The 72,089-nt window shown below is 40.6% G+C and overlaps 1 protein-coding gene and 2 long non-coding RNA genes across 3 annotated transcripts; all 3 read left to right on the top strand.

The window, feature by feature from the left end:
• The first annotated feature begins 2,829 nt into the window (after nt 1-2,829).
• On the top strand, nt 2,830-3,313 carry LOC145345376 (uncharacterized). Its single transcript, XR_013887053.1, has 2 exons — nt 2,830-2,930; nt 3,035-3,313. It is a non-coding gene; the product is annotated as an uncharacterized LOC145345376 (long non-coding RNA).
• A 15,975-nt stretch (nt 3,314-19,288) lies between these two features.
• On the top strand, nt 19,289-46,102 carry LOC145345375 (uncharacterized). The gene is made up of 3 exons (XR_013887052.1): nt 19,289-19,364; nt 21,981-22,286; nt 46,060-46,102. It is a non-coding gene; the product is annotated as an uncharacterized LOC145345375 (long non-coding RNA).
• A 3,896-nt stretch (nt 46,103-49,998) lies between these two features.
• Nucleotides 49,999-65,479, top strand: LOC145345303 (uncharacterized). Its single transcript, XM_080193119.1, has 6 exons — nt 49,999-50,140; nt 55,885-55,912; nt 56,078-56,130; nt 57,231-57,268; nt 60,364-60,489; nt 62,233-65,479. Exons 1-6 carry the CDS (start codon nt 49,999-50,001, stop codon nt 62,308-62,310), a joined length of 465 nt encoding a protein of 154 aa, XP_080049245.1. The 3' UTR covers nt 62,311-65,479.
• Nucleotides 65,480-72,089: the final 6,610 nt, after the last annotated feature.

Below are 72,089 nucleotides of genomic sequence, written 5' to 3'. Positions count from 1 at the left end.
CAGCAACGGCGTAACAATTCGTATAAACTATGAACTGCCAATACTTATCATTGCCATGTGTGTCTGCGTTACTTAGTCTTGCAGACATTCGTTTATATATGTTTATAACTGAATACTGGAATTTAACTTCAACCCAGGTAGCATTCGCTAATTTTTTGCAGCCTCATGTGGAGGCATATGTTCTGGTTATCGAACCATAGAAATTTACATCAAGGAATGAGGTCATTGGGCCCATCTTTCCATTGCAGCTTAAGGGCAGCCCCTTCTATCCCCACCTCCCTTCACGCCATCCATAGTCACGTAGCATCTAACAACTCAGGTGTAGATTCAGGCGCATTTAAAGAGGTCAAGCTCTCTGTCTCAAACACCAACTCGGCGAGCAAATTCCAGACACTCACGACACTCTGCATAGAAGTATTATTCCCCATGTCCCGGCTACCCCCATTGCCACTTTCCTTGAGTCATTGTCCTTGGGTCGTGAATTCTCAAGGCAATCATTTTTCCTGTCCACTCTATATCTTTTACTCCTAATTTTGTATACATTTATCAAGTCACCTCTCAGCCTTTTTTTTTCCAAGGGAAATGAAGGCATTTTCTCCACGCTGTCGCCTTGGCTACATTCTCCGAGCCCTGTCAACATTCTTTAAACCTCTTCTGCACTCTTTCCAGAGCAATGCCGTCATTTCTGCAAGGTGTCGACCAAAACTGCACATAGTACTTCAATTGTCGTCTTTCCAGTGGACGAAACGTTTCCAATATCACATTCTGTATCTCTTCCAGTGTTGTCTGTTTCCGTTAACTTCTGAGAAATGTCTGTATTTGAAGTCCACCAGAGAAAGCTACCTATTTTAGACACACGTTTTCGAAGATCATGGAGCCTTTATGAATTCCTTCATTTTCATCAAAGCTGGGTGTCTGTTCAAGATTTCCCCAAAATCAACCCAGTCTGGAGTATCTTCCGCTTTACTGTGTTCCTTAGGATCTGTCTTTATGACTAGGTGTTTGTTTTTCTTTTCCCCTGGAATATTTCTTTCCAGAGAAAAGGCGAGAACCTGATATGAAGAATGACATAGAATCAGGTACAATTTCAATGGTGAAACAGATTACATTACCAGTAAAGTCAATCAAAGTCAGTTGAAGTTAAAAAAAAACAAAGTTTTTTAAAATTTCTTTTCAATGGTAGAAGGTTGATTGAGTCTCTTTTGGAAAAAAAAGACATAATTGAAATCAACATCTGTTGACTATTATGGATGTATCAACTAAACCTAAATAATGCATCACTCTCAGACGAAGTTCAGTTCGGAGATTGGCAGAAGAATTGACCATTATTTTATTGTATAGTCTATAGGTGTTATAAAGCTGGAATCACGTGAGCAAATTTGTTATTGTGCTAACGGATTCTGAAGAAGGGCGCTTAGCTATGTGATATTGCTCAAGTTGGAAAAATAGAAATAAATAGTTGTTAAGAATTATACTCTGACAGTTTTAAGTCTTGTAGTTGATAAAACGTATACTAGTTATGTTGTTACATTCTAACTGCGTTCTTGAATGAACGTTCTTTGATGAAGGCTTCCCACTAAGCCACTTAATCATTTCAATGCCAAACCAAATGTAAAACTTCGATACTGAGGTGACTTCAGAAAAAAAAACCCTTGGAGTTTCTGGGCGACGCCTTAAATAAATAGTGTTAACAGTTCAGCACAGTACAAATTTTGACATACATGATGTGCCAGACTGTCACGTTTTTTTCACCTGTGCATTTTATATACAAGGTGAGTAACCTCAGACTCATGCAATTGTCATTCACGTCTTCTAGCAGGAAGCCCTGAATCATTTTGAAACGACTTTTATTGTGATGCAACTGAATATATATATATATATAGAGAGAGAGAGAATATGACACTGGTTCACGTCAAATGTAATGTCATTAGCTTTTTCAGTTTGTAGAACTTATGTCTAAAATTCTGGAATTTTGACCTCTACAACAAGGTTCAAAAAATCAGTTTGGAATTCAGAATCTTTTTCTTTAAGATAAGAAATTTTGATGTGTCATACAATTTTGAAGAAAATTAATAGATAGCTCTGGCGCAGCAAATATTAATAAAATAGCATACAAAAAGCGTTAGGTGCCAGACTTCCACGATGCTATCCACAGTTGATGGTTTTCTCATAAATAGCAAATATTAAGTTCACTAAAAAAAAAGCTTAAGGGTGTGTTTGTTAATTGCAAGCAGTGGTGGATTTTTTTTTATCAGTTGTTCTAAATGCAACAATTGAAAAGTGGTTGCCATTTTTCTTTGAACAAAAAGTCATTTGGCTTGAAGGGATACAGGTGTATATATCAACCGGTCATTTGCAACAAACAACAATGGTGCAAGGATTGTAAAATATCTGGTATAAAAGAACATAATATTCCAAGCTGTTGACTGAAGGTCAACAGATTTGAGAGGTCAAAGGAATGCTCAACGGTTACAGAATCATACAATGTATCTACCATTCTATAACATTGTCTGTTTCATAAGGATTTACGTGATAAATCCATCAACGGGTCGGAGGTTTCACGTGAATATTCCATTACCTTTGAAAATATGGTGCTATCAATTTGAAGGATAGCAGAAAACGGTAAAACACGTGTATTACTCTCACGAGATATTGCAATGTTTGTGGTTCAATTGGAAATCAAAACTGGCGTTTGCAATGCGATGGAATGAAGAAAAATCATGTTGTTCCTTGTTACCACGTAATTGTTTGCCTTTGAAAATACGGTATTAGGGAGCAACCCAATATATGATAATATGCTATTTCTTCTCGTTTTCTGCAGGGCATTATCACCCAGCGTCTCTAGTGCGCCTTGTGTTAAGCGCATTGGTGTTCACCATCATGATGATAATCATCATTAAACATGTTTGTGAATGTCAAGCTTGCAGAAGGTATGTCACAAAAATAGACTCTTAATCGCTTCTCTTTTGATAGCAGGATATTGCAGACTTGCGTGGAACTTAAACGGAAACTATTTCTTCACGTTCTAATTCAGGAACCGGCAGATAACCGTTGAAGAGGAGTGAAGGTCTGGCCAATCAAAAAAGTCAACTCTTTAACTGCTGCACTAATGAATAAAGAAAACATGCTGAAGAAGGAATCTTGCATCAGCTCTCTTAGTTTCTGCTTCATGCTGTGGGTGAACAGATATCTTCGGGATATATTTCAATGCAGACAGGAAATAGATCAAGAAGATAAGATTGTCTTACTATACGTTAATTGAATGTAGTTTTGGCTGTAAGCTGGAAAATAAAAGTGATACTGAATAGCCTGAGGTTAATTGAATCACTCGGCATCTTTTTCTGTGCCCGTCTGATGTGCCGGTAACAGAGCGGCCAGTGGTTTGCCTTAACCAAGTTAGACGTTGGAGTTATAAATGCTGTTGGAGCTCAACGGGTCAGTCACAACTAAAGTGTTGAACAGAATTGTTAGCCATTGACACTTCTTAGATTTATTAGAATGTGAAGTAGCACAGTGTCCGATTTCGACGACCTAGGTTTGTTTGTCACATTTGCTTCTTCCAATGACTCACATATCCTGTAAAATAGAGGCAAGAAACGTATTCTGGCTAAGGAGACGGTACGTCCTGTGTCGAGGAACTTCAAATAGGTGCGAGGCATGAATGATTGAATCTCGCAGGGTATTGTGACACAGGAGTAAGAGCGTGGTAATGACTCGTGTTCAGAAACGAACATAGTTTTATGATAACTCATCAAATGATTAATATATGAACAAAGTTTAAGGATTTTTTTGTGTGCGTGACAACACATGTCAAGGAAAGTTTTACACCTTTCCTGCATTTGCGTGGAATAATTTAAACCCTTTCTTTCCACTGTGTATTCATCTAGAAATATACAGTTTGGATTAATTGTTTCCAAATAATCAACTCATATGGAATCATTTATTAAAGCGCACTCAAATGAGCTTGCCAGATAAATATAAGGGAATGTAATCGTACACGAGACGTGTTCCAGTCCCTCGCTAACGCTCCTGGGTGAACAACGTTTCTTTCTCATCGGAACAGGGGGAGCCGATCAGTTAGATGATCGAAAATGTTAGGACGTCAAATGGAGAACTATTTTTCCTGACGTTAAGCTCTGAACTGACAGACATTCAATTTTGTGGTGTTTTTAAAATACTGATTTGCAAACGACATAGGTATAAACGAATCAAAAACGTTGTTGCAAATGTGTTTACTGCACAGACTGTCGGGACAGATTTTCCGTTTTCCCATGCAAGTTAGAAGACACTATCAATACGTCGCTTGATCTGAATCTGAAACTGACCTGCTTCTAAATAAGAGGCACAATGAATGCATGACAGCTCTCCATACAACAAAACACGGAGTGTTAGATCACAGGATGAACAGGTATTCGGGGAGGCTGATAGAAAGTTGGCCTTATTTCAAGGGGTTGGAATATACAAGTAGAGAAGTCTTGCTGCAGGGTGTTCAGGTCTTGTTGAGACCACACCTCGGGTAGTATATGCAGTCCTCGTCCCGGTTTGAAAGGGAATATGTTCTTTCACTGGAGGTAGTTCAGAGAAGATTCCTCTGATCGTCCTCAGGATTGCCTGGTGAGGAAAGGTTGAACAGGCTTGGAATCAACTTCTGGTAATTCAGAAGGAGCAGAGTTGATCGAATTGAAATAAATAGGGTCCTTAACAGAATTAACAGGTTAAATGCTGAGAGGTTATTTTCCTTCACGAGAGAGCGCGGAACCAGAGGGCCCAATTCCAGAACAAAGCGATACCAATTTAAGATTGGAATAAAGATTAATATCTTCTCTTTGAGAGTCACATGTCATTGGAACTATATGCCTCTGAGAGATGTGGGAACAGAAGCCATGCGAACCCCTAGGATACTGTCCGAGGTCAAACACCTTTCCTCCGTCATATGTCAGATGTGGGGATATTTCCCAACGGTTGTGAATTGTTCAGCACTTTCATGACTCCTCAGATACCGAAACAGTCCATGTTCAGATACATGTAATCTGGTCGGTATCCAGGCTTGGGCTGAAAATTGCCACGTAATATTCACACCACACAAGACAGGCAATGACCGTTGCCAATATGAAACACGAGCAACGGCGCACTGCCATACAACTATGTTAACATCACAGAATCTCCAACAGTTTTAACATCCCCGGTGTTGCCATCTACCAGAAACTCAACTGGATACACCATATAAACACAGTTCCGAAAAAGGCAGTTCAGAGGCTAAGGCCTCATCTCCAGATTCTCAAACGCATGGCCAGGATCTATAAAGATCAGCCAAGAGTGTTTTGGAATGCTCCTCACTTGCCTGAACGGATGCGGCTGCTACAAAACTCAAGGTGTTGCAACGTTCTGGGCAAATTACCCCGTTTGATTGACCCCACATACCCAAACATCCATTCCCTCCAGACCTGCACTCACTCTCAGGACTGTGTACTATCTACAACATGCACTGCAGGAATTCACCGAAGAGCTTGAGGAAGCATCTTCCATCCACGACCACCTCCATCTAGGAGAACTCAGCGAAGTGTCGCCACTTTCCACGCCCATCGTTTGGTCACTTTAGCTACAACCACTGTGGCACAGTGGTTAGCACTGCTTGCTTAGTGCCAGGGACCTGGGCTCAACGTTGGCTTTAATAATTGTCTGTGCATAGTCTACATCATTCCCTGTGTCAGTCTGGGTTATCTCGCGTGCTCCGGTTTGCACCCACAATCCGAAGAACGTGCTGGTTAGGGGCATTGAACATACTAAATGTTCGCTCAGTGTACGTGAACAGTCGCCGGAATATGACGGCCATGGAATTATCACAGAAAATTGATTGCAGTGTTAATGTTAGCCTATTTGTGATACAAACAATTAATTGAAAATTAAACTAAGGATTTATATCAAAGTTTTTATGAAAATATTCGACGTGCTGGTCTCCAGTTATTTTCCTGCCCCGTAAAAGAAACACTGCCCACGCAGTGGCTTCGATTCCTGTTTTGAGTCTTTGTCTGTTTGGCGTTTGTACGTTCTTCTCATGTCTTCATGGGTTTCGTCCAGTTGCTCTGAATTCCACCCACAAATAAGATTAGGCAGATCGGCACTGTTGAATGCACGGGTTAATGGGGACAGTGTGCAATGCCGAGCCTAGATTTTCTGCTCTCCCGGAGAGTCAGAACAGACTAGATCTGCAGAGTAACTCTTTGATACTTGGTATGTCAATGCCAATGACCGTGTTATTTTTTGTGCAGAGTGATTCAGTGCACGTCTTATTTTGTTGCACAGATAACGTCATGCATAGCCGGAACTGTTATCAGATTGAACTTTGCAGAAAAGGGAAGTGGTGAGAGAACAGTTAGCCGGTATGCATATATCTTACTTTGCTCCCAACGTCTCTTCCTGAATCAATCTCTATATGTTTAACCCGTCCATTACCAATACACGTATCCTTGTATAGATGGTCATCGAGATATTCACTTTTTTTTTGAAATTGGATAATATTATGTTCCTTGACAGACGCGAAACAATGGGCTTTTGCAGTTACAAGTATTGAAATTTTATCATCATGCAAGCAACCGAACGTTTTAAATCAAACTACAACTGTGGCACTAACGTGGACGGCACGATGGCACAGTGGACAGCACTGTGCACCCGAGCGCCAGGGACACCACGAGACTGTCTGTGCAGAGTTTCCACATCTTGCACGTGCCTGCGTGGATTTCATTTCGGCTTTCCTGTTTCCTCCCAGAGCCCAGTGGCCTGCAGTTTATGTTGATTGGTCACTCTAACGTGTCATTTAATTTCAGGGGGATTAAAAAACTAAACACGTGGATTGACAGGAATAGGTCTGGGTGGGAATGTTGACTGTGCAGCTTCGATAGGCCGAATCGCCTCGTTGGTCAATGTAAGAAGTCTTTAATTCTAATTTAAGAACGCCCCCTTAATCAATGCGTCTGCGCCGCTCTGCAATTTATTTATATACATCTCATTATTTTAACATAAAATACAGTAGGCCTCAGTCTGAGCAATTAGTAGCCTCACTAAATTAGAATGAAATTGAGGGTTGAAGTCACCGGATATTTGCCTGAAGACATGTTTGTTTCTTTTTTCGTCGAAAATTAACACGATTTTAGGTTTCACTGGAAACAAAGCAGACTGATGTTACTATTTGACAATGGTTCAGTAAGACGCGACTTTTCGGTTCTCTGCATGCTTAAAACAGAGAATTTCAAAATAATATTCTGAAAACTTTCGGCATCTTTGGTGAATTTCTGCAGTGTATGTTGTAGAGAGTACACAATCCTGAAACTGAGTGTAGGTGGTGGAGGGAGTGGATGTTTGGGTATGTGGTGCCAATCAGGGGGGGCAATTGGCCCAGAATGTTGCAACAGCTTGAGTGTTGTTGCAGCCGCATCCACCCAGACAAGTGGGGAACATTCTACCAGACTCCTGGCTTATACATGGTGGATCTTGGCTAGGCGTTTGAGAAAAGGAGATGAGTAATTTCCCTCAGTGTGGTTAGCCTCTAACCTGACATTTTAACGGCCGTTTGTACATGGTGTATCCAGTTGAGTTTCTCGTCGTTGACAACTCTAAGGATATTGCCATTCAGAGATTCAGAGATGAAAACATCATTGAATGGCAGGATGCCTTTGTTAGTTTTTCATTTTGGCGATGGTCATTGACGGTCTTGTGTGGCCTGAATATTACGTGGCACTTGTCAGCCGAAGTCCAGAACCTGTTGCACTTGATCATGGAATGTTTCAGTATCTGAGGAGTCATGAAGAGTGCCGAACATTGCACAATCTTTGGAAAGTATCCCGTCATCTGACCTTATGATGGAAGAAAGGTGATTGAGCCTGAGACAGTATTTTGGGGGACACGAAATCCATTCCAGCTCATCAGCTATGACAGGAAATGGGATTGCAGTCTTTAAGCAGATTGCTGGGAGCAGGTTCCATTGAAAATTACAATCTGTATTTGGATAAACCTTTGGAAAGTGAAGAACTTTTCTAATTATTCAGAAGGATGCATTCAGAGGGATGTATTGATGACCTGTTAGGGCAAGCGGTTGCCAGGAAATTGTCGTCCTCTGCTTCATAATACGCCGGATCTGAAAGGAACGGAGATTCCCCAACACATGGTTGTAGTCTGCGATTGTTTTTTTTGTGAGTTGAAAATCAATTTCACGAAATTACTATTATTAGCAGTTCGACTTAGTAACTGGGATCTTCCATCCAGGCAGTGCATCCGTATTTTACTCAGACCAGTGAAGGTGAAGGACATTACTAACAAGAAGATTTATTGCTATATGTTCTTAGAATTTTCAATGCGTCTTGCTTCTGCCGCATTGCTACTGTCGACTGTGACAAGTGTTAAGTGCTGAATTGTACTTCCTGTTCTTGACCTGATATCCCTCAACTGCAGCCCCCACCCCCCTCCCACCCCCGACTGATCAATAGAAAAAAAAAGCAGTGGGGCAACTCACTTCAAGTAAGGGCCGGTTGCGGCATTATTATTTCACATAATTTTCCCATCCACATGAAGCACTACAAAGAGCAATTTAAAAATTACAACTCTTCTTGCAGCGGGATGACTATGTGTCAGTGAAATAGCGTAAAAATAGGAAAGAACAAGTACGTCTTTCCGACACGATCTCTGTTGCATCAATTTCTCGGTTGACAGTCATTTGCAGAAGTTGCTTACTTCAGAACAGTTGCCATTTCTCAGCTCCATGAAAACTCTGCGTTTGACTCTCAATCTCACTGGTAAGCATTCTCATGATTAAACATTACCTGTGCGATTCATTATTTCAACAACGTGTCGTATTATGTTTGGTAAAAAAAAGTAACCGCTTTGGCAGTGCGTGCTTGGCCGCTTAGTAAAGAAGTGGTGGTGTGGTTCGCCAGCTGATGTTTTATCGTGTCCGCATTAGGAAAGGTCCTTTACCATTCTCTGATATAATCTCTTGAATTCTGTAATTTCTTTCACAAGTTATGAATTTTGCTTCTTAACTGGTATTTTGTTAGATTTAATGACAGGCAGACGAATCGGCCCTATGTGATAGTCCACAGCCATTTTCGTGATTCATAGAATTCCCGCAGTTCAGAAGGGGCCCATTGGCCCATCTAACCTGAACAGTTTCTCCAAGAGCATGACACCCTGGCCCACTCCCCCGCCCCATTCCTGCAACCACGCGCATCCAATTAGCATGACCATTCTTCTTCATTGCACATTGTGGAACAGCGGGATTAAATTTACGCACAGAGTCAGCCAAGGCTGTAATTGAACTCATGCACAGTGAGGCCGTGCTAACGTGCCTGACAAACATTGACGCTAACAACGGAAGGAAAATGCCAGGGAGAAAAAATGATAGGGCAGATGTATTCGCCAGTGTTCAGTCACGCTTAGAAGTTCCATCTGACAACTATTTCCTAATTCTATTTGCTTTAGGCCATGTTATTTCAGAGCAGGCTTCATGACAAGTTTACAAAACGCTGATGACCAATCAGATTCGAGCCGATTAAGTTCAAACATTTTCAAATGATTTAAGTTTTAGAATGCTGGAACCCACTTTTGATATAAACTTTTTTTTGTGCCATACCCAAACATGTATTGAAAATTCGCCTTATAACAAATATATTGCAAAATCGACGTTTTTGTTTTGGAATATAAGGCGAAATGTCGTCGGAAAATGGACAGGGTATTCGGTCCTCGATCCTGCGCCTCCATGATTAAGGTTATGGCTGATCAGGGCTGAACATTTTCTGCTCTACTTTACTGGATTGTTCGCATAACCGATTACTGATTAAATATATGCCTATATCGCTTCGTCATACTTTTCGACGCAGCATTTGCATGCTTTCCCACTCTACCTCTACTCATTAGAAATCCATCTACGCCCCAGGTCAATATAGTCATTCTTATCAGGACTGCCACTTCCCGGCTTCAGTCACTGTGTGAGTTTGCACATTCTCCTCGTGTCTGCGTGGGTTTCCTCCGGGTGCTCTGGATTGCTACCATTGTCCAAAGATGTGGGAGTTAGGTTGATTGGCCATGCTGAAATTGCCCCTTAGTGTCCTGAGATGCGGAGGTTAGCGAGATTAGCGATTAAACATGGTGTAGGGCCTGAGTGGAACATTGCTCGGTGCAGTGTCGTGGGCCGAATGTTTTTTTTTTCTCTACTGTATGGTTTTTTTTGATTCTATTGTATGATTCTAATGCCAGTATGGATTTGCGTATCATTGGACTCGCACTTAAAAAAAAACTCCGGTTGTAGCCCTACCAGTTCCTTGCATATTAATAATGTACCTTTATGCTTATTTCCCCATTCAGTACGTTCTGAAGTTCAAAACGCAATTGTCTTCCCTATTGTTTGCTGAATTTGCGTGCTAGTTTTACCTGATGCATGCAGGGGAATCACAAAATCCCTATGAAACACAATCATCAGCATTGTATTTCCATTTAAATGATATGCATCTCCTTTCGTGTTTCCATCAAAGTGGATATCTTCATATCTTTCTCCATTACATTTCATCGGTAATATTTTGCACTCTCACTTCTGATGTCCATAGCACTTTGTAGACTGCTGGTCAGTGGTTGCCCTCTTAATAATTATTGTGTCATCCGAAAACTTGACAATGAGCATTCACTTCCCTCCTGCAGGTCACTAATAAAATAAAAGTAATTAATTGTGCCCCCAGCAGTGATCGCGTGGTACTCCTCAAGTTGCAAGATGTCATGCTGCAAATGCCCCATAAATCCTAACTCTGTATCTTATTTTAGTTATCCAGTCATCTACTTATGCAAATATGCCATGACAACATCGTGGGCTGAAAAAAGAAACCTTATTAGCAAGCCCATTTATGTTGAAGATTTGTACATACGTAATGGAAATCCACGGATCTTACCTCTTCTGGTCCCCTTTTATCTATGCTGTCCATTGACATCTCACTGAATTGGAATAAAGTTGTAAGGCATGACTTCCTCTGGGTAGAACCACGCTGACACATTATTGAAATTGTTAAGTTCTTCGAAATACTCTGTTATTAGGGCCTAAACATTGGACTCTAATATACTCCGAATGACAGATAATAAGCTTGCACACCTATTTTTATCCTTTCTTAATTTTTCCCCCTTTCACTCAGGAAATAACTGAGGTCAAATCATCTCATTTAAGGAACCAATGAGATATAGCTCTTGTGGCTGAAGGGATCAAGGAGTAGAGGGTAAGCTTTGATCAGGGTGTTGAATTTTATCAACAGCCATGATCATAATGAAAAGCAGGGCAGGCTTGAAGGGCCAAATGGCCTATTCATGCTTCTAAGTTTTATTTCTGCGATTCTTCCTTTTAAAATAAAGGTGTTACATTGACAGTTTTCCGATTCTCTGATAATTTTCTAGAAATCAATTTTTCTTGGAGCTTTGGAACCAGTGCATACTCTGTCCTTTTAGTTGTTCCTCTAAGTATTTTACGATGCAACCCATTGGATCCAAGGGGTTCAATGCCCTTTATCCCCATTAGTTATTCATTTTTTTTTCTGTAATGATAGTTATTGAATTTTGCCCCCGCCCGCTCCGACTCGTTGCCCATGATTATTTAACACTTCTGGAATATTACTGTTGTCTTCTACCCTGTATCCTGGTTCGTCATTCATGTTTTCCGCTCTTATTTCCTTTAGGGCCTCTCTTCACTTTCGCATTGGTCTTGTTTTCAACATTTTTATAGCACTGGTTACTTTACCCTAATTGTTAATCAGCTGCTTTTTTATTGCTCTTGTCTCTTCTATTTTTTAAGTACCTGTTGCATTGTGTGTACTTCTCTTTCAATTTAATACGAGTTTTACTTTCCTTGCTTTGGTATGGTTGATTGTTGTGAGTCATACACTATGTTGTCAAAAGCCTGATATTACTGATCAACAATGTTGGCAGTCCACACAAGCTAACGTTGCTTCAAATAATTTGTCATTGTCCATATGTAAAATTGCCAGTTTTATTTTCACCTGGCATTCTCAATACCTAAATGAATGCTAAATTCTATCATATGCTGCTCTCTGTTTTTATAAGTGCATTTTCAATTGTGAGTTTGTTTATTAAACCTCTCATCGTGTCGATCCCCACTTCCAAAGCAGCCTGACCCCTGGATGGAAACACAACATATTGTTCCAGCTTACGGTCCTGCGTATATTCTACAGGGCATAGTCCCTGGCTACTGATGCAAATTTGGCTTTCTCAATTCATATGACTATTAAAGCAAATATGATAATGGATTTTATCGTGTCTTATTTGTCTTTTGATTTATTCTCCATCCTACTATGTGTCCATTATTAAGGGCTATACAATCTTCCAATCAGTGTCTTAGAATCATAGAAACGCTGAGTGCAGAAAGAGGACATTTGGCCCATCAGGACTGTACCGACCAAATCCCACCGAGGCCTTATCCCCCCATCCCTACTCATTTACCCGCTATTCACTCTGGCCTATGCATCTTAGGACTCTAAAGAGCATATTTTAGCATGGCCAATCAAACTAACGAGCACATCTTTGGACTGTGAGAGGAAACCCATGCAGACACAAGGAGAATATGCAAATTCCATATAGGCAGTGACCCAAGCGTGGAGTCGAACCCAGATCACTGGAGCTTTGAAGTAGCAGTGCTCACCACTGTGCCACCATGCTTCTTCATTTTGGTATTGCTGAAATGCGCCCATGTGGGTTCTACTTCTTCTGATCTAACATGGTTTCCTGCTATCGCAGTGATTGAACATAAGAACATAAGAAATAGGAGCAGAAGTAGGCCATCTGGCCCTTCGAGCCTGCCCCGCCATTCAATAAGATCATGGCTGATCTGTCGTGGCTCAGTTCCACTTTCCCGCCCTCTCCCCATAACCCTTAATCCCTTCTCTTATCAAAAACCCATCAACCCGCTTCTTAAAAATATTTAGCGAGGCAGCCTCCACCACTTCAACGGGCAGAGAATTCCAGAGATTCACCACCCTTTGAGTGAAGAAGTTCCTCCTCAACTCCGTTCTGAACCGCCCCCCCTTTATCTTGAGGCTGTGCCCCCTAGTCCTACTGTCTTTTTTGAGCGGGAAGAGTCTTTCCACCTCTATCCTATCCATCCCATTCATCATCTTATACGTCTCAATGAGATCTCCCCTCATTCTTCTAAACTCTAACGAGTACAAGCCTAGTTTATTCAGCCTCTCCTCATAGCTCAACCCCCTCAACTCCGGTATTGCATCTTGTATTGTCCACCAGCCTCTAATTCCTGGCTGCCCTCAGGAATACTCATATAAGTCTGAATATATGTAGCTCACGTATCATCCCTTTGCTATCACGTCTTTTTAAATACGACAAGATTGTTCACTTTAATTTCAACTTGTGGTATTACTTCATTTATTTTGTTTCCAATGATAAGTGTGTTGAAGTGTAATATCATTTAGTTTGACGTTGTGAGGCTTCAGAGCAACTCTTTGAATCAAACGTCCAGTTTACACTTTCAATACTGATGTATTGCACGTCAGAAGCTCAGCCTCCACTTAGAAGCTCAACCTCTAAATGGCAACTTAACATGGCTATGACATCTATGCTGCACGTGATTGTGCATCGAGGGGCAATATAGTACGGCCAATCTATCTAACCTACACATCCTTGGACACCGAGCGGCAATATTGCATGCCGAGTGCAACTGATCTACACATGCTTAGACTGTGGGAACACAAAAACGGAGCATACGGAGGAAACCCGCACAGACACGAGGAGAACATGAACACTCCAGGCAACCAAGACCGGAATTGAACTCAGGGTGATATCCCTTAAGCCATTGACACTTACTACAGACTTTCTTACCCCGTATAACAACAGCGTCCAGGGGACCGCATAAAATGCACTCATGAAACCTCACCTGTACTGTCACATTATGGGGTTCTCTTAATTACTTAATTATTATGCTTAATTACTAATTCTTTTGTCAAGATACATGAGCATTTTCAGAACCGAGTACTGTTTTGAACTGTAAGATAGTAACCAATGAACACTTTGCTGATGTGAAGGGCAACGCGTTTACCACTGCTGACTTACAGCACGAGGAATTCCGAGTACAATTTCTGCCTTCGGTGACTTTGTCTGGAATGTGCATATTCTCCCGATGTCTGCCTGGGTGTGTTCCAGGTGTCCAGTTTTTTTTTCCCTACAGCCAAAAGACTGATTATGCAAAATTGCCCCTCCAAGTCCAAGGACGTGTAGCTTCGATGGATTGGCGACGCTATATTGCCTCACGATCCTCAATATGTGTAAAATAGATATATTAGCCGTGCTCAATTGCTGTTTCAAGTACAAAGATGTGCAGGATAACTGGATTGGGCAATCTATATCCCTCCTTCTTGGCTAAAGATGTTAGGTTAGATAGATTGGCCGCGCTATATTGCATCTTCGTGTCAAAATATGTGTGCGCTGGTGGATTGATCATGCTATACGCCCGTTGCTTTCCAAAGATGTGTTGGTTCGATGCCTTAGCCAAAGACATGCTCTGCCGTTCTTTATTGAGACGCATTATGCATATTTACGTTACTTTCATTGGGGGCATCTTTGTTTGAAAAAGCCGCTGACTCAATGTTTTGAGCCTCGACTGTATACGCAACTCAACGATCAATGCCATATGCTCACATGTATCAAGTTGACAAAGAACAAATTCATGTCCAGAGGCAATGTCATTTAACTTTATTGTTGGGCAGCAGAGCTCTGATATGTGTTCCTCAATAGTTGCTTGACTAACTGTAACGCAATAAGCTCATTGATAATGACGTTACTCGTGACATTTGTTCTTTATTCGAAGCTGACAGCAATTCCGGATCAAACAGATCTTGATAATTCAGTCGGGGGGATAGATCAATCGAATAATTCAGAACGGAGTGTGACGAAGATGATTAATATCATGTTTCTTCTTGGGGCCAGTGAGTATGCGTCTCTTGCCATTTATGTCTGAATCCCAGAGAGATATCGATTCACCTTTCAAAAGAAGCAGTTGAACAAATTATATAAACAAGTCAATGAAAACAAAACACATGGCTTATTTCAGAATCAATTCCACAACGTATATTATTAAATTTCATAACTCATGAGCAGAGGTCTGGGACTTGCGAAATTTCATGCAGTGAAATTTGAGGGGCAATTATCATGAACATTTTTTCAATGGTGTTAGAAGATAGGTTTAACAAGGTTTCCATTAACCCTGTTGGACTATTGTCAGAGAAAACATGTTTGCAAATGCCTGTTGGAAGAGTTTGATCGAAATCCATAATATAACTATAATAGTCAGACCCTTCAAGTTTGGAAAATCAGAAATTTGCAAACAGAAGTGCGCCTGTCTCTGGCAGAAACAGCTATAGTTCATGCATCAATCAATTCTATTAAACTTAAATCGATTGATTTGAAACATTCAAGAGTTAGATGGTAATTAAGCAGAAGTAAAGCATAAAACTGTTATCCTTTTTGTCTCATGTCTTCCTCTGGGAAAAAAGCCTAGAACCTGTCAATATGGCAATATAAGAATAGCGAACGTGGTACCGCTGTTTAAAAGGGTAGTAGGGATAACCCTGGTAATTATAGGCCCGTGAGTTTGATGTCAGTGGTAGGAAAGTTGTTGGAAAAAAAATCTTAGGGATAGGATGTATACGCATTTAGAGTGTTGCGGCCTGATTAGGGATACGCAGCGTGGCTTTGTTAAGGGGAGGTCTTGCCTTACGAATCGGGTAGAATTTTTTGAGGGGGTGACAAAAACGGTCGACGAAGGACGAGCCGTTGATGTCGTCTATATGGATTTCAGTAAGGCGTTTGACAAACTCCCTCAAGGTAGGTTGGTTGAAAAGGTTAAGGCTCATGGGATACAGGGACAGGTATCTAGATGGATTGAAAACTGGCTAGTTAACTGGAGAGAGTAGTAGTGGAAGGGTCCTTTTCTAGCTGGAGGTCTGTCACCAGTGGTGTGTCGCAGGGCTCAGTACTGGGACCTCTTCTATTCGTAATATTTTTAAATGACTTGGAAGAGGGCGTACGTGGTGTGATGAGCAAGTTTGCAGATGACACAAAGATGGCAGTATTGGCGGACAGTGAGGAGGAGTGTCAGGCAACACAGCAAGATATAGATAGGTTGGTATTTTGGGCAGATAAATGGCAGATGGAATTTAATCCTGATAAATTTGAGGGGATGCATTTTGGAAGGAATAATGTAGAGGGGAGGTACATGATAACGGGTGGACGTATTAAGAGTATATAAATGCAAAGAGACCTGGGAGTGCAAGTGCACAAGTCTTTGAAGATGGCAACACAGGTGGAGAAGGTTGCGAAGAAAGCTTACGGTATGCTTGCCTTTATAGGAAGAGGTGTAGAGTACAAGAGCTGGCGTCTCATGCTGCAGTTGTATGGAACGTTGGTTAGACCGCATTTGGAGTACTCGTCCAGTTCTAGTCACCTTCCGATCGGAAGGATGTGGAGACCCTGGAGACAGTGCAGTGGAGGTTTACCAGGATGCTGCCTGGTATGGAAGGACTGGGTTATGAGGAAAGATTGGGTAAATTGGGGCTGTTTTCCTTAGAAAGACGGAGATTGAGGGGGGATCTCATAGAGGTGTATACGATAATGAAGGGTATGGATAGAGTAAACAGTGGCAGGCTTTTTCCTAGCTTGGAGACAAATATCACGAGGGGCCACGGGCTTAAGGCGAAGGGTGGGGGGGGGGGGTGGAGTGGGAGAGGTATAATTTGGATGCTAGAGGGAGGTTTTTCACACAGAGGGTCGTGGGGGTATGGAATGCACTGCCAAGTAAGGTGGTGGAGGCAGGCGCGCTGGACTTGTTTAAGGGTTACTTAGATAGATGCATGAGCGAAATAGAGATGGAGGGTTATCAGAGACTGTTTTAAATAAGGATCAGAGCCTCGGGACGTTCCTGGAGATCAACTGTTACATGTGTTGGTGTTTTTCTCTTTTATTCCACAGGTGCGTAGGTCCACCTTGTTGTCTAACGAGGGGCATACACGCGATGGGTCGTGCGTGGGCTGCTCTTGGATGTTTCGAGAGTAGCCTCGTACTTCGCGTCGTTTGTGACCGCTTAAAACCGGACCAGCAGATGGGCACCACGACAGCTCAGTGACTATCACTGTTTGCTGTGCAGATACATGGATTTGGGCCAGTATCTGTGGGAGTTTGCACATTCTCCCTGTGGTCGCGTGGATTTCCCACGGATGCTCCGGTTTCCTCCCACACCCCAAAGATGTGCCCTGACGCTGACTGGTGCAACAAATTGTCCCTGAATTATTCTCCCCTTAATCTGGTTTCCAGTGGGGGTACCATAAGCATAGACATGGGTCGAGGGTGGAGGAGGAAAAGCACATTGTTAAGATGGGGACGCGGGCTCGTTGGGCCGAAGGACCTGTTTCCCGTGTTGTGTTGTTCTTTGTTCTTTATTCGGATGGCACTTGGACTATCATAATAGAGGGTATTACATGAAATCAGAGACTCATTTGATCTAAAATGAAGTTATGTTTCATTATAAATTGTAATCAGACTTCTTTAAAATTGGGGACACCGAGTGTACGGAGAAGTTCAGTGTGTTTGGTATTTGAAATTCCAAAACAAATTTGTTGAGGACCACATCAAAGCAAGATAGGATCAAGTTCATTTGGAAGATACACTTAGAATTATAAAGGAAAAGCGGGTAATGGGCATGGAAACATCGAGTGTGAATATCAATGGTCTAGAATCTCTGGGGTTTGAACCATAGGTGTGTTATTGATCTCGAGTTTTGAGGGGCCAGGGACGCTTCCTTAACTGTGTTAATTTTAGGTGTCTCCATGGGTTGTTTGACTGGTTTAGAAGTGCTAATTTTGATGGGATGGAGATGAGTTCTTTAATTTAGTTCCTGTACATGCCATCCTGTCCAAATTCTCTTATGCGCTATCTCTCATTTGCATTCTAAAAGCATGCTCTTGCCTACTGATCAGTGTCTGTTACTTTGTGATTTCAGTGGAGAGCTCTGAGGATAGATTTAGTTTGCTTCCATTTTGTGTGCCCAATTTCATAAAATTTGTTGTCCGATAACAAAAGCACGGTCTTTTGTTTATTTAGTGTAATATGACTTATAAAGTTTACAGACAGCACTCATGTTTCGCATGGAAAAGCACAGCATAATGGACGCAAATCATGTATTGACTTTCAACGTTTTTGACAGCCAATACACTAAATAGATGCCTAATGAAACTCAATTAGGAATGTATAATTATATGATGCTGTGATGTTGCACTGACTTCGAACGATACTACTGATGTGTATACATGCATATATATGTTCAAGTTGAGGACATCGAATTGAAAAGCAAATAAAGCACGATGCAAGTAAGTCACTGAGCTGACACAATGACTGAAGAGGCGTTCTACTGCTTCCCAAATTGTTCCTATACCATCACCAATTCTTGTCTTGCCCCAATCCAGATTGCAAGAACTCATGGGTTGTACTAGATATCATTGCAGCATTGCTACTCTGCTCACTTTTTGCATTTATTTTTCGCAGTTAATCTCCATATGTTGGTCGGAGACCGAATATCCGGTGAGGATTTCTTAATGCAATTTTAGTAAGCAGTTGAATTGTCTGAAAACAACTGTATCATTGTAGCAAACTTGGGGGGTTGAGCAAAAGCCGCATAGTTTCAGGTTTCGTTAGCGTTTTAACGAAAGAAACATCAAACGTTTTATATTGTACTTGGGCTGTTAATGCTCAAACCACCAAGACATTAGTTTGCTCCTATTTTGCAAACATTTTAAGCAAAACTAAATGTTGCACAAATGACAGAGAAGGTGATTCATGATTTCCCATTGTTCTAAAACTCTTTACAACTTTACAGTTGTCCTTTGATTTACTTTTGTTGGCACTTACCTGTTCTTATAGTTATGAGTGATTATATTGAAATTAATGCATGGAACATGAATAATAATATTTTAAATAATACTTTGAATTGATTAAATTACTTCGGAAATGAACTTTCCTTTCTTCCGTAGTTTCAGCTGATTTACCGCGACCAAACTTATCTCTGAATCCACACTTCAAGTTTTTCCTCGTTGGGGAGAAAATAAACTTGACTTGTCACTGCCAGGCTCCCATAGAACGTATACATTTCTACAACAGCCGCACTAGGTTTTCCCAGGCAGAAGTAAACAAAGGATTTTCCGTGGCACATTTGATCTTCGATGCAGCTCTTGGATATGAAGACAATTACACATGCGAATGCCTGGCTCTTCGTTCCTCTCAATGGGAATATTCCACAAAGAGCTTCCCCGTTCAGATCTGCATTAGAGGTATGTAAAAAGAAATCCGTCGTATCACCTTGATGCAACGTAAATGCTCGATTGTCATGTTTTAGAATTGCAAGAACTATCATGGGTTGCGTTGTCTCTGATAGCGACAACAAATCTAAAGGCCACGTGCGTTGAATTTGGATTATATCTCCGACGTCGATATGGAATGAGTCTCGCGATACAATGAAGTGAAATTGAGAGTGCAATTCAGATTATATTTCACCTTTATCTGCCGTTTTAATAAGTCTTACATTTAACTTTTCCAAAGAGTGAAATGAGGTTGAGCTCTTCAGTATCAATTGTTAAAGATACATAGTTAATACACGTCTGAAGGTGTAATGACAAACACATGTTTTAATTTCCATTTTAATGCATGGAAAATAGAGATAGCTCATCAGGAGAAGTACAGTTCATTTACGGATTGAAGCAAAATTTTGAAAAAAAAGAACGACTTGATTGCCTGCATGCAATGCACTCGTTCAGCTATCAGGAATTCGAATTGTTCTGTCCGTCCATGGGGAAATTGTTCTCAGCACAAGTGCTTAATCGAGGTCACACGGGATAATTTTGCGAAACAGATTTGAGCCTGGTTAAAATGAATTCCGTGATACATGGATTTAAAATTTACTGTATGGAGCCACAAGTGTCGATCCGAATATGGTTGTGAATACACAATCTTCCACAACACCAACAGCAATAATACTCACAGAACCGTACTTTTGTAGGCGAGATACGGGGGGACAATGAGTTGGAGGAAATTATAAATAAAGATATGATTCTAAAATAACAATCTCGCCTCCTTCACCCCGAAACAGCATCTAGTGCTTCGCAGCCGCTCCCCGCACAACCACCCCCGTCCCTCCGCGTTAACAGCAGCCTGTAGATTGGCGACAGCGATACAATTTTGAAATCATTTTGTAAATCTATTTGACGTATCAAAACGGAGAGCACTTTCATTTTTTCATCTTTCTGGTTGGCAACTAATTGGAATGAATAGGCGTAAAAAAGAAGCAAAAGTAAACGTTGAGTTTTAGGGTGCTCTGTAATCTAGCAGCATGAAGGCCGGGAGTTAGATACCATTAGAGGTATGTAACAAAAATAAATCCGTCGTATCACCTTGATGCAACGTAGATGCTCGATTGTCATGTTTTAGAATTGCAAGATCAATCACGGGATGCGATGTCTCTGATAGCGACAACAAATCTAAAGGCCATGTCCGTTGAATTTAAATTATATCTCCGACGTCGATATGGAATGAGTCTCACGATAAAATGAAGTGAAATTGACAGTGCAATTTAGATTATATTTCAGCTTTATCTGCCGTTTTAATAAGTCTTACATTTAACTTTTCCAAAGAGTGAAATGAGGTTGAGCTCTTCAGTATCAATTGTTAAAGATACATAGTTAATACAGGCCTGAAGGTGTAATGACAAACACATGTTTTAATTTACATTTTAATTCATGGAAAATAGAGATAGCTCATAAGGCGAAATACAGTTCATTTACAGATTGAAGCAAAATTTTGAAAAAAAAAGTATGACTTGATTGCCTGCATGCAATGCACTCGTTCAGCTATCAGGAATTCGAATTGTTATGTCCCTCCATGGGGAAATTGTTCTCAGCACAAATGCTTGATCGAGGTCGCACGGGATAATTTTGCGAAACAGATTTGAGCCTGGTCAAAATGAATTCCGTGATACATGGATTTAAAATTTACTGTACGGAGCCACAAGTATCGATCCGAATGTGGTTGTGAATACACAATCTTCCACAACACCAAAAGCAGTGATACTCACAGAATCGTACTTTTGTAGGCGAGATACGGGGGGACAATGAGTTGGAGAAATAAAGATATGATTCTAAAATAACAATCTCGCCTCCTTCACCCAGAAACAGCATCTAGTGCTTCGCAGCCGCTCCCCACACAACCACCCCCGTCCCACCGCTTTAACAGCAGCCAGAAGATTGGCGACAGCGATACAATTTTGAAATCATTTTGTCAATCTATTTGACGTACCAAAACGATGAGCAGTTTCTTTTTTTTTCGTCTTTCTGTTTGGGAACTAATTGAAATGAATAGGCGTAAAACAGAAGCAAAAGGAAACGTTGAATTTTAGGGTGCTCTGTAATCTAGCCGCATGAAGGCCGGGAGTTGTAAGAATACTCACAGAATTGATTCTGGCAACATATATAAACATAATTTAATGAAATTTAAGTTTCAATCTCGGTTTTTGTGATGAATTCAACAAAGTCCATACGGTTGCTCTGTTGGTGTATGAGTCCCCTGATTAAAGTCGTAATTGTCTGTGCAATCATGGAGCCACACTGGTATATTTATACTGAAGTGTCAGGTCTTCTGTTATTTCGGATTCTAACATTGTACCTGAAACACTCCAGGAGAGGGTTGGAGTTTTGAAATAAAGGGAATCTGCGGAAGAGACACTGGCATTCGAGGAATTCTTTCAATTTCTGATTTTGTTTCGTTTTGGAACATTGTGTAGTGAAATAAATAATGGTTGTTCAAATGACCTGCTGCGTAGATTTTTGATATACAATTCCATATTTGATTATGACTTTTTTGTTATTTCGCTACTTTCTCCACAAATATTGGTGCAGACAAACTCCTGGCTCCAAACATCTCCCAGCATCCATCCTCAGGTGCAATTTCCATCGGGGAATTTGTTAACATCAGCTGCCAAGGCGAGATTCGGTCCAAGGGCGGAACATTTTACTTACACAGAAATAATGAAGAAAATCCTGTGCTCACCATTAATACTCCTGGTGATACAAGAACTGTCAATTTCAGTGTCAAGATTGAAAATAAACAAGATGCTGGACGTTATACGTGTCGATATCGAACTGAGGTTTCAGGACGCACAGTTAATTCACCTCATAGCAAAGCTCTGATTATTACTGTGAAAGGTAGGGAGCACAAATTTCAGTGTTTTATCAGCGTTCTAACGTTGTAAAGTGAATCTTGTTCCAATTCGTATGGAAAGCAGTATCGTAAAATTTCCACTGCAAAGCCCAATGGCGACAGGACTGTTGAATTAAAGTATAAAGAAGATAATCACCCTGAAGTAACCAGTTTCAGAACAGAATAATCCTAAATGTTTTCCTGCAGAAATGCATAGATGGTTTAACACCATTAGGCCCATCCCTCTAACCTACACATTTTGGGATGGTGAGGGACAATTTAGCATGGCCAATCCGTTTAAACAGCACATCTTTGGATTGTGCGTGAAAACGGGAGCGCCCGGAGGAAACCAACGGAGATACAGAGAGATCTTGCCGAAATCCACACATACAGGTATCCAATACTGGAATCCAACCGGGCTCTTTGGCTCCGTGAGACAACACGCTAACCACTGTTTCACCGTGCCACCCATTAATACAATAAATTGGATCCATGAAAACTGTGACCCAAATGATAAATGATTGTTTGCTATTGGGAAGGCAGGATAACTTAAATTATCTGTCCTTTGGAGGTTTAGACCACTGGTTATAGAGTAGAGATGGTCTGCCAATAGATATTGAATGAGCAACATTGACAAAAGTTTCAAAGAATTTCACAAAATGCCATGCATAATTTGTGATTTAAACACTGTCTTATTTGTTATTTTCCCTTCTAAACTGATATTGAAACAATGATCAACCAGTGGCTTTTCAATTTTGTTTTATTCGTAAGCACTAGTCAGAAGTCAAAATTTGCATCGAACACAAACTTGCTGTACTTAGTGCCTTTTGAAATACCGCTAATTTTGATTTTTTTTAATTTCCTTGAAACATTTCTTTACAGAGAAAGGGCTAGAACCCGATATGAACAATGTCACCGAATCAGGTAGCATTTCAATGGTGAAAGAGGTCACATTACCCCAGTAAAGTCAGTCAAAATTAGTTAAAGTTAAAACTTTTTAAGAAATTTCTATTCAATAATAGAATTTAGGAAAACAGGGAAATCTGTTTGATGGTACAGGGTATGTTAAGGTTTGAATTAGAGCTTCTCTTGATGAAAGTACGATTTCAGGACACGTGTGTTGAAATTCAGATTTGGTAAAGACTACGAACTGCCAATAGTTATCACTGCAATTTGTGCCTGTGTTACTAAGTCTTGCAGACATTCGTTTTTATATGTTTATAATTGAGTACTGGAACTTAATTTCAGCCCAGGTGGCACGTGCGAATTTCTTTGCAGCCTGACGTGGAGGCATACTTTCTGGTTATAGAACCATGGAATGTTTACAACATGGAATGAGGCCATTGGGCCCATTTTTCTCCTGCAGCTTAAAGACAGCCCCTTCTACCCCCACCTCCCTTCACGCGACCCAAAGTCATGTAGCTTTTAACACTTCAGGTGTAGATTCGGGCGCATTTAAAAGAGGTCAGACTCTCTGTCTTCAACACCAACTCGGCGAGCAAATTCCAGACACTCACGACACTCTGCATAAAAGTATTATTCCCCATGTCCATGCTGCTCCCATTGCCATTTTCCTTGAATCATTGTCCTCGGGTCGTGAATTCTCAAGGGAATCATTTTTTTATCCTGTCCACTCTATCTGTTTTACTCCTAACTTTGTACACAATTATCAAGTCACCTCTCAGCCTTCTTTTTTTTCAAGGAAAATAAAGCCAGTTTCTCCCCTCTCTCGCCTTGGCTACAAACTGCTCGCCCTGGCAACATTCTTTAAACCTCTTCTTCACTCCCTCCAGAGCAATTCCGTCATTTCTGCAATGTGTTGACCAAAACTTCACATAGTACTTCAATTGTGGTCTTTCCAGTGTACAATACGATTCCAATGTTGCATTCTGTATCTCTTCCAGTGTAGTCAGTTTCCGTTAAATTCTGAGAAATGTCTGTAACTGAAGTCCACCAGAGAAAGCTACTTATTTTTGATGCACATTTTCAAAGAGCTTAGAGCATTTCCGCATTCCTTCATTTTCATCACAGCTGGGTGTCTGTTCAAGATTCCCCCTAAATCAGCCCAGTCTGGATTATTTTCGTCTTCACTGTGTTCCTTAGGATCTGTCTTCATGACTAGGTGTTTGGTAATGTTTCCCTGAAATATTTCTTTACAGAGAAAAGGCTAGAACCCGATATGAACAATGAGATCGAATCAGGTACAATTTCAATGGTGAAATAGATCACATTACCAGTAAAGTCAGTCAAAGTGCGTTAAAATTAAAAAAAATTGTTAAATTTCTATGCAATAATAGAGTCTCTTTCGGAAAAAATAAGACACAACTGAAATCAACATCTGTTGACTATTATGAATATATCAACTGAATCCAAATAATGCATCACTCTCAGACTAAGTTGAGTTCGGAGATTGACAGAAGAATTCACCAAAATTTTATTGTAAAGCCCATAGGTGTTATAAAGCTGGAATCACGTGAGCAAATTTGTTATTGTGCTAACCGATTCTGAAGAAGGACACATACCTATTGGGATATTGCTCATGTTGGAACAATAGAAATAAATAGCTGTTAAGAACTATACTGTGACAGTTTAAGCCTTGGAATTGATAAAACGTATACTAGTTCTTTTCTACATTTTAACTGCGTTCTTGAACAAATTATGTTTCATAAAGTCTTCCCACTAAGCCACTTGAATCATTTCAATGCCAAATCAAATGTAAAACTGGGTAACTAAGGTGACTTCAAAAAAAAACCCTTGGAGTTTCTGGGCGATGCCTTGACTGTGACCAAATTAAATGATATTAACAGTTAAGCGCAGTACAAATTTTGACATTCATGATGTGCCAGACTTTTTTTCCTGCGTATATTGTATACAAGCTGCTTAACCTCAGACTCATTCAATTGACATCCATCTCTTCTAGCAGGAAGCCCTGAATCATTTTGAAACGACTTTTATCGTGATGCAACAGAAAAAAATACAAATAGAGAAAATATAACACTGGTTCATGTCAAATATAATGTCACTAGCGTCTTCAGTTTGTACAACTTACGTCTTACATTCTGAAATTTTGATCTCTCCAACAAGATTCAAAAAATTAGGTTGGAATTCAGAATCTTCTTTTTATCGAAGAAATTTTGCTGTGTCATACAATTTTGAAGAAAATTAATAGCTAGCTCTGGCGCAGCAAATATTAATTAACTAAGGTACAAAAAGCATTAGGTGCAAAACTTGAAATAAATATGACTTCCAAGATGCTGTCCACAGTTTATGGTTCTCTCATAGATAGCAAATCTTAAGTTCACTAAAAAAAGTGCTGAAGGATGTTTATGTTGATGACAAGCAGTGTTGAATTGTTTTAACAGTTGTTCTAAATGCTACAATTGAAAAGTGGTTACGGTTTCTCTTTGAAAAAAAATGTCATTTGGCTTTAAGGGTTACAGGTGTATATATCAACTAGTTATTTGCAACAACAAGAATGGTGCAAGGATTGTACAATATCTGAAAAAAAGACATCATGTTCCACGCTGTTCTCTGAAGCTCAACAGATTTGAGAGGTCAAAGGAATGTTTAACGGTTACAGAATCATACAATGTATTTACTATTCTTTAACCTTGTGTATTTCGTAGGGGTTTACGTGATAAACCCATAAACGGGTCTGAGATTTCACGTGAATATTCCATTACTTTAGAAATTATGGTGCTATCAATTTGAAGGGTAGCTGAAAACTGTAAAACACGTGTATTACTCTCATGAGATATTGCAATGTTTGTTTGTTGCTCAATTGGAAATCAAAACTGGCGTTTGCAGTGCGATGGAATGAAGAAAAATTATGTTATTCATTGTTACCACGTAATTGTTTGCCAGTGAAAATACGGTATCAGGGTACAACCCAATATATGATAATATGCTATTTCTTCTCGTTTTCTGCAGGGTATTATCAGCCAGAGACTCTCGTGCGCCTTGTGTTAAGCACAATGGTGTTCACCATCATGATGATAATCATTATTGAACACATTTGTGAATGTCAAGCTTGCAGAAGGTATGTCACAAAAATAGACACTTAGTCGCTTCTCTTTTGATAACAGGATATTGCAGACTTGCGTGGAAATTAAACGGAAACTATTTCTTCACGTTCTAATTCAGGAACCGGCAGATAACCGCTGAAGAGGAGTGAAGGTCTGGCCAATCAATAAAGTCACTCGTTAACTGCTGCATTACTGAATAAAAAAAATGTTGAAGAAGGAATCGAGCGGCAGCTCTCTTACTTTCCGCTTCATGCTGTGGGTTAACTGATATCTTCGGGATATATTTCAACGGAGGCAGGAAATAGATCAAGAAGCTAAGATTGTCTTACTATACGTTAATTGAATGTAGTTTTCGCTATAGGCTGGAAAATAAAAGTGATACTGAATAGCCTCAGATTAATTGAATCACTCGGCATCTTATTCTGTGCCCCTATGATGTGCCGGTAACAGAGTGGCCAGTTGTGTGTCTTAACCAAGTTATACGTTGGAGTTATAAATGCTGTTGGAGCTCAACGGGTCAGTCACAAATTAAGTGGTGAACAGAATTGTTAGCCATTGACACTTCTTAGATTTGTTAGAATGTGAAGTAGCACAGTGTCCGATTTCGACGACCTAGGTTTGTTTGTCACATTTACTTCTTCCAATGACTCACATATCCTGTGAAATAGAGGCAAGAAACGTATTCTGGCTAAGAAGGCGCTACGACCCATGCCGAGGAAATTCAGATAGGTGCGAGGCATGAATGTTTGAATCTCGCATGGTATTGTGACACAAGAGTAAAAGCGTGGCAATGACTCGTATTCAGAAACGAACATTATTTTACGATAACTCATCAAATGATTAATATAGTAACAAAGTTTAAGGATTTGTTTTTGTGTGTGACAACACATGTCAAGGAAAGTTTTACACCTTTCATGCATTTGCGTGGAATCATTTAAACCCTTCCTTTCCACTAAGTATTCATCCAGAAATATACAGTTTGAATTAATTGTTTGCAAATAATCATCTCATATGGAATCATTTATTATACCGCACTCAAATGAGTTTGCCTGATAAATATAAGGGAATGTAATCGTACACGAGACGTGTTCCAGTCCCTCGCTAACGCTCCTGGGTGAACAACGTTTCTACCTCATCGGAACAGGAAGAGCCGATCAGTTAGATGATCGAAAATATTAGGACGTCAAATGGAGAACTATTTTTCTTGACGTTAAGCTCTGAGCTCACAGACATTCAATCTTATGGGGTTTAAAAATACTGACTTGCAAACGACATAGGTATAAACGAGTCAAAATCGTTATTGCAAATGGGATTACTCGACAGACTGTCGAGACAGATTGTCCGTTTTCCCATGCAAGTTAGAAGGCACTATCAGCAAGTCACTTGATCTGAATCTGAAACTGGCCTGCCTCTAAATAAGAGGCACAATGAATGCATGAAAACTCTCTCTACAACAAAACACGGAATGTTAGATCACAGGTTGAGCAGGTATTTGGGGAGGCTGGTAGAATTATTTATTATTTCAAGGGGTTGGAGTATAAGAGTAGAGATGTCTTGCTGCAAGTGGTCAGATATTGTTGAGACCACACCTCCAGCAGTATATACAGTCCTGGTCCCGATATGAAAGGAAATATGTTCATTCACTGGAGGTAGTTCAGAGAAGATTACTCTGATCATCCGCAGGATTGCCTGGTGAGGAAAGGTTGAACAGGCTTGGAACCAACTTCTGGTAATTCAGAAGGAGCAGAGTTGATCTAATTGAAATAAATAGGGTCCTTAACGGAATTAACAGGTGAAATGCTGAGAGGATATTTTCCTTCACGAGAGAGCGCGGAAGCAGAGGGCCCAATTCCAGAACAAAGCGATACCAATTTAAGATTGGGATAAAGATGAATATATTCTCTTTGAGAGTCACGTGTCATTGGAACCATATGCCCCTGAGATATGTGGGAACAGCAACCATGCGAACCCCCAGGACACTGGCCGAGGTCAATCACGTTTCCTCCGTCATATGTCAGATGTGGGGAAATTTCCCAACGGTTGTGCAATGTTCAGCACTTTCATGACTCCTCAGATACTGAAACAGTCCATGTTCAAACGCATAGGATCTGGTCAGTATCCAGGCTTGGGCTGAAAATTGCCACGTAATACTCACGCCACACAAGACAGGCAATGACCGTTGCCAATATGAAACACGAGCAACGGCACCCTGCCGTACAATTATGTTAGCATCACAGAATTCCCAACAGTTTTAACATCCTCGGGGTTGCCATCGACCAAAAACGCGAATGGATACACCATATAAACACAGTTGCGAAAAGGGCCGTTCAGAGGCTAAGGCCTCACCTCCTGACTATGAAACGCATGGCCAGGATCTACAAAGATCAGCCAGGAGTGTTTTGGAATGCTCCTCTCTTGCCTGAATGGATGCGGCTGCAACAAAATTCAAGGTGTTGCAAAGTTCTAGGAAAATTACCCCGTTTGATTGACCCCACATACCCAAACATCCACTCCCTCCACACCTGCACTCAGTCTCAGGACTGTGTACTATCTGCAACATGCACTGCAGGAATTCACCGAAGATCTTGAGGAAGCATCTTCCATCCACGACCACCTCCATCTAGGAGAACTCAGCGAAGTGTCGCCACTTTCCACGCCCATCGTTTGGTCACTTTAGCTACAACCACTGTAGCACAGTGGTTAGCACTGCTTGCTTAGTGCCAGGGACCTGGGTTCAATGTTGGGCTTTAATAATTGTCTGTGCAGAGTCTGCACCATTCCGTGTGTCAGCCTGGGTCATCTCGCGTGTTCCGGTTTGCACTCACAATCCGAAGAACGTGTTGGTTAGGTGCATTGAACATTCTAAATGTTCGCTCATTGGACGTGAACAGTCGCCGGAATATGACGACCATGGAATTATCACAGAAAATTGATTGCAGTGTTAATGTTAGCCTATTTGTGAGACAAAGAATTAATTGAAAACTAAACTAAGGATGTACACCAAAATCTTTACGAAAATATTCGATGTGCTGGTCTCCAGTTATTTATCTGCCTTGTAAACAAAACCACTGTGCACGCAGTGGCTTCGATTCCTGTTCTGAGTCTTTGTCTGTCTGGAGTTTGTACGTTCTTCTCGTGTCTTCATGGGTTTCGTCCAGTTGCTCTGAATTCCATCGATAGCCGGCAAATGAGATGATCAGGCAAATCGGCACTGTTGAATGCACGGGTTTATGGGGACAGTGTGCGATGGTGTGCCTAGATGTCCTACTCTTTCGTAGAGTCAGAGCAGACTAGATCTGCAGAGTAACTCTCTGATGCTTGATATGTCAATGCCAATGGCCGTGTTTTTTTTTCTGCAGAGTGATTCAGTGCACTTTTTTTTGCTACACAGATAACGTCATGCATAGCAGGAACTGTTATCAGATTGAACGTTGCAGAAAGGGGAAGTGGTGAGAGAACAGTTAGGCAGTATGCATATAGCTTACTTTGCTCCCAACTTCTCTTCCTGAAAAAATCTCTGTATGTTTAACCCGTCCATTACCAATACACGTGTCATTGTATAAATGAGCATCTAGATATTCACACATTTGTTTTTAATTAGATAATATTATTTTCCTTGACGTACGCGAAAAAAATGGGCTTTTGAAGGGACAAGTACTGAATTTTTATCATCATGCAACAACTGAACGTTTGACGTCACCGGATATTTGCCTGAAGACATGTTTGTTTCTTTTCTCGTCGCAAACTAACACGATTTTATGTTTCACTGGACACAAAGCAGACTGATGTTATTATTTGACAGTGGTACCGTAAGACGCGACTTTTCTGTTCACTGCATACTTAAAACAGAGGATTTCAAAATAAAATTCGCAAAACTTTCTGCGTCTTTGGTGAATTTCTGCAGTGCATGTTGTCGAGAGTACACAATCCTGAAACTGAGGTGTTGGAGGGAGTGGATGTTTGGGTATGTGGTGCCAAACAGGCGGGGCAATTGGCCCAGAATGTTGCAACAGCTTGAGTGTTGTTGCAGCCGCATTCACCCGGACAAGTGGGAACCATTATACGACAAACCTGGCTTATGCTTCGTGGATCTTGGCTCGGCGTTTGAGAATCAGGAGATGCGTTATTTCCCTCAGTGTCGTTAGCCTCTAACCTGCCATTTTAACAGCTGTGTCTATATGGGGTGTCCAGTTGAGTTTCTGGTCGTTGACAACTCTAAGGATATTGCCAGTTGGAGATTCAGTGATGATAACATCATTGAATGGCAGGGTGCCTTTGTTAGTGTTTCATTTTGGCGATGGCCATTGACGGTTTATAGCTATGTAGAAGGTGTATAAGCTATGTATAAGCTATGTATAAAATGTATAAGCTATGTTATAGCTATGTGTAAGAAGATGTATCGCGATGTATTCTTAGAATTTTCAATGCATCTCGCTTCTGCAGCATTCGAACTGTAGACTGTGACAAGTGTTGGGTGCTGAATCTTATTTCCTGTCCTTGAACTGATCTCCCTCAACTGCATCCCCTTGACTGGCGAACAGAAAACAGATGCAACGGAGTAACTCACTTAAAATAAGGACAAGTTGCATGCATTATTATTTCACATAATTTTCCCCTGCACATGAAGCACTGCAAAGAGCACTTTAAAACTTGCAAATCTTCTTGTAGCAGGTTTCCTATGTGTGAGTGCAATAGCGTAAAACATAGGAAACAACAAGTACGTCCTTCCGACACGATCTCTGTTGCGTCAAGTTCTCTGTTGACTGTGTCATTTGCAGAAGCTGCTTTCTTCAGAACACTCGGCATTTTTCTGCTCCATGAAAACTCTGCGTTTGACTCTCAATCTCACTGGTAAGAATTCTCATGATTAAATATTACCTGCGCGATTCATTCTTTCAACAACGTGTCGTATTATTTTTGGTAAAAAAAAATAACCGCTGTGGCAATGCGTGCTCAGCCGCTTAGTAAAGAAGTGTCGCATGTGGTGCATAATCTACAAGCTACCACTGCTGATGTTTCATTAGAAAAGGTCCTTTACCATTTTCTGAAATAATCTCTTGAATTCTGTAATTTCTTTCACAAGTTTTGAACTTGTTTCTTAACTGATATTTTGTTAGATAAAATGAAAGGCAGACAAACCTGTCCTATGTGATAGTCCACCGCCATTTTCCTGATTCATAGAAATCCCGCAGTGCAAAAGGGGCCCATTACCCATCGTACCTGAACAGGTTCACAAAAAGCATGACACCCTGGCCCATTCCCCCGCCCCATTTCCGCTACCGCGCGCATCCAATTAGCATGGCCATTCTTCTTCATTGCACATTGTGAAACAGCAGGATTAAACCTCCACACAAGGCCAGCCAAGGCCGTAATTGAACCCATGCACAGTGAGGCTGTGCTAACGTGCCTGACAATCATTGACGCGAACAACAGAGGCAAATACTCGGGGGAAGAAATTATAGCACAGGTATATTCGCCAGCGTTCAGTCACGTTTAAAAATTTCATCTGACGACTAGTTCCTCATTATATTTGTTGTTGGCCGTGTTATTTCCGATCAGGTCCCTTGTGCGGCTTACATTAGTTTTCATGACAAGGTTACAAAATACTTTTTACCTATCAAATTCGAACCGATTAAGATCTAACATTTTCAAATTATTTAAGTTTTAGAATGCTGGGAGCCACTTTTAATATAGACTTTTTTTGTGCCATACTCAAACATGTAGTGAGAATTCGCATAATAACAAATATATTGCAAAGTCGACGTTTTTTTTGGAATATAAGGCGAAAAGACATCGGATCATGGAAAGGGCATTCGGTCCTCGATGATACTACTCCATGATTAAGGTTATGGATGATCAGGTCTGAACATTTTCAACTCCACTTTACTGGATTATTCGCATAACCGATTACTGATTGAATATATGCCTGTGTCGCTTCGTCATACTTCGTGACGCAGTATTTGCACGCTTTCCCACTCTACTCCTACTCATTAGAAACCCCTTTACGCCCCAGATAAATATAATCATTCTTATCAGGACTGCCACTTCCCGGCTTGAGTCAATGTGTGACTTTGCACATTCTCCCCGTGTCTGCGTGGGTTTGCTCCGGGTGCTCTGGATTCCTCCCGTAGTCCAAAGATGTGGGAGTTGATTGGCCATGCCGAAATTGCACCTAGTGTCCTGAGATGCGTAGGTTAGAGAGAATAGCGATTAAATATGGGTAGGGCCTGAGTAGAATTGTGTTCGGTGCAGATTCGTGGGCCGAATGGATATTTTGTTTCTGTACTGTAGATTTTCTGTGATTGTATTCTATGATTCTAATGCCAAGATGGGTTTCCTTATCATTGGACTCACACTTTTCAGAGAAAAATCCTTCGGTTGTAGTCCTACCAGTTCCTTGCATTTTAATTTAATATCTTTACGTTTATTTCCCCATTCAGTACGTTCTAAAGTTCAAATCTCAATTGTCTCCCCTATTGTTCGCTGAATTTGCATGCTAGCTTTACCTGATGTATGCAGGGGAATCAAAAAATCCCTATGAAACACAATCATCAGCATTGTATTTCCATTTAAATGATATGCATCTCCTTTAGTCTTTCCATCAAAGTGGACATCTTCATGTCTTTCTCCATTACATTTCATCGGTAATATTTTGCACTGTCACTTCTGATGTCCAAAGCACTCCGTAGACTGCTGGTCAGCGGTTGCCCTCTTACTAATTATTGTGTCATCCGAAAATTGACAATGAACATTCACTTCCCCCCTGCAAGTCACTAATAAAATCAAAGTAATTAATTGTGCCCCCAGCTGTGATCGCGTGGCAATCCACAAGTTACAAGATGCCATGCTGCAAATGCCCCATAAATCCTAACTCTGTCTCTTATTTTAGTTATCCAGTCATCTGCTATGCAAATACACCATGACAACATCGTGGGCTAAAAAAAACTTATTAGCAAGCCCATTTATGTTGAAGATTTGTACATACGTAATGCAAATCCACGGATCTTACCTTTTCTGGTCCCCTTTTATCTATGTTGTCCATTGACAGCGCACTGAATTGGACTAAAGTTGTCAGGCATGACTTCCTCCCGATAGAACCATGCAGACACATTATTGAGATTGTTAAGTTCTTCGAAATGCTCTGTTATTAGGCCTAAACATTGGACTCTAATATACTCCGAATGACAGATAATAAGCTTGCATACCTATTTTTATCCTTTCTTATTTTCCCCCCTTTCACGCAGGAAATAACTGAGGTCAAATCATCTGTTTTCTGGAACCAATTAGATATAGTTCTTGTGGCTGAAGGGTTCAAGGAGTAGGGGGTAAGCGTTGATCAGGGTGTTGAATATTATCATCAGCCTTGATCATAATGAAAGGCAGGGCAGGCGTGAAGGGCCGAATGACCTATTCATGCTTCTAAGTTTTATTTCTGTGATTCTTCCTTTTAAAATAAAGGTGTTACACTGACAGTTTTCCGATCCTTTGATAATTTTCTCGAAATCAATTATTCTTGGAGCTTTGGAACTAGTGCGTACTCTGTCCTTTTAGTTGTTCCTCTAAGTATTTTACGATGGAACCCACTGGATCCAAGAGGTTCAATGCCCTTTATCCCTATTAGTTATTCTTTTTTCTTTCTGTAATCATAGTTATTGAATTTAGTCCCCGCCCCCTCCGACTCGTTGCCCATGATTATTTAACACTTCTGGAATATTACTGTTGTCTTCTACCCTGTATCCTAGTTCGTCATTAATGTTTTCCACTCTTATTTCCTTTAGGGCCTCTGTTCACTTTCTCATTGGTCTTCCTTTTTTCAACATTTTTATAGCACTGGTTACTTTACCCTAATTGTTAATCAGCTGTTTTTTAAATTGCACTTGTCTCTTCTTTTTAAAAAAAATACCTATTGCATTGTGTGTACTTTTCTTTCAACATAATACTAGTTTTACCTTCCGTGCTTTGGCATGGTTGGTTGTTGTGAGTCATACACTATGTTGTCAAAAGTCTGGCATTAGTGATCAACAATTTTGGCAGTTCACACAAGCTACCGTTGCTCCAAATAATTTGTGATTGTCCATATGTAAAATTGCCAGTTTTATTTTCACCTGACATTCTCACTACCTAAATGAATGCTAAATTCTATCATATGTTGCTCACTATGTTTATACGTGCATTTCAAATTGTGGCTTTGTTTATTAAACCTCTCATCATGTAGATCCCCACTTCCAAAGCAGCCTGACCCGTGCATGGAAGCATATCATTTTGTTCCAGCTTACGGTCCTGCGTATATTCTATGGGGCATTGTCCCTGGCTACTGATGCAAATTTGGCTTTCCCAATTCACATGACTATTAAAGCAAATATGATAAACGTATTTTATCATGTCTTATTTGTCTTTTGATTTATTCTCCATCATACTGTATATCCATTATGAAGGGCTATACAATATTTCAGTGTCTTAGAATCATAGAAACGCTGAGTGCAGAAAGAGGCCATCTGGCCCATCAAGTCTGCACCGACCACAATCCCACCGAGGCCCTACCCCCACATCCTTACTCATTTACCCGCTATTCTATCTGGCCTATGCATCTTAGGACACTAAAAAGCATTCTTTTAGCATGGCCAATCAACCTAACCCGCACATCTTTGGACTGTGAGAGGAAACCCATGCAGACACAAGGAGAATATGCAAACTCCATACAGGCAGTGTCCCAAGCCTGGAGTCGAACCCAGGTCCCTGGAGCTGTGAAGTAGCAGTGCTCACCACTGTGCCACCATGCTTCTTCATTTTGCTATGTCTGAAATGCTCCCATATGGGTTCTACTTCTTCTGATCTATCGCAGTCATTGCATCTCGTATTGTCCACCAGCCTCTAATTTCTGGCTGCCCTCAGGAAAGCTCAAATAAGGCTGAATATATGTAGCTCAGTTATCATCCCTTTGCCATCACGTCCTTTTAAATACAATAAGATTGTTCACTTAAGTTTCTACTTGTGGTATTACTTCATCTATTTTGTTTCCAATGCTAAATGTGTTGAAGTGTAACATCATTTAGTTTGACTTTGTAACATTCCTGCATCCTCTGACACTGTTTATTGCAGTTATGGTTTAATTAAGCGGTCCTTTCCTGTTAAACTGTCAATTGTCGGGGGGGGGGGGGGGGGGGCGGGGGGAGCATCGGGCACACCAATATCCTTCAGGGAAGGAAATCTGCCGTCCGGAATTGCTCTGATCTACATATGACATCAGCGCCACAACAATGTGGTTGACACTCAACTGCGCTCTGTAATGGCCTCTTGGACCATTCAGTTCAACGGCAAATGGAGATGGACAATAAATGTTAGCCAGCCGAAGAAGCATATGCCCCATGAATAAAAAAAAATGCTATTGCTGCACGAACGGAACCCCTTCTTCCCACACTAGTAAATGGACCACATATTAGAATCATAGAATCCATCTCACGCAGAAGTGATCCTTCAGCTCATCGAGACTGCACAGACTTTCTGACAGAGTGCCTTACCCAGGACCTCTCTCTTGTCCTCGCCTCTAATCCCGCACATTTATTATGGTCAATCCAGCTAACCTGCACATCTCTCTATTCGGAAACATCGGATCCCATTTTGCACACGGATCAATGAATGATTTAGGGAACATAAACTTGCAGTTGTTTAGTTTTATACCGAGCTTCTCAAACTCTCTGTGCAGTATCCATTTCATCATTCCATCCATGCCATTATTTTACGGTACCAGCTCGTGTTATAATTGGGCAGGAGGGAATGGAACACTAGCTCAAATGTTCATTTTTTTTCCTGTTAGATTAATTGCGAAATAAATGAAAGCAGAGGACCTTCAATTAGCCTTTGAAAAAAAAGAAACGCAAAAAATAAGTGTTACGCCAATAAACCTGTACTCCCCTCCTAACGTAACAATCCCACATAGGGTTAAGAGTACTACAAAGCATATGAAGCTACAATCATCTCATCAGCAACTACAGCCAATATCTGCGGAGTTTTCCTTAGAATTCTATTCCTCCTCTTACACCACCGGCACAGATGATAGTCATATGTGATGTGAGAGAAACCATTCCCAGATGTAGCAATCTTCTCTCCTGCAAATACTTTCAGGTAACGATCTACATGTTCTTATGTACATTCCAAAATCCGCTTCACGTTTTCCAGAGAGCCTGTTGACCAGAGCTTCCACTCCACGTTGAGCAGTAACTCCGTTCCAGGTTCTGACGAAATTCATTGCCCTGCAATACTCTCACTGAGATCGCACAGTTCGGACGCGTTTAGAAATGAAACACGATTTGCAAATTGTCTAATGACGGAACATGTAGGTAAATTAGATCATTTCAGAAAGCTTTTTCCCAGTAATGCTGACCAACTGATCTGCCACAAATTTTCCGAGAAATCTGAGCACAAATGTGTTCTCAAGTATTCTCTGATAACTGACTTTCACGTGATCGGACGCTTCCTTCTCGATACACTCTGGACTTTCCACCAGTTCCTTAATAGTTATTTCTGTGGAACTCTAGCAAATCTATTAATGCATTATAAGTTTACAGCTTCAGGCAGAACTGACAGACCAATCCTTTGCCTCTTCCACTTCTAACTTGCCACAAGCAACAGTGTTAGTCCAAAGCACATAATTATGAGATCCTCTGCATAAATGGAATCCTGGACCACAGTAAAGGTCATTCAGCTCACGCACCCTACAGCCACCTCTCTCATCTAAACAAGTGGAAAGAACCTCAAACCTTTGAAACAATAGCAGAGACTGGCAGGCGTGCTTAACTGTTCTTTGAGCCCATTTACCTGCCTCAACCGCAATGACATCCTTCCCTCCTTGACCACTTTCCAAACTAGAAGTTTGTATCCTAAGGCTTCAGACCAATTCTTTGAAACAAATATCCTGTTTACACTTTCAATACTGATGCATTGCACGTCAGAAGCTCAGCCTCCACTTAGAAGCTCAACATCTAAATGGCAACTTAACATGGCTATGACATCTATGCTACACGTGATTGTGCATCGAGAGGCAATATAGCACGGCCAATCTATCTAACCTACACATCCTTGGACAACGATCGGCAATATTGCATGGCCAGTGCAGTTAAGCTACACATGCTTCGACTGTGGGAAAACAAAAACGGAGCATACGGAGGAAACCCGCACAGACACGAGGAGAACATGAACACTCCAGGCACCCAAGACCGGAATTGAACTCGGGGTGATATCCCTAAAGCCATTGACACTTACTAAAGGCTTTCTTACCCCGTATAACAACAGCGTCCAGGAAACCGCATAAAATGCACTCATGAAACCTCACCTGTACTGTCACATTATGTTGTTCTCTTAATTACTTAATTATTATGCTCAATTACTAATTCTCTTGTCAAGATACATTAGCATTTTCACAACCGGGTACTGTTTTCAACTGTGAGAATGTAAACAATGACCACTTTGCTGATGTGAAGAGCAACACTTTTACCTCTGCTGCCTTACAGCACCAGGAATCCCGAGTACAAATTCTGCCTTCGGTGACTTTGTGTACAATGTGCATGTTCTCCCGATGTCTGCCTGGGTGTGTTCCAGGTGTTCTGTTTTCTTCCTACAGCCCAAAGACTGATCATGCAAAATGGCCCCTCGAAGTCCAAGGACGTGTAGCTTTGATGGTTTGGCCACGCTATATTGCCTCTCGATGTTCAATATGTGTAAAGTAGATATATTAGCCGTGCTCAATTGCGGCTTCAAGTACAAAGATGTGCGGGATAACTGGATTCGGCAATCTATATCCCTCCTTCTTGACTAAAGATGTTAGGTTAGATCGATTGGCATGATCTTCATGTCAAAATATGTGTGGGCTGGTGGATTGATCATGCTATACGCCCGTTCTTTCCAAAGGTGTGTTGGTTAGATGGCTTAGCCATTGACATGAACTGTAGTTCTTTATTTAGACGCATTATGCATATTTACGTCCTTTTCATTGTGGGCATATTTTTTCTTGAAAAAGCCGCTGACTCAGTGTTTTGAGTCTCGACTGTGTACGTAACTCAAAGATCAATGCCATATGCTCACGTGTATCAAGTTGACAAAGAACAAATTCATGTCCAGAGGCAATATTATTTAACTTTATTGTTGGACGGCAGAGTTCTGATATGTGTTCCTCAATGGTTGTTTGACTAACGGTAACGCAATATGCTCATTGACAATGACGATACTCGTGACATTTGTTCTTCATTCTAAGCTGACAGCCATTTCGGATCAAACAGATGGTGAATATTTGAGTCGGGGGGATAGAACAATCGCATAGTTCCGAACGGAGCGTGACGAAGATGATTAATATTATTTTTCTTCTTGGGGCCAGTGAGTATGCGTCTCTTGTCATTAATGTCTGAATCCCAGAGAGATATCGATTTATCTTTCAAAAGAAACTGTTCAACAAATTATATAAACAAGTCAATGAAAACAAAACACATGGCTTATTTCAGAATCAATTCCACAACGCATATTATTAAATTTCATCACTCATGAGCAGAGGTCTGGGACTTGCGAAATTCCATGCAGTGAAATATGAGGGACATTTATCATGAACATTTTTTTTAATGGTGTTAGAAGATAGGTTTAAGAAGGTTTCCATGAACCCTGTTGGACTATTGTCAGCGAAAAAAAATGTTTGTAATTGCCTGTTGGGAGAGTTTGATCGAAATCCATAATCTAAATATAATAGTCAGACCCTTCAAGTTTGGAAAATCAGATATTTGCAAACAGAAGTGCGCCTGTCTCTGGCAGAAACAGCAATCGTTCATACATCAATCAATTTTGTTAAACCTAAATCGATTGATTTGAAGCACTCAAGAGTTAAATGGTAATTAAGAAGAAATAAAGCATAAAACTGTTATCCTTTTTGTCTCATGTCTTCTTCTGGGAAAAGCCTAGAACCTGTCAATATGGCAATATAAGGAGAGCGAATGTGACTCCGCTGTTTAAAAGGGTAGTGGGGATAACCCTGGTAATTATAGGCCGGTAAGTTTGACGTCAGTGGTAGGAAAGTAGTTGGAAAAGAATCTTAGGGATAAGATGTATACGCATTTGGAGTGTTGCGGCCTGATTAGGCATACGCAGCGTGGCTTTGTTAAGGGGACGTCTTGCCTTACGAATCTGGTAGAATTTTTTGAGGGGGTGACAAAAACGGTCGACGAAGGACGAGCCGTTGATGTCGTCTATATGGATTTCAGTAAGGCGTTTGACAAACTCCCTCATGGTAGGTTGGTTGAAAATGTTAAGGCTCATGGCATACAGGGACAGGTATCTAGATGAATTGAAAACTGGCTAGTTAACTGGAGAGAGTAGTAATGGAAGGGTCCTTTTCTAGCTGGAGGTCTGTCACCAGTGGTGTGCCGCAGGGCTCAGGACTGGGAACTCTTCTATTCGTAATATTTATAAATGACTTGGAAGAGGACGTACGTGGTGTGATCAGTAAGTTTGCAGATGACACAAAGATGGCAGGATTGGCGGACAGTGAGGAGGAGTGTCAGGCAACACAGCAAGATATAGATAGGCTGGTATTTTGGGCAGATAAATGGCAGATGGAATTTAATCCTGATAAATGTGAGGGAATGCATTTTGGAAGGAATAATCTAGAGGGGAGTTACATGATAAAGGGTAGACGAATTAAGAGTATATAAATGCAAAGAGACCTGGGAGTGCAAGTGCACAAGTCATTGAAGGTGGCAAAACAGGTGGAGGAGGTTGCGAGGAAAGCTTACGGCATGCTTGCCTTTGTAGGAAGGGGTACAGAGTACAAAAGCTGCAGTTGTATAGAACGTTGGTTCGACCGCATTTGGAGTACTGCGTCCAGTTCTGGTCACCTTCCAATCGGAAGGATGTGGAGACACTGGAGAGAGCGCAGAGGAGGTTTACCATGATGTTGCCTGGTATGGAAGGACTGGGTTATGAGGAAAGTTTGGGTAAATTGGGGCTGTTTTCCTTAGAAAGACGGGGATTGAGGGGGGATCTAATAGAGGTGTATAAGATAATGAAGGGTATAGCTTGGAGACAAATATTACGAGGGGCCACAGGGCTTAAGGCGAGGGGGGGGGGGGAGGGGAGAGGTATGATTTGGATGCTAGAGGGAGGTTTTTCACACAGAGTGTCGTGGGGGTACGGAATGCACTGCCAAGTAAGGTGGTGGAGGCAGGCACGCTGGACTTGTTCAAGGTTACTTAGATAGATGCATGAGCGAAATAGGGATGGAGGGTAATCAGAGACTGTTATAAATAAAGATCTGAGCCTCGGGACGTTCCTAGAAATCAACTGTTACATGTGTTGATGTTTTCCTCTTTTATTCCACAGGTGCGTAGGTCCACCTTTGTTGTCTAACGAGGGGCATACACGCGGTGGGTCGTGCGTGGGCTGCTCTTGGATGTTTCGAGAGTAGCCTAGTGCTTCGCGTCGTTTGTGACCGCTTAAAACTGGACCAGCAGATGGGCACCACGACAGCTCAGTGACTATCACTGTTTGTTGTGCCGATAAATGGATTTGGGCCAGTTTCTGTTGGAGTTTGTGCATTCTCCCTGTGGTTTGCGTGGATTTCCTCCGGGTGCTCCGGTTTCCTCCCACACCCCAAAGATGTGCTCTTAGGCTGATTGGTGTGACAAATTGTCCCTGAATTATTGTCCCCTTAATCTGGTTTCCAGCGGGGGTACCATAAGCATGGATATGGGTCAAGGGTGGAGGAGGAAAAACACATTGTTAAGATGGCGACGTGGGCTCGTTGGGCCGAAGGGCCTGTTTCCCGTGTTGTGTTGTTCATTGTTCTTTATTCGGATGGCACTTGGACTATCATAATAGAGGGTATTACATGAACTCAGAGACTCATTTGATCTAAAATGAAGTTATGTTTCATTATAAATTGTAATCAGGCTTCTTTAAAATTGGGGACACCGAGTGTACGGAGAAGTTCAGTGTGTTTGGTGTTTGTAATTCAAAAAAACAAATTTGTTGAGGACCACATCAAAGCAAGATGGGATCAAGCTGATTTGGAAGATACACTTAGCATTGTAAAGGAAAAGCGGGTAATGGGCATGGAAACATCAAGTGTGAATAAATTAGTTATACGAAATTACTAAATAGTTTCATTTTGGGATTAAAGTGATAGCGCGAGTGGTCGAAACGACGACTACGGACTCAGGGTGAAGTCCAATAACGGCACAGCTTTATTTTCTTTTACGTCGACGGAGAAGCACGGTCAGGACATACAATCTGACTGTCCTGAAAGTGCTCTGAAGACTCCCCCACAACGGGCTACAGCTATACCTGAACTTCGCGTTTCAAATGCTAATCCTTTATTTATAGTATTTGACTTCAGCCATCCTGTTTCGATGTTTTCGAGTGTTGGAGCTATTGTTTTAAGTGTGTGTTAATCGTCTTGGTCTGGTTGGTTATCAATGGTCTAGAATCTCTGGGGTTTTAACCATAGGTGCGTTATTGATCTCAAGAGTTTTGAGGGGCCAGGGACGCTTCCTTAACTGTGTTAATTTTAGGCGTCTCCATGGGTTGTTTGACTGGTTTAGAAGTGCTGATTTTGATGGGGTGGCGATATGTTCTTTAATTTAGTTCCTGTAGGTGCCACCCTGTCCAAATTCCCTTATGTGCTAGCTCTCATTTGCATTCTACAAGCATGCTCTTGCCTACTGATCAGTGTCTATTACTTTGTGATTTGAGTGGAGAGCTCTGAGGATAGCTTTAGTTTGCTTCCATTTTGTGTGCCCAATTAGATAAAATTTGTTGCCCGATTACAAAAGCATGGTCTAATGTTTATTTAGTATAATATGACTTATAAAGTTTACAGACAGCACTCATGTTTCGCATGGGAAAGCACAGCATAATGGACGCAAATCATGTATTGACTTTCAACGTTTTTGGCAGCCAATACACTAAATAGATGCCTAATGAAACTCAATTAGGAATGTATAATTATATGATGCTGTAATGTTGCACTGACTTGGAACGATACTATTGATGTGTATACATGTACATACATGTTCAAGTTGAGGACATCGAATTGACAAGCAAATAAAGCACGATGCAAGTAAATCACTGAGCTGACACAATGACTGAAGAGGCGTTCTACTTCTTCCCAAATTGTTCCTATACCATCACCAATTCTTGTCTTGCCCCAATCCAGATTGAAAGAACTCATGGATTGTACTGGATATCATTGCAGCATTGCTACTCTGCTCACTTTTTGCACTTATTTTTCGCAGTTAATCTCCATATGTTGGTCGGAGACCGAATATCCGGTGAGGATCTCTTAATGCAATTTTAGTAAGGAGTTGAATTGTCTGAAAACAACTGTACCATTGTAGCAAACTTGGGGGTTGAGCAAAACCCGCATAGTTTCAGGTTTCGTTCGCGTTTTAACGAAAGAAACATCAAACATTTTACATTGCACTTGGGCTGCTAACGCTCAAACCACCAAGACATTAGTTTGCTCCTATTTTGCACACATTTTAAGTAAAACAAAATGTTGCACAAATGACAGAGAAGGTGACTCAGAATTTCCCATTGTTCTGAAACTGTTTACAACTTTACATTTGTCCTTTGATTTACTTTTGTTGGCACTTACCTGTTCTTATTGTTATGAGTGATTGTATTGAAATTAATGCATGGAACATGAATAATAATATTTTAAATAATACTTTGAATTGATTAAATTACTTCGGAAATGAACTTTCCTTTCTTCCGTATTTTCAGCTGATTTACCGCGACCAAACTTATCTCTGAATCCACACTTCAAGTTTTTCCTCGTTGGGGAGAAAATAAACTTGACTTGTCACTGCCAGGCTCCCATAGAAGTCATACGTTTCTACAACAGCCACAGTGTGTCTTACGAAACAGACGTAAACAAAGGATTTTCCGTGGGACATTTGATCTTCGATGCAGCTCCTGGATATGAGGCCAATTACACATGCGAATGCCTGGCTTTTCGTTCCTATCAATGGGAACAGTCCATAAAGAGCGTCCCCGTTCAGATCTGCACTAGAGGTATGTAACAAAAAGAAATCCGTCGTATCACCTTGATGCAACGTAGATGCTCGATTGTCATGTTTTAGAATTGCAAGAACAATCATGGGTTGCGTTGTCTCTGATAGCGAAAACAAATCTAAAGGCCATGTGTGTTGAATTTAGATTATATCTCCGACGTCGATATGGAATGAGTCTCACGATAAAATGAAGTGAAATTGACAGTGCAATTTAGATTATATTTCAGCTTTATCTGCCGTTTTAATAAGTCTTACATTTAACTTTTCCAAAGAGTGAAATGAGGTTGAGCTCTTCAGTATCAATTGTTAAAGATACATAGTTAATACACGTCTGAAGGTGTAATGACAAACACATGTTCTAATTTACATTTTAATTCATGGAAAATAGAGATAGCTCATAAGGAGAAATACAGTTCATTTACGGATTGAAGCCAAATTTAAAAAAAATGTCTTGATTGCCTGTATGCAATGTACTCGTTCAGCTATCAGGAATTAGAATTGTTATATCCCCCCATGGGGAAATTGTTCTCAGCATAAGTGTTTGATCGAGGTCACACGGGATAACTTTGTGAAACAGATTTGAGCCTGGTTAAAATGAATTCCGTGATAATTGGATTTAAAATTCACTGTATGGAGCCACAAGTATCGATGCGAATATGGTTGTGAATACACAATCTTCCACAACACCAACAGCAATAATACTCACAGAATCGTACTTCTGTAGGCGAGATACGGGGGGACAATGCGTTGGAGGGAATTATAAATAAACATATGAATCTAAAATAACAATCTCGCCTCCTTCACCCCGAAACAGTATCTGGTGCTTCGCAGCCGCACCCCACACAACCACCCCCGTCCCTCCGTTTTAACAGAAGCCAGTAGATTGGCGACAGCGATTCAATTTAGAAATCATTTTGTAAATCTATTTGGCGTATCAAAACGATGAGCACTTTCATTTTTTCGTCTTTCTGGTTGGCAACTAATTGGAATGAATAGGCGTAAAAAAGAAGCAAAAATAGACGTTGAGTTTTAGGATGCTCTGTAATCTAGCAGCATGAAGGCGGGAGTTGTAAGAATACTCACAGAATTGATTTTGGAATCATATATAAACATGATTTAATGAAATTTAAGTTTCAATCTCGGTTTTTGTGATGAATTCAACGATCTCCATACGGTTGCTCTGTTGGTGTATGAGTTCCCTGATTAAAGTGGTAATTGTCTGTGCAATCGTGGAGCCACACTGGTACATTTATACTGAAGTGTCAGGTCTTCTGTTATTTCGGATTCTGACATTGTATCTGAAACACTCCAGGAGAGGGTTGGAGTTTCGAAAGAAAGGGAATCTACGTAAGAGACACTGGCATTCGAGGAATACTTTCAATTTCTGAATTTGTTTTTTTTTGGAACATTGTGTAGTAAAATAATTGATGCTTGTTCAAATGACCTGCTGCGTAGATTTTTGACATACAATTCCATATTTGATTATGACTTTTTTGTTATTTCGCTACTTTCTCTTCAAATATTGGTGCAGACAAACTCCTGGCTCCAAACATCTCCAAGCATCCATCCTCAGGTGCAATTTCCATCGGGGAATATGTTAACATCAGTTGCCAAGGCGAGATTCGGTCCAAGGGCGGAAAATTTTACTTACACAGAAATAATAAAGAAAAAACAGCGCACTCCATTGATACTCCTGGTGATACAAAAACTGTCAACTTCAGCATCAAGATGGAAAAGAAACAAGATGCTGGACGTTATACGTGTCGATATCAAACTGAGGTTTTAGGACGCACCGTTAATTCACCTCATAGCAAAGCAGTGATCATTACTGTGAAAGGTAGGGAGCAGAAATTTCAGTGTTTTATTATGCTCATGTTATAATGTGAATCTTGCTCCAATTCATATAGAAGACAACATCGTTAAATTTCCACTGCAAAGTCGAATGGCGACAGGTCTGTTGAATTAAAGTTTAAAAAAGTTAATCTCCCTGAAGTAACCATTTTCAGAACAGAATAATTCTAAATGTTTTCCTGCAGAAATGCATAGATGGTTTACCTCCATTCGGCTCATCCCTCTAACATACACATTTTGGGACGGTAAGGGACAATTTAGCATGACCAATCTATTTAACCAGCACATCATTGGATTGTGCGTGAAAACAGGAACACCCGAAGGAAACCAACGGGAATGCAGAGGGACCTTGCAAAAATCCACACACACACAGATATCCAATACTGGAATCCAACCGGGCTCTTTGGCTCCGTGAGACAACATGCTAACCACTGTATCACCGTGCCACCCATTAATACAATAAATTGGATCGATGAAAAGCGTGCTCCAAATGATGAATGAATGTTTACTGTTGGGAAGGCAGGATAACTTAAATTACCTGTCCCTTGGAGGTTTATACCACTGGTTATAGAATAGAGATGGTCTTCCAATAGATATTGAATGAGCAACAGTGACAAAAGGTTCAAAGAATTTGAAATACCATTCAAAATTTGTGATTTAGCCACTGTTTTATTTGTTATTTTTCCTTCTAGTCTGATGTTGAAATAATGATCAACCAGTGGCTTTTCAATTTTGTTTTATTCGTACGCACTAGTCAGAAGTCTAAATTTGCATCGAATACAAACTTGCTGTACGGATTATATTTTGAAATGCCGCTAATTTTGTTTTGTTTTCCTTGAAATATGTCTTTACAGAGAAAGGGCTACAACCCGATGAGAACAATGACACTGAATCAGGTACAATTTCAATGGTGAAATAGATCACGTTTCCCCAGTAAAGCTAGTCAAAGTTTGTTAAAGTTAAAAACTTTAAAAAAATTCTATTCAATAATTGAAACTAGGAAAACAGCGAAATTTGTTTGATGGTACAGGGCATGTTAAGGTTTGAATTAGAGCTTCCCTTGATTAAAATACAATTTCAGGGCACGTGTTGTGAAATCAAGGTTTGGTACAGACTATGAACTGCCAATAGTTATCATTGCAATTTGTGTCTGCGTTACTGAATCTTGCAGACATTCGTTTATATATGTTTATAATTGAATACTGGAGTTTAATTACAGCTCAGATGGCATGTGCGAATGTTGTTGTAGCCTGACGTGGAGGCATGCGTTCTGGTTATAGAACCATGGAATGTTTACAGCATGGAATGAGGTCATTGGGCCCATCTTCCTATTGCAGCTTAAGGTCTACCCCCACCATCCTTCACGCGATCCATATTCATGTTGCTTTTAACACTTCAGGTGCAGATTCAGGCGCATTTAAAAGGGGTCAGGCTCCCTGCCTTCAACACCAACTCGGCGAACAAATTCCAGACACTCACGAAACTCTGCATAAAAGTATTATTTTCCACGTCCCTGCTTCTCCCATTGCCACGTTTCTTGAATCATTGTCCCTTGGTTCGTGAATGCTCAAGAGAATCATTTTTCCAGTCCACACTATCTGTTTTACTCCTAACTTCGTACACACTTATCAAGTCACCACTCAGCCTTCTTTTTTTGCCCCTAGGGGAAATAAAGCCAGTTTCTCCACTCTCTCGTCTTGGCTACATTCTTCTAGCCCTGTCAACATTCCTTAAACCTCTCCTGCACTCTCTCCAGAACATTTCCACCATTTCTGCAATGTGTCGACTTCAATTGTGTTCTTTCCAGTGTACAATACTTTTTCAATATCCCATCCATTTATATTCAGCAGCTCCTCCAGTGGTGTCTGTTTCCGTTAAATTCTGGGAAATATCTGTATCTGAAGCCCACCAGAGTAAGCTACTTATTTTAGATGCGCATTTTCGAAGCGCTTTGAGCGTTTTCGTATTCCTTCATTTTCATCAAAGCTGGGTGTTTGTTCAAGATTTCCCCTAAGTCAACCCAGTCCGGATTATTTTCCGCTTTACTGTGTTCCTTAGGATCTGTCTTTATGACTCGGTGTTTGATAATTTTTTCCCTGAAATATTTATTTACAGAGAAAAGGCTCGAACCCGATATGAACAATGACACCGAATCAGGCGATGCAATTAGAACAGAATGAAGGCTTTGCACACAATTTAGATCAGTTGGATTTGTGATGATACGGTGCTTTAAAGAAATATTTTTTCCCCTTTTTTTGTGAGGGGTGTGTTCAAAACTCACTCCAATTCACACGGTGTTGATTTGTCTACAATAAAGGTAGCTCAGCTTTTGAGAATGAAATCAAATGATTCAATTCAGCTGGGTTGAGTTCATTTTAACTTGAGTTAGTGCACTTTGGTTTATTTTTTTTTCCCGTGGGGTATTAGAAGTGGGTTTTCAAAAGGCTGATTGGCAGCGTTATGTGCAGAAGGGGAGGAGCAACGTTTGCAGGCAGCTAATGTTGAGTTCTCAAAGAAGCAATCTCTTTCTCTCTCTCTGATTTCGAAGAGGGGTGTAAGTCTATCAGAGGCAACATGTTGGCACAGTGCTTGGCACTGCTGCCTTACAGTGCCAGGGACCAGCTTCAGTTCTGGCCTCGGGTGACATTCTCTCCGCATCTGTGTGGGTTTCCTCCAGGTGCTCTGATTTCCTCCCACAATCCAAAGTTATGCTGGTTAGATGAATTAATCATGGTACTTTGGCTCTTACAGATAAGGGTAAAACAGGATGAATTACAGGGATAGGGCCCGTCTGCCGTTGCAGACTCCATTGGTCGAATGACCTCCTTCTCCAATGTTGGGATTCTATGAATATCGCTTGAGTTAAAACTCATAGAGAAAGTTTAGCAGCTAATAACTGTCTTTTGTCATGTTTAAAGACTTCATTTGGTAAATCTGATTATTTCGTTACAATTACATTTCATTGCTAAATAAAGTTTGTTTGATAAAAACTTCCTAGTGTGCCAATAGAATCATACCTGAAATGAAACATCTAATCTCAACACGAATGGCAAAGTAGAGAAAAACTGGTGGAGTCTAGATGGGCTTCATAACATACTTTGTGATTTCTGATCTGAACCTCCGGAGGTTCAATATTTTCCTTGCAGGTTCGACACTTCGCTTTATTTTTAACAATTGTGTTTGGCCACTGGTTCTTGCCTGATAGGCCATTGTTTTTTCCTCTTCCGAACTCTGGCTAATTCATACTAAATGGTTTGAAAATGCTCAAGAAGTTTGGCTGATTGAAGATGCCAGTTTAATCTTCTCTGCTCTATCGCAGCGAGCATTGTGGCCAGTCATAAAATGAATTCAATTGTTGTTGACTAATTTCACCAGGCAATTTAACTTAATTGTTTTTGTCACAGCTACTTAAGCTCTCCATTTCAGTTTACTATGCAACTTAGTCGGCTTCTACTCCCAACGAATGATGATTAACACAACATTTGTTGACAAAATGGTAATAATAAGTGTCCTATTTTGTGACGACAACAGGGAGCCCACATAGAATCCCACAATGCAAAACGAGCCCAATTGTCCATCGAGTCTGTACTAACTCTGTCAGAGCATCTCAGCCAGTCGTTTTCCACGTAACCCCATATATTTACCACACTACTTCTCATAACTTGACATTTTGGGAATCTAAGGGAGAATTTTGTATGGCCAATCACCCTTACCCAGCACATCTTTGGAGTATCCATTATTATCAATGCTTCAATACCCGAAATTTCGACGTTACGATTGAGCCCAAAATTGAGATCATTTCAACTTCTTTGCATCTCATTTCTGAACTCCATATCTTCTGGTTACTTTGATACTTTCCAGCACAAAAAATGAAATAAATTGTACTTGATACCCTTATTCTATGCATTGGTATTTGTTATGGAAGCCGTAAAATTAGTGGGAAAAGAACAAGTTTGAATTCGGTTGTCTGTCTGTAACATTTGCAAATGTTGTGTTCGCAATTAACTAGTCCTGAATTTTGTCCATTTTCATCATTCCCACAACGACGTTAATTATCGTGGGAGGGTTTTGAATTAATGGAGAAAGAATTGCCCTCTTGTCGAGAAATTTGCCTGTTCATAGTTTGAATAGTTTATTGGAGAAATGGTCCAATAGTTCCTGACAGGATGTACGAAACGTTGTTGTTCAGATGGCCTTCAACTCACAAATAGCGTGGAAACACATCTGAAGCCAATGTTACGTCGAATTGCCTGCAGGTTTTGATAACCATATCTGAAGAAGGATGATCTTGCTATAGAGAGCACAACAAAGGTTTGCTGAGCTGGTTTCTGGGAGGAGAGAACTGTCATATGAAGAGGTATAAAATCGGTCAGGATTATATTCATTGGCAAGGGGAGCTCATATATTCTGATACAAATCTAACAGGATAATGCGGGACAGATGCAAAAAAAAACATATATTTTGCTGTTTTGGGGGAGTCAAGAACTAGAGGCCATAGCTTCAGAATAAGGACTGAGGTGAGGAAGATTTTCTTCACCCAGAGCGTGGTGAATTTGTAGATTTCACTACGACAGAAATTGGCTGAGGCCAAAACGTTGTGTCATTTCATCAATGAACTAGACATGGCTCTTAGATCTAAAGTGATCAAGAGATGTGGAGGGAAGGTGGGATCAGAATATTGAATTTGATGATCAGCCGTGATCAAAATGAATGATGGAGAAGGCTTGTTGTTTGAAAAGGCTTACTCCTGCTTTCAATCTCTATGTGTCTATGAATTTATTTCATAAATCTGTATGGAGTCTTACAAATGTTCAATTTTGAATCACCGTACAGGGGTCCAAAGGAAGTTTATTCTACTTGCAGCCCTGGGAAGTGCAGCTGTGTTAACACTTGCACTGGTTATCGCGACTGTTTGCTTCTTGCTCGTAAAGAGAAGTAAGTATCCCTCAAACATAAACAATGTGCGATATTGTATTAAAATAGCTACAGGGTTGGCACGAAACTACGAGCAATCGTGAATTTCAATGCAGCATTATGATTAACGACAGTTAATGGCGAAAACATGTGGAACATTTTTGTCTTGCCGCATTGAATCCCAATAATCCCGCGTCAGATGATTAGACATAATGCAGAAGCACCTTACTCAGTCTTGGGGAGTTGGACTAGTTATTCTCAGATCTCTGAAGGCGGCAGAGCAGGTGTGTTCGATAGGTAACAGAGCACATGGGACATTTGCTATTATCAGTCGTGTGGTTAGAAAACACCTGGACTACTGTGTGCAGTTCTGGTCACCTCACTGTTGGAATGATGTGATTGCACCAGAGAAGGTACAGAGGGGATTAACCAGGATGATGCCTGTGATAGATTATTTGAGCTATAAGGCGATTTTAGATCTGTTTAGATTGTTGTCTTTAGAGTCGTGAAGGCTGAGGATGGGCAGAGTTGGGATCTATAACATTGTGAGGGTTTTGGATATCAGGAATAGGGAACAATTGCTCCCTTTCGTTGATGGCTCAAACTCCAGGAGGCATAGATTTAAAATAAAGGGCTGGAGATTCAGAGGCGATTTGAGAATTAAAAAAAAACCCTTCCACTCAGAGGATGGTGGGAATCTGGGATGCACTGCCTGGAAATTTAGTGGAAGTTGGGACCATTACAACCTTTAAAATATAGTTGTATGATTACATGAAACATCGTGATCTTCAAGGAAATGGGATAATTGCTGGAAGATTGGATTAGCGCACGTTTACTGGTAGTTATTTTCGAAACAGACTCAATGCGCCAAAACGCCTTTTTTAAAATTTTGTTGTACGACACCATGACTCCATGACACGTTCGTAATAAGAATTATCTTCATAATGATTTTGCTTCTTTTTGACTGAGTCCATATGTCTACAAATCTCAACATTCCAGTTATTATCCCGGTGCCATGTGACATCTGTTCCCTGACCTTGAACAATGCCTCTGCATCATTGCATTTGTTCTGATCAGGGCCACTCGCTCAACTCCCTCACTCTCCACCTACCTGTCTGCACAATTTCCCAAGATCGGACTCTTTCTTCTGGCCTATCATATTGCCGTGAACTTTCCATGTCAAGAATGCGCTTGACTTCAGCCCTATTAACTTCCCTAGCCCCTTCTCTTTAGTCTATCTCAATCAGAAGTGACAAGGTTCTGGACTCCCATGAAAAATCCTAATGTTGCCATCAAAATATTCTGTCATTGTGGTGTCACGTTTGATTGCACAAACCTTTGGATAGCACAGCACAAACACCAAATCTCTTTTTTTTTTCCTGCTACATGTTCCAGATCCTAACATCTCTACAGAAAATGAACAGAACAAGCATAGAACTGTCACTGTATTGATCTCTCCAGAAGGTCTTCCTTCCTTGTTTTCCAATCTTCTTGACTGCTGTCTCAGCATAACCCAGATTTTTTTTTCCAAAATATAGGGCTGTCACTGTCCTGATCTCTCCGGAAGATTTTCCCTTCCCGCCATCCAAATTCCTCGTCCACTATATCTTTGTCACCCAGAGCTAAATCATTACCGAATATCGAGGAGGAAAGACAATCTTCAACACCTCTCAATTCCAACAAACACTGTAGACACTACGTGGATCCTCGGATTGTGTTTTTGATTTTGGGAGATGCAGAATTTGCACAAATTCTGATTGAAACCCACTTTGACTTTAGATAATTTGCTGCTGCCGACACTAGCCCAAAAATATCAAATTGAGTTCAACTTCCTTCTAATTTCCTCTCTTCACATTGTATGATCTGTCATTTTTACCACGGTTTTACAAATTCAATTCGCATATGAAAAATATACCAAACCTAATCGAGGATGCAATGTGGACGGTAAACAAAGGGGAACTGATAGATGTAGCACTCATAGATATGGCAATGCTTAACTTGAATATTGCTGAGAAACGATTGTTAAATATTCCTCTTGTATTTAGGGCAAGCTTACGATAGGCACAGAGCAGTTTATTCTCACAGGAGAATAGATGGTTCATTAATAGTTCGGATTACCAATTTTGAAGAATTAGCTGTAAAAGTATGGAGTGTGATGATGGCTATAATAACAACCAGTGTAATTTATACAGTCCAGCTCACAACATAACATAATTGTGTTCTTTGGGCACACATGATTTCTTATGCTGCAAGTGGTTCTCTTCTAACCAAAAGAATATGGGAGGCAGTGGCGTAGGGTTTTAGCACCAAAATAGTAATCCAGAGATATCACGGTAATGCTTTGTGAACCTGGATTCGAATTCCACCATGGCAGATGATAAATGTTGAATTGATGAAAAATCTGGAAGTAAATGTTTCATAATGAAAAAAAATAGTCTGTTTCACTAAAGTACTTTATAGGAGGAAATCTGCCATCCTTACCTCGTCTGGCATAAATGTTACTCAAGAACCACAGCAAAATGGTTGACAACCATGAACATATAATTAAAAAAAAACTATGATTTGCATTTTGTAGCAACTTGGAATCATAGGAAGGTTGCAGTCATTGTACTTTTCATTGACCGTTAGCTACATCGAAGCTACTGCAAGTGAATGCACTAGCATTCGGAAACACTTTTGAATAGTAAGTAAATTCCAAAAGGTGACAAATGAATTAGGCAGATTTGGCTACCTGTACGCCCGCCCGTGGGAGATTCCTCCCAAGGCAAATGGAGACTGCCTTCTGTGAGTCTTTCTCGCCCCAGGAGGGCGGGCGGATAAAGTTCCGGCCATTACATTGGGAATGGTTTAAGAACATGCATTGGATCCTGCTAACCAAGATGAATTGTAAAACTATGACCCAAAAGACATTTTCCGTGTTCTCGCTTGTATCAAGACCTGTGAGGTATGAATCTCTTCAGGGAGAGAATGTGGAGGAGGGGGGCTGGGAGGAGGGGAGAGGGTGGGCGGTCTCGGTACCTTACAATCATGTTAATTACTTGGCCGAAGAGGCAGAGGTAATGCAGGTAGTTTTGGTGAATGAATAAAGCTACGTGGGCGTGCATCTTCAGAGGATGTCTCACTAATGTTGTAATTAATTAGAGGCAGGTGAAATGAACAGGAGGGGAATGTGGATGATGAACAATTTGACAAAGTGTTGCTGCTATTCGCATTCGTTGGAAGAACAGAAATAGTTATTTTTCCTTAAAAAAAGCACGAATTGTGAAAATTTTGATGCTCAAGGAGGTTTCCCCTGGACGAGGAAGAAAGGAAATCTCAATAAAAGTCGAGCTTGCAGTTTGGAACGGACATGGCATGATTTGATTTTCTTTTTAACGAAATAGCACATGGGATATTGTTTATGGCATCTGTCTCCATATTTAAGCAAATGCATATCTATATTTGCTACAATACATTTACAGTTCCCTGTATTGGTCCCTGTGACTAAAACTTGTCCTAGAATGAAAAGCTGTGTATTATCTGTATATTATCTGACGTTCAGAAAAGGGGAAAGTATTTTGACTTCAGCATATCAGAATAACAAGGTGCCTGACAGAGTAGGCACTCGAAAGTTGTTTTATTGTTTTTCTCCATCGTTTACTGAATCAAAAGCAGTGGTGCGATTAACGAATGCGAGGGTGAATAGTTAGGTCTGTGATAACGTCTAATGTTTTACAACAAATATTTGAAATCATTTTTTTTTAACATTTGAAGGACTTTCTTTGGAGGATTTTGGATGTCGGAAAATTATCTAAGAGTCAAGTGAAAAAAGAAGTTTTGTTCGCGAACCGATTAAATTCCTCCCGAAATGGCTGAGAAAGCCATTCAGGTCAAGAGTAATTTGGGATGGGAAATAATGGAAGCCTAGTCAGCGACTCCACGTCGCAAAAATGAATTTAAAAAACGTAGAAATTAGAGTTGAAGCCGCAGATTGTACCTTGTACGCTATAAAGAAATAAACACACCGTTCATACAGCACATAGAGGGATTGAAAGGAATGGGAATACTCTTACAGTCATCGTTTGGGTGTGGAGAATAATCAGTTTAATATGTTGTAGGTCCACTCAAATGTCTGACGGGCGTGCGGAAGAAGATGTTCATGTGTCTGTTGGTATTTGCTCCAACTGCTACCCCGAACAATTGTTCCCACGAGAAATTGTGATCAATATCTCCACTGTCAATTGGGTAGTGATTGAATAGTGATTGGCTTATTCATGAAGGCCCGGTTTCTCAACCTTGTCCCTTGACTGAGGTGTGGTGATCCTCGGTTTACATCACCAACTAGTCCCCTCAAAGAACAAAACAGTCAATGGCCATCTGGCACTTTGGCGACTTGACCTTTAGCAATTGATATGTACTTTTGCATTCAAGTTCAGTTAGGTTTTCATCTTGATAACATAAGGAACCATTATGCCACGCTCCTGCCATTCACACCTCATGTAAAAAAAAAATCTTAATTTTCTGTTTCTGCACTCGCTTTGGCTGTGTGTACGTTAAAACATTGCCATCTGCACTGGCTACACCTTTGCATTTCTCCTCCGTTTCAAATTCTTGTATATTTCTTTCTGTACAGGGAAGAATGGGGTCAAAATTAGCAGTAGAATGTGACACTTCTTCTTGAGAGGGAGAACACAAGCATTTCCTCCATTTCTGCAGATAATTCTTCCCTCCGTCATCACTGTGCGTGTTTTACCAATTATTCCTCAAATAGATATTTTTGCAGCTTTACATTCTCGAAATGCACAGAATTGCGCAATCCTTGTAACAGTTATGTATGATTCACATGCCGGTTCCGCACGCATTGTGCGGAATAGTAACTGTTGATTAAGCTTCAGTGACAAATACCATGATCTCAACATCTAAGCATGTGGCTCCTACCCTTTAAACCTCTCATTAAAACCTGTCCATTAGAGCCCTCCTTTTTTGTCAACGATCTTTTAAACATACAGCACATTCTGTCAGAGTTCACTTCGAGACAAGTTCGCCAAACAGGATAAGCCAGTTAGTGAAGATGTGAAATGAGGCACACATGAGAAAAAGGGTGGCAGAGTATTCGGAGGAGGGGTAGGAAGAGACAATTAGAACTGAGAGAGTAAAATCTGGATTATTTGCAGCGGGCAAGATTTATTATTATTATTACTAATATTTTCACCCTGTGTTGTAGTTACATATGCAAGTGGAGCATTTATTGTTATCAAACTCTTATTTTACGCTGGGTGAAGCGTATAATAGAATGCTTTCATAATGGTTTACACCACAGAATCCCTATTCACTAAATCTCTACAGTGCAGAAAGAGGCCAAAAGGCCAATTGAAATTATACAGACAAAAAAAAATCACCCGTGCCTATTCCCATTACTCAGTGTATTTATGCTACTTAACCCCCTGGCAATAAGGGCAATTTAGCATGGCCAATCCACTATTCTTTAAGGTGTGGGTGGAAACCAGAGAACCTGGAGGAAACCCGCGCGAACACGAAGTAACTGTGCAAACTCCACACAATAACCAAATGCCGGAATTGAACCCAGGTCTGTGACGTTGTTAGGCAACAGTGCCTAACTGTGCCACTATGCTGTCACATTAGTAACATCTCCGAATTCTTCAAAGTGGAATTGTTGCAATATAGGAAACATATCAATATATTTAATTCATACTAAATTTAACATTGGAACATATGATAATTTAGGAAGCTTCATAAGATTATTTACTTTATTTGTTTTTTTTCAGGGAAAGCAAAAAGACAAAATATTGACAGGTAACGAGATTGTGTTTTGTTCGCATTGTTAGTAGTTAACAAAGTACACCATACAATGTTAACCAGTTAAGCAAAGTTGAACATTTCCTGTGGTGCGGGCATTGCATTACATATTCTTCAGGGCAAAGTTCTGAATAAAATGATGACGTTTTTATTATTTTGAAGGTGTGAAATGTCCGGAAGTCCAAATCTAAATGATGAAACTGTCGATCCTCTGTGTAAGTACAATATTGTTTTTTGTATTCTGTCCGCCCTGTCGTCTTAATGATTTTAATGATTAGTTCCAGTATTCTCATGCAAAATGAACGTAATTAGTATTTATCTAGTTGAGCGAGCATATGCTGTATACACCGGATCTATCTAAAAGTCTTCATCCGCATATCCAACCTTTATTTCTATTAAAGGCATGACATGCATTGGTAGGGGATTCTTACAACAGGTTACAAATGTCGGAATAATATTTTAATTAAAACTGTCTGAAATATTCATGTCAAGCACGCCCCACTGCCACTGCTGGCGAGAAAAGAAAATTTGTCGATCAGCCAGAACTTCATTTGCTGCAGCGGGAACGGGTGGGCAAGAGCGGTTAATCCCAGCCTAATCTGGGTGGATTGCACCCGTGCTCATGCTAAGTGCCCATGCCAGCCCGCAAAGCAGAGAGTTTTCCGCTAGCACGTTGAGTCAGATAGGACTTGCCAACTTACAAGAAGCAATTGACCTCTTCCGGGAAAGCCGCCGGCCAAAGAAGCCTCTTCGAACCCACTAACAAATAACAGGACGTTGAGGGGCCGTGTGGGCGTGCTTGAGAGCGCAGGGCGGAGGGATCAACCTGTATTGTGGGTGTGTGTGTGAGTGTGTGTGTGTGTGTATACATAAGTGTGTGCGTGTGATTGAGGGTCGGGGAAGGGCGGACAGTGACCCATTACGTCCGTCGTGGATTGCATAATTTCCCTCTTTTCTGGCGAGCTGGTAATGCTCCCTTGGACCTGCGGGGCTCAGCATGCCAACCCTATGTTGGCCATTACTAGCACCAATGCCCACCCACCGGATTGGAGGGGGACAAGAGGTGGGAAGCGGTGGGCGGAAGGGTAGTGCTGGGGGAAGAGAGTTAAGAGGTTTCAATGTTTGAAGAATAGGTTTCCTTGATGTCCTGCACATCAAATGTTTGAATTGGAACTGGAATTCATACCGTGCTTGTTATGTATAAACAATCTTTAGGGACATTTGTTACCAGTGGGCAAAGTGCATGTGAGACCATTTATGTTCCGTGGCAAATGGGCAGATTGAAACAAACTGCATCTGTCTTTCTTTTTTTCAGATTATGACCCGATTACTCCATCCAATCCAGAGGAAAATGTAAGAATTAAATTGAATATGTCAATAAGTTAAAGCCATCTTTGGAGAAATAAACAGTAGCGTCAAGTGTGTTTTTATGTCTAAAACTCTACAGTGCAGAAGGAGGCCATTCAACCCATTGAATCTCCACCGACAAAGATCCCACCCTAAGCCCTATCCTCACAACCCCGCTAATCCCTCTCACATACATATCCCGGGACACTTTGGGCAATTTAACATGGCTAATCAAGCTAACCAGAGAGATACATGCAGAAAAGATGATCAGGAAGATAGAGAGAAAACAGAGCCAACAGAAGACCGTGGTGAAAGAGTAAACATTGTGGGAAAGTTAAAGAGGAACTGAAAAATAAATTTGGAGTTACATTGACTTTGTTTGACTCATTGATTTAGTAATATTTGGGGCTCTTGAGAAATGCATGGAATCATTTTTGGTCCAATTTGGCATTTATTGTGCAACGTTGCATTTTCAGTTATAATTTGCTGCAGGAGTGTGTTTCCTTAGTGCAAGGCAGATGTTGAAAATTGTTTCATTTTTCTGACTGTATAGTGAAGTATAGTTGTGTTTGTTCAAGCCCCATATGAATGTATGCATTTCGTTCCGCAAGCAAGGATTTTGAATAGAAATGAGGTCTAATTGAAATGAAAATTAAAAACAAAGGCCCATAACCAGTTCATGACAAGATCCTGCCGATTGGGCCCAGCTAGTAACACATTCAAATTGTGTTGGTAGGGCTTCCGTAAATTTACCAAACGCAATTTCATGGAATGATATTAACGCATTCCCTTTAGAATGAACGGGAAGGCTAGCAGAAGTAGGGAAATCTGTTTATTGAGGCCCTCGTCAAGAAGAAGAAGGAGGCCTATGACATACATAGGTAGCTGGGATTAGATGGATCCCTTGAAGAATATAGAGGTTGTAGAAATACTGGGCATATATTGGACATAAAATTTCTTGGGCAGATAAGGCAAAGAAGAATCCAATGAGCATCTACAAATTCATCAGGGGCTAAAAAGTAACTAGGGGGGGAGCAGGACCTCTTAAGTGTCAGCAAGATCACCTATATGTGGATCCACAAGAGATGGGTGAGATTCTAATCGAATATTTCTCATCAGTATTTACTGTTGAAAAAGGCATGCATGTTAGGAAACTTGGAGAAATAAACTGTGATGCCTTGAGGAACGTACGCATTACAGAGAAGGAGGTTCTGGACGTGTTAAGATCAAGGTAGATAAATCCCCAGGACATGATGAGCTGTATCCAAGGAAATTGTGGGAGGCCAGGGAGGAAAATATGGGTCCGCTAGCAGAGATATTTGAATCATTGGCAGCCAGAAATGAAGTGTCTGAAGATTGGAGATTGGCAATTTTTTTTTTAAGAAGAGATGCAAGGAAAAGGCTGAGAATTACAGGCAGTTAGCCTCACGTGTGTAATGGGTAAGTTACTCTGAGAGACAGGACCTCAGGGATTAAATGAGGAAAGGACTGATTAGGGACATTCAGCATGGTTTTGTGAGTGGAAACTCATGTCTCACGAATTTGATTGTTGTTTTTTTTTGAATGGATAACCAAATGGGTAGATGGGGGCAGTGTAGTTGATGTTGTCTACATTTACTTTTGGTCACCCTATTATAGAAAGTATATTATTGAGCTTGACAGGGTGCAGAGAAGATTTACAAGAATGCTACAGGATGCTATGTTTTCAGTTATTAGTAGAGGCTGGATAGACTGGGACTTTTTTTTTCACACTGGAGCGTAAGAGGCTTAGGGATGTCCTTATAGAGGTCTATACAAAATGAGAATTATAGATCATCTAGATTGTCAACATGTTTTCCAAAATGTAGGGAGTCTGAGGCTAGAGGGCATCGGTTTACGCTGAGAGACTGGCATACAAAGGGGCACGTTTTCACATAATGGGTGACGAGTGTCAGATGTAGTAGTAGAGGCAGGTGCAATTTAGTCTTTTAAAAAATATTTAGTGAGTTAAATGGTTAAGATGAGTATGCACGGATATGGACCAAATGAGGGCAGTTCGGACTAGCTTAGTGGTTAAAAAAGCGGCATAGACAAGTTGGGCCGTGGAGACTGTTTCCATGCTGTAAACATATATGACTCTCTGACTCTGTGCTCATTCTTAAACATAAACAATGTGCTAGTGAGACTGCTCGTTCATGATGATGGTCGACATTATATTCCCTTTGACCATCCATTTTTTTAAATGTTTTGATATAACGTTAATATCCCGTCTCGTGTCTTAACTGCAATGTCTGTGGTGCCGCAGAAGTCTATCATATAATTGATTTTTTTTCAAACATTATTCTATCCTTGCCTATCTTTACATATGTTTCTGTATTGCTGGCAACTTTTCCCCGTATTTTCTTTCTTTTGCTTTTAACTTTTTTTCTTCTCCATGGTAAGTCCTTGTCCATCGTACTGCGAGTTCTGCATTCGAAAAGAAATCAACACAATTTCCCCTGAGCAGGGTTATTTATAATTCCAGTTCAGAAGACTTGTGCGAGTGAACCATATTCTGTGGGGCCGGAGTCATATGTCGACCAGACGAGAACGGCAGACTTCCTTCCCTAAAGGAGATCAGTGAAACTTTGCCCAACCCCAAATTTATTAATTGAGTTTTAATCCCACCATCTGCCGTGTTAAGTCTTGAACACTGATCCCCACTGCATTGCTCTCGGCCTCTGCATTATGGGCCAGTGACAATACCACTATGCCCCCACTTCTATTTGCAGCGAAAGCACATTAGTTCCACCCTCCACTTCCCAAACAAGATGACCTAGTTCCCAGTCGCATGCAAGTAAAAAACCGCTGTACCATTTTCTAAGGTCTTAATGTTTCCCCCCGGAAGTGTGTTGAAAAACTCTTAATTTAAACCGTAAGTTGCAAAACGGTATCTTTGTTTTCATTATTCTTTCGTATTGTTTCCAAAACACCATCAACATGTAAATCTCTTTTAAACAACACGCTGGTTCGTTTTATACAGCTTTAATGAAAGACTAGCGTTCAAGAGCTGATGTTTGACCTGTGTCTAATATTAGGCCTTTGTGTTGATGACTTATTTTCCCCTGTGTTATCCATTGTAGCGACTCAGTTCTGAAGCACCAGAGAACAACAGTCAGGATGTAACCTATGCATCTTTGAATCTGGAAGCTCTTCCTCGGAAAGGAGAGACTTGTGACACTTTTCCCGGCAGCAAAATACCAGGAAAGGTAGGAAAACGGATATCTCTGTTGATCGGGCGGTTGCAAATACGTTATTTACCCAGTGTGTTTGGATTCTACTGCACAAAAAAAAAAGCCGGATGGCTGAAAGAAAGCAGAATTTGTAACAAAGCCAGAACTTGTCTGGATTGACAACAATCAAACTCAAGAGAAAGTTATCATTCGCTACCACAAAGGATTCGAGATATAAAAATAAATGAAAGATATAAGTATATATCAAGATAAAAACAACTGGAGGATAGAATATGAACGCAAGAGACAATATGTCAGCGAGAGAGAACTGGGGAAGTGGCAATAGAGAGAAAGAGGGAGTATAAGTCAGCGAGAGAAAAAGAAGAGAGAGGCAAAGAAAAAGAAAGTGAGTGCACGCCAGAGAGATGATGTGGGGTGGGTTGATGTGGGGAGAGGTAGAAAGTGAGCATATGGAAGCAAGAGAGAAAGAGAGACAGATTGAAACAGTGAGCATGAGAATACTGTTTAGAGAAACGAGAGAGAGAAATGGACAATGTGTGAGAAGCAGAGAGAGCGTGCATAGAAAATAATGTGGAAGGGCATGCCGGAAATAGAGCATAGGGAAGAAAACGAGAGAGAGATTGGACATGGAGAAATAGGGAGTGAGAGAAAATGAGAGAAGAGATAGAGAAACATTGGGTGAGGCGATTTGACTGCATGTCGGATCGAGCGAGAGAGAAAAAAAGATAGTTTCAGTGATTGAGTGATTGTATTAAATAGAGAGAGGAAAGGGTATCAACATGAGAGTGAGAACGATCAAAACTGACGATTTTGTAGAAAGGATTGGAGATGGAGACACACAAAACGCGGGGGAGAGGACGAGAACAGGAGGACGGGGCAGAGAAATAGCAGGGAAGAAAGGGAGAACAGGTTATATCAACGAGTGAAAGAAAGAGAGAGAGGGAGAGAGAGAGAGTGTGAGAACGTATGACACATGTAGAAAGACTGAAATGGAATAGAGGAGAGATAACAACACGAAAGATTGACTGAGATATAAGGCGGCTGAACTATTGGGGTTGAGAGAAGGAGCCACACAGCGAGGGGGTAGGGGGGTAATGGTGCTAGCAGGGTGGGGGGGAGGGGGCGGGGGAGAGAAGAGAGAGAAACAATACTGGGGCGACAAAGACACGAGAATAAAGTTTGCGCCAAGAGAGCGACAGCACGTGGGTGATAGAATGAGAGGAATACCCGAGGGAGAGGAAAAGAGAGAACGTTGTTTAGAGAGGGGAAGTAGGGGGGAAAAAAAGGCAGAGAGCAGAATTTAAGAATCCTTACAGTGCAGAAGGAGGCCCTTTGGCCCATCAAATCTGCAGACAGAGCTTATAGAGAGGGAATAAAAATAGTGTGATGTAGAGATAGAGGCAGAACGAGAGGTGAAAGAAAATATGGGACAGAAAGAGAACGCGAGAGAGTGAGAGAAATCTTGCTGCAGAGAGGTGGGGGATATGAGAAAACGTGGAACAGAGAGAATATGAGACGGACAGAAAGAGAAACAGTAAAAGAGTGGGAGAACCTGTGAGAGACTGTCTGGGTACAGAGGAGATAGAGAACATGGGAGAGGGAGAAGTATAAACGGGGATGGAAGGGAGGAAGAGAGCAACAGAGAGAGAATTGAATGGATGGACTGATGGACGGGGGTGAAGCTAAAAGATGAAAACCAGGATTGTGTTTTAAGAAAGGAGGTCATTCACTATTGTTGTTTTGTTATTTGATTCCCAGAAAAACCGTTTGGAGGTATCAAATAACGACAATGGAGATGTCACCTATGCTTCCGTGGCAGCTGACAAATTGAAATAAAAAGGATATTTATCAGAGCCATTTTTCCATCAGCAAAAAATCCTGGAGATTCTGTCAAAACCTTGACTGAATACAAATATCGGCACGTCCAGGACATCAACGCTTTTGCAGTTACAGTTTGAGAGCTTTTAAATATGCATGCTAATGAGATAGGAGATTTTGTTTTCGAAGTATATTTGCCCTTTGCAGGTTTCTTTATAATAACCTTCAAATGAGCTTTGTGATAGCTGGCCGCAATTATTCAGTTATTTAAAAAAAACACTAGCGGCAGTTTGAATGTGGAAATGCCCTTCGCTAGAGCAACGATTATTTGTGAAAGGGAATTTGCCTAATTGTATACCTAGCAGTCACAAGAGCAATATAAACTATGGAGGCGACAATTGTTGCTTGCAATAAAGAATCATTTAGTAATCCAGAAAACGAGCACTGCTCGAAAAAAATATGCCTCCTATGAAAGTTTTATGTCTTGCATTCATCAGGATTGCTCACAAGAAATTAGCCATAGTAACGGTATGACAATAATTTGTACTGTGCCAGAGGAGAGTGATGATTGGTTGACATATGGGCTCTGGCGTCAACTCTGATGCGTTGCAGTCATGACCAATGGAAGACAATTTCATACCCTGTGTCTTTCTCACAATAGGCTCAAGAGCAGGAGCGTTGTGTATTAGCAATCTATCCTGCAATGTGGGACCATGACGAGTGGCAAAACTTTCTCTAGTCTCCATGAACGATTCAAGATATTCAGTTACTCTAAAATTGCTGGTGTTTGAAGTATCATGGAATCGCGGAATTGTAGACGAAGGCCATTCGGGCCATGGGTCTGGCAACAATCCCACCCAGGACGCAACTCCACGTATTTATCCTGCTAACCCCCCAACTACCACACCCCCATCCCCACCACCACCACCTTCCTCACCCCTCCCCCCTCATGTCAATTGAGCATAGCCAATCAACCTGACCTGCACATCTTTGGACTGCGGCAATAAAGCAGATCACCTGGACGAAACCCACACAGACACTGGGAGAATGTGCAAACTGCACACAGTCACTCAAGGTCAGAATTAAAGCTGACTCCCTGATGCTGTGAGGCAGCAGTGCTAACCAGTATGCCACCGTGCAGGCTATGATAGGAATATGGAAAATTGGGCGACACAGCACTGCAATACAGAGTGAGATGTGCTGCAATAGATAAGGTGGTTTGTTTGCTTCTCATTGTGGTTTGGAAGACAAGACGATCGTAAATATTGTGTTCTCAGGGACTGTACACCATTACTGTAGAGCAGCAGCGGACTAATAAATAGGGCAGTAGATAAAAGGCAAAGATCAACTGCATCGTCTTCCCTTTGAAAAATAAGGAACTTAATGGAGAAGGAGGCCAACATGTGAACATCGGATATCCAAAAATATAGTGCAGCTGGTGAACAATGAATCATAATGTTACTGAGTTCCTCCGCCTTCCGAGAAACGAAAATGTTGATATCCAGCTGCGATATCATACCGAACTTCTCCATTTGGGTTCCATGGTACTAAAGTTAACTTTGTTACTGCAGATCAGATTATTGTAACGTAATTTAGGAAGCTCAAAGCGTCCTGACTTACCTCTGAATGCATTGATGATCTGTAAGAGTTCTGAAGCTTGTTCAAATTATTTCAACACCAGCGGCACCATTAACTTCTACCCTGCCTTGTAAAGTCTATCGGGAAGAACGTAATTCAATACATTGGAAAGGAAAGTTTCCACTTTGTACGCAGTTTCCTCTTGTATTATGTGATAGTTGCTTCAAAATATTGTACCAACTAAGAGCAAAAATTTCGGAAAATTTGCAGAAGGCATGTTCTCACAAGCAGAAATGTGAATGTTGCATTTTTTGTTGTGAATTTCAGAGCCTGAGTGCATCCAGTCTTGTAATGTAGGAAACATAGCAAACAATTTGCATTTAAGCTCCCACAAATAACAACTCCCCACTTGCCTGGGTGAGTGCAACTTCAATAAGGCTTCAGAAGCTTGACAAATCCAGGATACAGCAAATAATTTGATAGGCACCCTTTTGATACACATTCAATCCCTCCACCATCGATGGAAAGTGGCAGCACTGTCCATTATGTACAAATTGCATAGCGAGAACTCAGCAAACACCTTAAGCGACACCTTCCAACTCATTAAACATGGTCATCCATTAGGCCAAAGGAATAAGACTCATGGGAACAGCACTTCCTGAAATTATCAAATTCGTCGTCAGGACACATCACCCTGTTACTTCATTGTAATTGAGATAAAATCCTTGAACTTTCTCCCTCACTAACTTCCTAACTGCCTGAAAATCCACCGTACAGGTACCTGTGCCACAAGGATTGCAGTGGTTCAGCAATACAGCTCACGACCACCTTCTGAAAGGCAATTAGGTGTGGGCAAAACCGGAATCCCATAAATGAGAAGGAATAGTCATAAAAATGTTTTTTTTTTCAATAGAAATTGAAACTTTGGATTGATATTCAATGAGGAAATGGTAATTAGGCATTGATGACCAGGAAAACTGGAACAGATAGATAAAGTGCGAGAAAATGGACTTAGAACATGTAATTGCTTGATGGCCTGCACAGACACGATGGGACGAAGGGCTTATTTATGTGCAGTGAAACTCCATGAACCTGTGACTATGTCACTTCTTCCTTGTTGGATTGGCTTACATACACCCCAATTGTGCAGAAAATATTTTCCAATTGCCTACTTATCTGCAATTTGTGGTGTAATGAGTTTACACTGTTCGATGCAGATTAGCCAACATTGTTGCAAGACTCTCAATTTTGATTAGACTAAATAATGATACGGATGGTTTAAGGTGACACGGTATACCTATTTATTTAAATGATCTCTCTCCAACGGGAGCACATCGACTGCCCAGCATGCATAAAGTACAGAGTAGAAACTAAGCGTTAATTCTATCCATACAACTGTCGGTGGTGGATAAAACGCGCCACCTTTCTATTTGGGAACATCACTACAGAGATAAACGCCTGACCAATATTGTATCAATTTCTTCAGAGAGAAGTGCTAACGTGTAAAAACTCGAGCTCAGATATTTAACACAAACTCGTACCTAACACATGCAAGCAGTGCGGGTGTCACGGGCTGGGAATTTGTTACCCCTTGAACTGACTGACGTATTCAGCCATATGAGGGGCGGGAGGGGGGGCGCAGGGGTGGAGGAGCATTGACAATTCAATGCTCTTGTGCATTTCCTCCCTAAACGGTGTTAGTAAATCAAGTCGGTTTCAACGAGAATCATTTCATGGTCCAAGTCTATAATCCGGATTCAAATTTCACCATCTTCCGTGTTGGGTTTCGAACCTGGGTTCCCGAACTAATACCGGGATTCCCTTGTCTCGTTGCCATTACTCCGTCGCCATTCCCTAAACTAATGTATATTTTTAAATTAAATAAATCAGTGTCTTCAAATAGGTGTTCTGCTTATCTTCTGTGGACACATTTCACACCAGCAACAGCATGTTGTATTTACAACAATTGATCTAAATGATGTCTGTAGCCCAAAGAAATTGAGTCGGTGGCTATTGACGCAAAACTGGCCAGGGCCTGGCAGACCGGTATCAGCACAATTGCCCAGAATCTTCCACAAAGAGGTAGCCGTGAAGTAACGCTATGAAGGAGGTAATTAGCTGAATAGATGGAGAAAGGTTTAGTGCAGAGATTTCAGAGATTAGAACCCGGAGAGGCATAGACACGGACATTTCTTCCTGAGGTGTGTGGTGTGATTGGGATAAAAGAATGGGGGCGCACATGAGGCCATGTCTGGATATTGTACAGAAGTAAAAATAAACCACAAAAGACAGGACAGTACAAATCGGGGTGAATGATTCTGTTTAACAACGTGAAAATATAATGAGAAGACTCAACAAGTGTTGCTGCATCTACATATGGGGATAACATATGAAAACCGGTAGATTGGTAAAGATCTGTGTGTCATTCAGTAAGGGATAGTTTGGCAAAAGTGTGTCTATGTGATTCTGATATTCTCCACTAGAGCGTAGATTGACAAAGGTATGTGTGTGTGTGTGTGTGTGTGTGTGTGTGTGTGTGCGCGCGCGCGTGTGGGTGATTCTGGAATTATGCACTATGAGGTTGATCAGTAAAGGTGTGTGAGTGTGTGATTCTGACATTCATCATGAGGGATTTGATTGGTAAAGGTGTGCGACTCTAACATTTTCCACTCGGTTGTAGATTGATAAACATATGAGTATGATTCTGCACCTCTCAATGCCCATTGCAGGTGTTTGTAGTCCTTCTTTGGACAGTCAACATTTCCTAAGGCCAACAGTGCGCTGAGAATAAGGGAGACAAGACTGCATTGAACATTGTTATAATATCAACATTTTCCATTTCTCCCCTATACCACTGGGAATTCATGGCTGTATCTTCTTTCTATTGGAATGGCTTTGCCGAACCTGATTTGATTTGGAAATGATTTGTTAGCCTGTACCTATGGAATCCATTGGTAGAAATGACATTCTCTACCAATTATCATGGCGTTGCAACTTTAATGTCTTAAGCGTCTTTGGATTCCTTCACTTATTGATTAACGGGTGAGTCTACGTTATCGTAGTTAATCATATAATCCCTACAGTGGAGGAGGATGCCATTCGGCCCACGGAGTCTGCACGGCCACGACAGACTAAATTGCCTCTTCCCCCCTCTCCATCTGTTACGCTGTCTTCCCACCGCTGGTGGCGCTGTCTCTCCACCCGTCGCTCTGTCGCTCGGTACAACCACCGTCCATATATAATGTCGCAGGAACATTTGATTTGAAATGGACTTGAGAGCTCCCTGCTGATGGTTGTATGCAATTGCCTGTTTGAATTTGTTCATGCATGCACACTTGCAACAAAAAACTTCAAGACTGAACTATTCCAAAGTGTATTTCTAATTATTATCCAACGCATTAAGTTATTCGAGTCTATTTATTATCTGGACAAATGGCCTGTTTGCACTGAAAAACATTCAAGACATTGCAAATTCTATCACTAAATTTCGGGATAACTTCTGATAAATAGAGAGATACCATAAGCACGCTAAAAATATGTAACCCACTTCAACACTTTTCCAATAGCACATCTGGGTCTAATTGCAGACCTAAAATATTCGGGGTATTGCACCTTAAGCAAAGCATGCCAAAGCAGAGCAGATATGCTATTTTTTTAAAAACAGATGTTTAGTGCCTTACTTTACCGCTGTTTCCTCCTTTTTTTGAGCTCAAATAATTGCTTGTCAACCTATGATTTTAGCATGCTTGCCTGTAAGGGCAGAAAGCAAAGGTTAGAAAACTGAAGCGAAGTAGGGGTGTACTTCTGAGTATGAATAAAAATTAATGGCTACAATCCAAAAGCTGGAAGGATTTTGTTGTGCAGACTTATGGTACCGTGATTAAGAGAAACCAATTTTCTATCTTTGCAATCTGTATAATCAGAATTCTAATGGCAAAAAACCGTATACTTTACTGAAGCTCTGCATGTGTGTTTCTGTTCCACAACTAATTCGAAACAATATCAAAGGGCAATTGTTCACATTACGTTTTAAAACCTGAAAATGGGATTTATAAAACATGAGCGAGAACTATTACTCTGACAAAAAAATGTCAAAACAGGCAAATGAAAACATGGACAGGATGAAATTCATTGAACAGAACTGAAATGCTTACAAAGAAATGGTCAGGAATAAGATTTCGTTTCAATAAACGTTGCCTTCTCACGGAGTGAGCCGACCAGAAAATGGTTTATTCACATTGTCAAGATATATTTGTATAACATATCTTGGCAATAACTTGGAATGATCGAATACAAGATTAGTTAATTTACCGAATCATTGCTGTGCTTCTTCGAGTTACTAAACGTATCTGACTGCTCTATTATTCCAATATAGTTGCATATCCCTTGAGAAATTTCCATCAATTTGGCGAGTTTAAACAAACAAAAAACAAACTCATCAGTTGAAGAAAAACTTCAGTTTAAATTCTATGGCCTATGACTGTAAGTGTGTACCTCTGAATACAGAGCATTCTGTCAATAGAGCCAGGGTTTACACTTGTGCACTATATAATTGCTGTGAAGTCAGTGTTTGTAAAATTGTATGTTCTTTAAAAAAAAGATTTATTATTTTACTTTGCTTAGAGATTTAAAAGAGATGCAGTTGCACCAGCAGTCTACAAAGGACATAGAGTGAAACATTGTATTGCGAGGAAAGGTGACAGATTGTTTTTGAATTTTAACCAATCAGTCTAAACTAGGCATTTGAACAACAGCAGCCCATCAGATTTGAATTTGCTATTTTAGTAGCTTGTGAACCAATCCTGTTGTGGGGATTTTGGTATAGATTCCTAATTCATAGAAGTCACCAGCAGTATAAAAGCCACCCCCCAACTCCAGAGAAACAGTCAACAACTGCCTCTGCCAAGGTAACAGCCACATTTATGCCATAAAATAAAGCCTCTGAACTGCCTCTGAAGAAACTACTTCTTACAGCCAGCCTCAGCCGCAGACTACAGCTTAGTAAAGAGAGAGACAACCAGCAACTGCCTCTGCCAGAATAACAGTCACATTTATGTCATAAAAGAAAGCCTAATCTCAATAGTGAAGACAGATGAAATCAACAAAGACGGCAGAAGATTTGGAAGACACAAACCTGATTGAAATTCGATAGTAACAACTAGTCTTTTTTTCTTATATAATGAGCAGGTATTGTAATTTTCTAAACAACATTCCATTAGAATAGTGCTTTATTTGATTTGTTAATAGTTCACTTAAACTGTTCATTGTGACTTAGAAAAATAAAGTGTTACTTGCTGCATTTACAGAGAGAGTTATTTTGATTTAACCACTAAAAGTCGATGAAGTGCAGATATTACCCCTCACACACACTGCAACAGGCTGTGAAGGTTAGGTGCTTCTCTTTGGGTGGCTGAGTGGCAGTCCTCAAAGGGGAACTCAACTTCTGCCTTCATAACAGAATGGTGGCTGAATTTCAACAGTCCTAGATCCTGTAGTCCTGTAGTTTAACAGTTCTGGATTTGAAGTACACCTTCAGTGAGAAGTGGTAGATCTGTTACCGGACAAAAAAAAAGTAACTGGTTTAATCAAAAGTGGACAAGTAGTTCTTAACATTGCAAAAGAGGTCCTGGAGTTGACGATGCTTCCCAAATATGCCTAGAAAGTTCAGAAAGACAGAAACAATGACACTTTTAAAATTGGCGAACAGAATAATATTGGGTTAAACCAAGGATAAAAGGAAAACGGAAAATTTAACGAGATAACAAAACATTTAGGTCCAGCATAGAAACAGTCAAGTGCAGTGGAGTGTGAAAAACGAAATTGCAAAAGAGACAATTAGAGTTAGAAAGTGAATTTGAAGGACTGCAGTTAGAAGGAAGGGCAAGAGAAATAAAGAAAACGCTAACAGAAGAAATGGCAAAAGAAAGCTTGTCTGAGTTAGAAAAAAATGAAGTTGGAAAATGAAGAAAAAATACTTCACATGAAAGAAGAAAGAGTACAAGGTCGAAGTGATAGTGGGCAAACTCAGCTTACCCAACCCAACCTCCAAGTAGGGATAAGTGTGAATACGCCGAAACATTACCAAAATTCGATGAGAAGGACACAAAAGCCTTTTTTCATCTTCTTTGGGAAATTGGCTACATAGATGAAATGGCCAGAGGAGGTGTTGCTAATGCTATTTCAGAGCAATACTGTAGACAGGGTAACTAAAGTGTTTGCAGCATTGTCAGAGGAGGTGTCAGGAAAACTTGAAGCACTCAAAGCAAGGTTGCTTTGAGTGCTTGTGAATTGGTACTAGATGTAGGCAATTGTTCAGAAATATAAGGAAGGAACCAGCTCAGACATATATCGACCTCGAAAGGATTAAGCAGAACAACTTTGATAAATGGGTGAGAGCATTAAAGGTAGAAAAATACACCAGGCTATTAGAGATATTATTTTGCTAGACAAGTTTAAAAACTCACTTCCAGAAGTGATAAGAACTCATATTGAGGAACATAAAGTTGAAACAGCTAAAAGAGCTGCAGAGATGGCAGATGAATACACTTTAGTGCTTAAGTTGAAATCTAGCTCCCGACATCAATTTTGTTCAGTGAGGATAGATATTATGAAAGAGGGAGCTCCTTCAACCTAAAAAAGGTACACCACACTGGAAATAGATTATGACCTGTGATGACAGACACGCAAGAGAGTGGAAAAAAGGTGAAAGATCACAAATGTTTTCACTGGGATAAAATGGGACACAAAAAGTCAAAGTGCTGGTGGCTTAAAAAAGGCACAAGGAAAATGCATGCGGAGAAAGAAGCCATACCAGTAGGATTAGGTAAAACAGTGATGGAAATCTTGAGAGAAGCTGAGGAGCTGAAGGTGAATGCACAGCCTAGGCACAAGCTGGATAGGAAGGCAGTACCCGATCTTTTCAAAGAATTCACCTGTGTGGGTAAGGGCTACTCAGGTAGAGCAGGGGAAGTAGATAAATAAGTTAAAGTAAGGAGAGATGCATGACCTTGTATGTCAGTGTTGTTATGAAGTTACATATGTAAGGTTAAAATTGTGTGTCCAACAAATGTAAATGTTGAAAAGAAATCCTGAAAACAAAAGAATAAATCATATAGCATTATCTCTTTAAAAAAGCACATGCATTTCTGTGGATTTCAAAATGCACAAGCAAGTTTGCAACATTGGTATCCAACGCCTAGCAGTCAATGTTCCAAGATAGTAGAATAGGTTTCTGAATTGAATCAATGAGTTTAAAGGAAGCACACGAAGACACAGGGACAATGGAACGGAAATGTATGGTCAGTTGGCTGCTTCTAGCCCTCAGTTTGTAGGAATTGTGTGAGGTAATTCCAGATATTTAAAGAGGGACAAGGGGAAATAACTGTTAGCGTTAGCTGCCACCTTTTTAGTTGGAAAAAGGGAGAGGCGAGGCTCTCAGATTGATCCCTGCAGATCCCTACCAACTCGCAAAGTGTTACAGTTGGAAGCATCAGAAGAAATTTCATTGTTCCAAAAGATGCCTGATATGCATTATTTGAGTGTGACTATATTTCATATGGATTTATTTCATAATTCCTGAATGAGTCTTGTAATACTCAAACAACATTCTATTGGAGAGTTTATACAGTTCGTTAATTCTTTTAGTAAGGTTGTCACCAGATCAAAATAAAGACACGTTCATTGTTCATGACAGAGACTGTGTGATTCTGCTTTAATTTATCGAAACCAGTTGCATCCTACTATCTCATAAACACTCTTATAAGATTACATTTCAAGATATATCCCTCTGTGTAGTTCCAAAACCATGCACTAGGGAAAAGTTAACTCCGCGCCACAACTCAAACAGTAAGAGATGAAAATATTTGCACTCCTTTCACAATATGCCCGAGAGAGTGGGAATCTGTTGAATAAATGGTGAGGTGAGTGTTGTTCCCCAGTATAAATCAGGCTAGAGAGTCCAATTCGGTCTGAGGAAGTGATAGTGGGAGTAATGGAAAATGTGGCTATTCCAGGAATACGGTTTAATCTCGGGGGAAAAAAAAAATATAGCTGGAGCACAGGTGGGAGTGATGGTCACTTGGTTGAAAAGCCAAAATGGGACCAAGGAACTGTATAATTAAATGAAAATAACCGTGTTTTTTTTTCAAACTGTGTGGTGCTAAGATCCCACAGCCATTATTTAAAACAGGAAGGGGGAACAAAAGAGATAGATAAATGAG

The sequence above is a fragment of the Carcharhinus amblyrhynchos genome, chromosome 7 (assembly GCF_965287045.1).
Source record: "Carcharhinus amblyrhynchos chromosome 7, sCarAmb.v2.hapA, whole genome shotgun sequence".
NCBI lineage: Eukaryota > Metazoa > Chordata > Chondrichthyes > Carcharhiniformes > Carcharhinidae > Carcharhinus > Carcharhinus amblyrhynchos.
Note: the sequence above shows the minus strand (reverse complement) of the source record. Positions and strands in the feature narration are given on the sequence as shown.

Excerpts from the sequence above, each read along its gene's own strand:
- LOC145345303 (XM_080193119.1), top strand. The coding sequence starts at position 49,999 with ATGGAGTCTTACAAATGTTCAATTTTGAATCACCGTACAGGGGTCCAA. Across the intron at positions 50,141-55,884 it reads CTTCTTGCTCGTAAAGAGAA|GGAAAGCAAAAAGACAAAAT; the intron begins GTAAGTATCCCT and ends GTTTTTTTTCAG. Across the intron at positions 55,913-56,077 it reads AAAAGACAAAATATTGACAG|GTGTGAAATGTCCGGAAGTC; the intron begins GTAACGAGATTG and ends ATTATTTTGAAG.